Source organism: Eriocheir sinensis, chromosome 69, assembly GCF_024679095.1.
Source record: "Eriocheir sinensis breed Jianghai 21 chromosome 69, ASM2467909v1, whole genome shotgun sequence".
Classification (NCBI taxonomy): Eukaryota; Metazoa; Arthropoda; class Malacostraca; order Decapoda; family Varunidae; genus Eriocheir; species Eriocheir sinensis.
In genome coordinates this window covers 4,167,090-4,239,178 of record NC_066577.1, presented here as the reverse complement: position 1 = coordinate 4,239,178, position 72,089 = coordinate 4,167,090, and the positions used below count along the sequence as shown (strand labels likewise).

Sequence of the window (72,089 nt, the reverse complement as noted above, 5' to 3'; positions counted from 1 at the left end):
TGTGAGGTACAAGAAGCCTGAAATCAACCACTCAGCGAATGACCAGTGTTGTGTAGTTCTCCAGACTGAAATTGAGAGAATTCGTAACGTAACCGATCATGGCTATTAATTAATTAGTGTCTGTACTCAAAGTAAATTGTGTGTGATAAATGTTCAGTGAGTTGGAAATAATCGTTGGATATTTAATTGTGATACTATAACGAAAATATCACACATGAAAAGTGAACCAATAGAAATTTGTGATATTATTCGTGAAAGCAATTAAGACACTCACTCACTCACTACAATGTTTGAGAAAAAGTGCATCAAAGATTATTATTGAGGCTAACGTTGACGGCTCTCGTAGAGCGCTGCACCAGCGGCGGAGCAGGGCCTCAAACCTCATCAACGGTAAACGGTAATAAAGTCTTTCAATTTTCTTTTTCTTAAATGGTGTTGATATATATTTCCTTCTACGAGCTGTTAATTTAATTCTTTAAAGCAGATGATTTTAAAGCACAGGACAGGAAAACGATATATATATATATATATATATATATATATATATATATATATATATATATATATATATATATATATATATATATATATATATATATATATATATATATATATATATATGATATAATGCAATAGCATTATATCACTGGTTACAAGCTATGCGTGCGTGCACCACCACCAGTATTGCGTGCTATAGTTTATCCACCTCGAGTTGAACCCAGAAGCCCCTCCCCACAGGCGATGTAGGAAGGGCATAGCCGCTCTGTTGCTGGTGATTGGTTGATGGTGATGGGCAGCTAAGCCGATTTGGTTTAGGTGAAACCTGTTTGAGAGCGGACACTCAACAGGGCTTCCTTAATTTACTAAAGTTTCTTCATATTCTGTGTAATGCGTGAAATACATCAACAAACGAGAATCGTGAAAACATTTGCTGTCACTTAATATAAAAATGTAATGGGTATCCGTAATCGTGGAGCAGATATTGGGTGAGGGAATGGACATTTCAAAGAGACCTTAGCGTGAGAAGGAGCAGCATAGGTCAGACAGGATCGCCTCCTGTCGCCCACCGTCACCAATGGAACTCTAATCCCCCTCCCCCTCAGTCCCCTCTTGGGTCTAGATACGTGAGTCAGTCTCTCTCTCTCTCTCTCTCTCTCTCTCTCTCTCTCTCGTCAGCGCCCTGCCCTCACTCCGAGAGGTCAAACCGCACGCGCTCCCACTTCCGTGACCTCTCTCGCTTGCGATTCCACCCTCGTGTACTGTACTGCACTGTACTGTAGATCTTGCTGTGCTGTGTGCCGTGTGCTATTTCGCGTCGTGCTGCGTACTGCTTACTGTCAACCGAGTTAGCTGCCTGCAGAGGTGTGCTGTTTGCTGTGCGACCACGTGCTTCGCTGGACAGGATTAAGTGTTGCCCTTATTTTTACTACCTCTCTCTGCCTGTATCTACCCTCTCGCCGTAGCGCCCTGTAAAACATATATACACATATACACAAAACACAGTGTTAAACTCTTTCCGCCACATTCTTTATATATTTCCAGATTCCACTCCGACGCCACTCCCTACGCAGGTGTTCAGACTTACCTGACCTGACTTGACCAGATTATTCCCTAGAGACACAGTAATCCTCTAAATTTTTCATCACCTGCGACTCTCCCTCTCGTCCCTCGCGTTTCGCTCCTCCTCGTCTCTCGCCTCCCCTCTCCATTGCCCCCCCCCCCCCTCTCTCTCTCTCTCTCATTACTACCCCCCACTTGCCCCTCTCTGTCTCTCCTTCCTCACTCCCTATCTCGTTCCCACCCTCTCTCTCTCCCCCCCTTTCCTTCGCCCTCGTCCGCCCTTCATCCCCTATCTCCCTCCTACGCCTTCCCATCTCTCTCACTTATTCTCACTTATTCACGCACGCGTCCCTCTGCCCTACGAAAAAGAAAAAGCAAAGCAAATATATAGATAAACACTACTCACTTGCTCTCTCCTCCTTACCAAGATGGCGCTAAAGAAATGTTCGACTTGCACAGGAAACTTCTCTGGTCATTTCTTCTCAGGACGATCGACCGTCTGCAAGATCTGCCTGTTGACACAGCAGATGGAAACGAGACTCCTTCAACAGGACGAAAGGCTGACGGCTGGCGAGAAGAAGATCACCGAACTAACAAGTACTGTTGATACCTTGCAGGAGTTTATCCAGGCCAACATCGTCGCCCCTCCTGCAAGTGACGCCTCATCACCCTCCTCACCTGCACTCGATGCCCAGCCACCTTCCGAAGAAGGCACGTCACAGGGAACCGGTAGAGCTGACGCTGAATGCTTCACCCCCGTGAGAGGAGGAGCCAGACCCGCCCCTAGAGCCATTTATCCTACTCATTGCTACAACAGATTTGCCATACTGGAGGAGGAGGACGAGGAACAGAGCACCTTCTTGGTCGGTGACTCTATGATTCGCCATCAGGTGGTTGAATTCTGTGGCAGAGTCCCCCGTCGTAGGCGTAACTACTGTTATCCTGGAGCTGGTGTTGACGACATCACAGCTGCACTGGACGAGGTCTCCGCTGTGGCCTCTAATGACTCACTCTTTGTTCTCCACACAGGTACAAACGACGTCACCACGACCCGGTCTGAGGAACTGCTGGACAAGTACCGTAGGCTCATCCAGCAGTATAAGTCTAAATCCCCTAATATTTTGATTTCAGGAATTCTACCACGGACATGGGATGAGGGCGACTTCTACAGTAAAGCCTTCAGCCTCAACAACCGCCTGCAGACTCTCTGCGGAGAGCTTGACGTCGAATTCTTTAACGCCTGGAACGATTTCTACGGCCAGAGTAAACTTTTCCAAAGGGACGGCATACACCTGTTCCCCATCGGGGCAGCCAGATTTGGAAGGCTCCTCAACAACGCCGTACGTAACGCCCGAACAACAAAAAACGACTCTCAGCCACGTCCTTCCATCCCGCCCGTGTAAATAGACACCATACACCGCAACAGACTCGTAACATTGAACCCTCCAGTACCTCTATTACCAAGCTTCAAGATAACCTAAGAGTCCTTAGTTTCAATGCGCGTAGCCTAAGAAACAAATTTGATGAACTGCGATGTCTTGCTCTGACAGAAAACTTTGACGTAATTGCTATAACCGAAACATTTATCGACACCACTAATATTGATTTAAGTTCCGAATACAACATAGATGGCTACAGATTCTTCAACAATGATCGTGTAAACCGTAGAGGGGGTGGTGTCGCCCTTTTTGTCAAAAGCTACTTGCAACCTACTGACAAAGCACCAAGAAACAGTAACGTTGAAAATTTGTGCGTGCGAGTAAACATTGCAAAAGTCAATTTAAATATATCTGTCACTTACAGGCCTCCGGGGCAATCACTTGATGGCGATCTTGAAATGTACAGCGTCTTAAGGCAGTCACTTAATAACAGCGACTCACTGATACTAGGAGACTTTAACCTCCCCCATATCGACTGGGCGACACTGTCGGGTACAGAAGGTGAGTCCCATAGAATGATCGAATTTCTAGAGGAAAATTATCTAAGCCAAATGATTTCTGAACCAACTCGACAAAATAACATACTTGACCTTGTTATAGCGACCCAAGATAACCTAGTCAGTAATGTCACGGTAGGAGAACACCTCGGTTCCTGCGATCATAAACTAGTGCGCGTTGACATTAGAGCTCAAACATCGGTGACTGAAAATAAAGTTAAGGTGCCCAATTTCAAAAGAGCCAACTTCGTAGAAATCCGACGAAAACTAATAGATATGCAACTATCAGATGACGGCAATGCAGAGGACGCCTGGCTAAACTTTAAAATCACTTACTCACTCAGCAGGACACATTTGTCCCTTGTGCGAGAAGCGAATTAACACTAATAAAAGTCCACCTTGGTTTAATAGCGAAATTAAACACTCAGTCAAGGAGATAAAATTGTCTTACAGGTTAAAGAAAGACCAAAGCACGCCCGAAAACATTAGACTTTACAATGATGCAAGGCGACGAGTAAAAGATTAGTGCATCAGGCAAAGCGTAGATATGAAGAAAATATTGCAGCCAACTGTAAAAATAATCCGAAATCCTTCTTCAGTTACATAAACAACAGAAAGGCGATCAGAAGTGGAATTGGACCTTTAACAAACAGCGACGGTGCACTAGTGACTGACAGCCAACACGTTGCAAACCTATTAAATAATTACTTTTCCTCGGTGTTTAATAATAACAGTCCTCCCACCACCACCACCAACACCAGTACTAATGTAAATCCCGAGCATGCATTGTCTAACTTTGAAATAAAACCCGATGAAGTCCTTAAAGCCCTCAAATCACTTAAAACAAATAAAAGTCCTGGACCTGATAAAGTATATCCAACTCTGCTGAAAGAAACAAAGAGCGAAATACTCTCCTCCCTCAAAACCGTATTCAATATGTCCTTGCGACAAGGCATTGTCCCTTCAGATTGGAAAAAGGCTAACGTGACACCGATTTTTAAGAAAGGAGACAAAAAAGTACCAGGTAATTACAGGCCCATTAGTCTAACTTCGGTTGTAGGTAAGCTACTTGAGGGCATAATTAGAGACAAAATTGTGAGTTACCTTGAAAGCCACTCATTAATTGGGGACTCACAACATGACTTCCGAAACAAAAGATCCTGCCTATCAAATCTATTAACCTTTTATAACGACCTCTTCACTGTTTATGACGTAACCAAATCACTGGACGTAGTCTATCTTGATTTCCAGAAAGCGTTTGATAAAGTCCCGCATCATAAATTACTTTACAAATTAAAGCAAATAGGTATTGACGGTCAGGTAAACCAATGGATCGCGAATTGGTTGAGCAACAGACAACAAAGAGTAGTGATTGACGGATTTAACTCAGAGTGGGCGCCGGTCACTAGTGGCGTCCCTCAGGGCTCGGTTCTTGGCCCAGTGCTCTTCATTATTTACATCAACGACGTGGATGTTGGACTCAATAACCGCATTAGTAAATTTGCAGACGACACAAAGATTGGTAACTCGGTTCTCACTGACGAAGACAGGCAAAGCCTCCAAGAGGATTTGCACAAAATTTCAGCTTGGTCGGATAGATGGGAGATGCCCTTTAACGTAGACAAGTGCCAGGTCCTTCAAGTTGGAACGAGGAATAAGAAGTTTGATTACGAAATGCGCGGCGTTAAACTCAAAAGCGTTCAATGCGTCAAGGACTTGGGGGTCAAAATCGCGTCAAACCTCAAATTCTCACAGCAATGCATCGATGCAGCAAATAAAGCGAACAGAATGTTGGGCTTCATTAAAAGAAACTTATTATTTAAGAATAAAGATGTAATACTCCCCCTCTACAACAGTTTAGTCAGACCCCACTTGGAATATGCGGTACAGTTTTGGTCTCCCCACCATGCAAAGGATATTGCTAAATTAGAAGGTGTTCAGCGTCGGGCAACGAAAATTATCCCTTCCTTGCGCAACAAATCCTACGAAGAAAGGCTTTCTACCCTTAACATGTTCTCTCTTGAGAAACGTCGCCTCCGAGGAAAACTGATCGAATGTTTTAAAATACTTAATGGTTTCACGAATGTAGACAGATCAACATTGTTTATGATCGATGAAACTTTGCGCACGAGGAACAATGGCGTAAAACTCAGATGTAGACAAGTAAATTCAGACTGCACCAAATTTTTCTTCACCAACGTTGTAGTGCGAGAATGGAATAAGCTCCCATCATCAGTGGTCCAGTGTAACACGATTGACTCCTTCAAAAATAAGCTCGACCGTCATTTCCTTCAACTTAATATCAACTAGATTAGAAATGCAACGTTTTGGAGTCTTCTGATTAATGTAAAATCACTTAGGTTTAAGGACAGACCACCAAGTCTGGACCATGGGGTCTGTGTGGTCTGATTTTCTATGTAAATCTATGTAAATCTCTCTCGCGTCAAACCTCAAATTCTCACATCAATGCATCGATGCAGCAAATAAAGCGAACAGAATGTTGGGCTTCTAAAAGAAACTTTTTATTCAAGAATAAAGATGTAATACTTCCGCTCTACAATAGTTTAGTCAGACCCCACTTGGAATATGCGGTACAGTTTTGGTCTCCCCACCATGCAAAGGACATTGCTAAACTAGAAGGTGTTCAGCGTCGGGCAACAAAAATGATCCCTTCCTTGCGCAACAAATCCTACGAAGAAAGACTTTCCACCCTTAACATGTTCTCTCTTGAGAAACGTCGCCTTCGAGGAAAACTGATCGAATGTTTTAAAATACTTAATGGTTTCACGAATGTAAACAGAACAAAATTGTTTATGATCGATGACACTTTGCGAACGAGGAACAACGGCATAAAACTCAAATGTAGACAAGTAAATTCAGACTGCACCAAATTTTTCTTCACCAACGTTGTAGTGCGAGAATGGAATAAGCTCCCACCATCAGTGGTCCAGTGTAACACGATTGACTCCTTTAAAAACAAGCTCGACCGTCACTTCCTTCAACTTGATATTAACTAGAGTAGAAAAGCAACGTTTTGGAGCCATCTGATTAATGTAAAATCACTTAGGTTTAAGGACAGACCACCTAGTCTGGACCATGGGGTCTGGGTGGTCTGATTTTCTATGTAAATCTATGTAATTCTCTCTCTCTCTCTCTCTCTCTCTCTCTCTCTCTCTCTCTCTCTCTCTCTCTCTCTCTCTCTCTCTCTCTCTCTCTCTCTCTCTCTCTGTGTGTGTGTGTGTGTGTGTGATGGGTTGGGTCAGGAGAGCAGCACAGATGTCAGCACCCAGCCAAGCCCCGGAGAATGGGACTAGCGAGAGAGGTGAGGGTTGCGGCGGTACAGCCACTCAAAAGTCCTAAAAGAAGGTCGGGTTTTGACAGATAATTAATAATAATATTGATGATAACAACAAAAATAATGATCAAAATAATGATGATTTCATACGGGGAAAGTGAGGAAGGTGTGACAGTAACCGCGCCATTTTGTTCACCCGCTAATCCCGAGGTTCGAGGGAGAACCTGCGGCCTTGACCTCCGTGCTGCTGTATACCTGCCAACCTCACGCTCGTCACCAAACGAACCTTGTCGTAGTGCCCTGCACCTCCCACCTCCCTAGCCAGCCAATCCCACATATTTAGGTGGAGGCAGCAGGAGGATAGCAGGCGGGGCTTCTTGGGTCAACTGGAAGCAAACGGACCTTTATATATATATATATATATATATATATATATATATATATATATATATATATATATATATATATATATATATATATATATATATATAATGTTATTTGAATCATTCAAGTAAGATCTGCATCAACATCATCTGAAAAGAAATAAAATGTAGTTAGCATGATCTACATATAATATTGACCCAATAGGGTGAAATATTTTAGGCTGCATGAAGAAAGTTCATGTTGGTCAGTTTCTATAGCGAATGACAACCGCTAGCCCCATGCAAGACACAAGTCAGGGAGGGGAAAGAAAAAAGGACATAAGAACATAAGAACATAAGAACATAGGGAAACTGCAAGAGGCCGGGTGGCCTACACAGGGCAGCTCCAGAATCCCCCCCACTACTCACGGTGGGTGAGGTGTAGTTACAGGGGTTACAGGTAGAGGCTTGATCCTCGTTATACCGGCGGTACCCAGGCACGCATCCAGTACCCCGTCACCTTACTGCACCCACACCTCACTGCCACCTGTCGTCCTCGTCCATGTAGCTATCCAGTCTACTCTTAAAACAAGCTATCGTCCCTGCACTAACTATGTGATTGCTGAGTCTATTCCATTCCCCCACCACCCTATTACTAAACCAATGCTTGCCCATATCTCTCCTAAATCTATAATTTTCTAATTTAAATCCATTACTGCGAGTTCTATCCTGCTGGCTAATTCTTAGTACTTTACTTATATCGCCTTTGTTGTAACCCTTGACCCATTTAAATACTTCTATCAGATCTCCCCGCACTCTTCGTCTCTCTAGTGAATGTAAGTTTAGATGTTTCAGCCTATTTTGATATGGGAGGTTCCTCAGCCCCTGAATCATCTTGGTCATCCTCCTCTGAACTGATTCTAGCAAGTTGATGTCCATTCTGTAGTGTGGGCACCAAAACTGGACAGCATAATCTAAGTGTGGCCTAACTAACGCTAAATAGAGTCTGAGGATGACCTCTGCACTCCTGTTGGTTACCGTCCTGTTAATAAAGCCTAATACCCTGTTAGCCCTATTCCTCGCACTAATACATTGCTTCTTTAGTTTTAGGTCAGAGTTCACTAACACTCCCAAATCCCTTTCACACTCAGACCTGCCTATCGCTGTGGAGTCTAAACTATACCCGTGTAATGGGTTGCGTGTTCCTACACTAAGTACGCTACACTTGGTGATGTTAAAATTCATCTGCCATTTCTCTGACCAAGCTGACAGTTTGTTGAGATCCTCCTGCAGTGCTCTAGCATCCTCCCCTGTCCTAATAGTGCGTCCTATTTTGGTGTCATCTGCAAATTTACCTATGTCACTAGTAATCCCATTGTCTACGTCATTGATGTAGATAATGAAAAGAAAGAAAAGAAAAGAAAAGGTCCCTGGAAGCAATATTTTCTATGTTAAAAATTGAATTTCCATGCCACATTATTGTACACATGCTTATTTTTACTGTCATTAGCTATACAGAATGCTTTAATTATTCAAATGTAGATCTTCTATGATAAACACTATAATTTTATTAGTTTCGTTTAAATCCAAGATAGCGGATGGTCGCCATCTTGAATGTGTGTGTCATGAACATCTCTGATAATAAAAACCGATGCCACCAATGTAATCAGCACAGTTGAAAACCCTTTGGCCAATTTCCTGCCTGATATATGTGACACAAACAATTTTATGGACACTATTAAAATCAACGCATATTGACAAAAATCATTGTACGTATGCCTGATACAGTACAAAGTAATCACTGTTACATCACTTTAACTGATCTTTTTACTTTGTAGACTTCCTCTACTGCTTAGAAATGCCATAAAAACAGCTTGTTAAGTATTAAGTTGGTTACACAGATGAAAGTTTCAACGGTATGCTAAAAAATTTCATGTTTTATTCATATACAAAGACATATCATTATTCACAGATAAAGGAATATACATTGAAAGTAGTATAAAAGTATAGTGGCTGATGCAGAATTTTATATTCTTTAATTTGATAACAAATTCACGTTTGTAAACCAATTTATAAACAAGATATGAACATATTTGTGACCCCTACCCTCATCGCGCAGGAGTCCAAAATCGAAGTATACTGACCTACTAATGGGGCTGAGAGACCCTTGTAGGGGCATTTTTGAGCTTAACACATTTTTTTCTTGAAGAGAGTGCTTTAAAGCACCTAGAACTGCCTGGAGAAGGTAGGAAGACACCTGCCGAACGGGCGCAAGCCACTCCCGGTGAGGTATATATGGGAAGTGAGGAGGGTGCTGAAGCCCTCCAAAGACCCTTCCCATTACTTCACTAACCGTTTCCCTACTGTCTCATCTACACCAAAGAGTAGTTCAGCATGCTCTCTAAAGACAGATCCTCTCTCTATCCACACCACACTACATTCACTCAACACTCACACCTTTTCCCAAAATTCAAAATTCAAAATGGCGTACCATAACAGAGCCTCGGAGTCCCCGCCTGAGGGGTGGACCACAAATTCCCCCAGCGAGGACTCCCCTTCTGGCTGCCGACCTGAGAGGTGTCTTGATAACTCCTCGAGCCTTTTTCTTCTCAATTTCTGTAACATTCGCGGTCTTCGTTCTAATTTTTATTCTGTAGAACATCATCTCTCCTCCTCTAAACCTCACCTTCTCTTCCTCACCGAAACACAGGTTTCTGAAGCTACTGACAGCAATCTCTACTCTGTTCCCTCCTACTATCTCTATCCTAAATTTCAATCCAAAGCTGGATGCTGCGCCTGCGTGCGCAACGACATCACTTGCTCTCGTGCCCACGACCTTGACTCTTCAGAATTTTCCACCATCTGGCTAAGACTTCATTGTCATTCTACTACTAAATACATATGTGCTGTTTATCTCTCACCTAACTCTACTAACTATGTAAAATTCTCTGACTACTTGAACTCTAAAGTGGAGCACATCTTGACCCACTCTCCCTTCGCTGAAAACTCAATTTTTGGAGATTTTAATGTTCACCACCAGCTTTGGCTTTCATCCTCTTTCACTGACCAGCCTGGTGAACAAGCCTACAGCTTTGCTCTCCTTAATGACCTAGAGCAGTTGGTTCAGCACCCTACGCGTATTCCCGACCGTCTTGGAGACCGGCCCAACATTCTAGATCTCTTCCTTACCTCTAACCCTTCTGCTTAGTCTGTCAAACTGTTCTCTCCGCTGGGCTCCTCCGATCACAACCTTATGTCTGTATCCTGTCCTATCGCTCCTGTACACCCTCTGGACCCACCGAAGAGGCGATGCTTCTGGCATTTTGCTTCAGCTCGGCGGGACGACCTGAGGATGTACTTTTCCGATTTCCTGTGGAATGATTACTGCTTCCAGGATAGAGACCCTTCTGTGTGTGCCCAGCGCATCACTGAGGTGATTGTCTCTGGAATGGAGGCATACATTCCACGTACTTTCTCTACTCCTCATGCTAAAAAACATTGGTTTAATCATGCTTGTTCTCGTGCTATCAAAGATAGAGAGGCAGCTCACAAAAGGTACCAGAGCCTTCGAACTCCCGCTAACCATGACCTTTACATTTCTGCCCGGAATCGTGCCAAATCTATTCTCCGACTTACCAAAAACTCCGTCATTGATAGAAAATGCCAAAACTTTGCTTTTTCTAATTCTTCCCGTGACTTCTGGCATCTAGCCAAACACATCTCCTCCAACTTCACTTCTTCATATTTCCCTCCTCTCTTTAGTCCTGACGGCAACACCGCCGTCTCATCTATCTCTAAGGCTGAAACTCTTCTCTCAAACTTTCTCTAAAAACTCCACTCTGGACGATTCTGGGCATATTCCTCCTACTCATCCCCCCTCTGACTCCTTTATGCCTGTTATTAAGATTCTTAAGAGTGATGTTTTCTATGCCCTCTATGGCCTCAATCCTCAGAAGGCTTATGGACCTGATGGAGTGCCTCTTATTGTCCTTAAAAACTGTGCCTCCGTGCTGACACCCTGCCTGGACAAACTCTTTCGCCTCTGCCTGTCAACATCTACCTTTCCTTCCTGCTGGAAGTATGCCTTCATACAGCCTGTGCCTAAGAAGGGTGACCGTTCCAATCCCTCAAACTACCGTCCTATAGCTTTGCTTTCTTGTCTATCTAAAGCTTTTGAATCTATCCTTAACCGGAAGATTCAAAAGCACCTTTCCACTTCTGACCTTCTATCTGATTGCCAGTATGGGTTCCGCAAAGGGCGTTCTATTGGTGATCTCCTTGCCTTCCGAACTGATTCTTGGTCATCCTCTCTCAGCCGTTTCGGTGAAACCTTTGCTATTGCGCTGGACATATCAAAAGCCTTTGACAGGGTCTGGCACAAATCTTTGCTTTCCAAATTACCCTCTTACGGTTTCTATCCTTCTCTCTGTACCGTTATCTCCAGTTTCCTCTCTGACCGTTCTATTTCTGCTGTAGTAAATGGTCACTGTTCTTCCCCTAAACCTATTAATAGTGGTGTTCCGCAGGGTTCTGTCCTATCTCCCACTCTCTTTCTGTTGTTCATTGATGATCTTCTTTCCAAAACAAACTGTCCTATCCATTCTTACTCCGATGACTCTACTCTGCATTATTCAACTTCTTTTAATGGAAGACCCACCCAACAGGAACTGAATGATTCCAGGCTGGAGGCGACAGAACGCTAAGCCTCAGACCTTACTATTATTTCCAACTGGGGTAATTAAGAAGAACTTGGGGTCCTTCAATGCCTCAAAAACACAGTTTTTCCACTTATCCACTCGACACAATCTTCCAAACAACTACCCCCTATTCTTTGACAACACCCAGCTATCACCTTCTTCAACACGTCCGGCAAATCTTAAGTGGCGGCTCTGACGTAGACAGCCCGTTAGACACTGGTGCTATATCTCCAACTGACCTCTCGTACCGTGCCTCTCACACCCTTATCTCTCTCTCTCTCTCTCTCTCTCTCTCTCTCTCTCTCTCTCTCTCTCTCTCTCTCTCTCTCTCTCTCTCTCTCTCTCTCCGTGTCTCTCTCTTTCTCTCTATCTCTCTTGTATAAAAACAAATATGTTTTTTTATGATTGATTCTCTATCTGTGAGTGAATACAAGGAAATCTGTGCAACACTTGGCAGCGTTGCCACCGCGACGGTGTCAGCCCAAGCCTGAGTCATGGTCCTCTCAACCCAACACACCTCAGTTGCCAGTTGCTCTGCCTGCTTTAATTATCGCATTTCTGCCATTTTTTGGTGTGTGTCTGCCATCTGCCATACAATGTCAGCCATATAGCATAATTATGATAATATATGGAGACTGTACCTATATATGGAATGCCAAGACCGTCAAGCAAATTCTGATGTTAAGTGTGAGTCATGCAGGTGAATGGTGAGGTTCCGCTGGGGTGGCCAGGGAGTGGGGAAGGAGTGGTCGCTAAGAACATTAAATCATTACACTTTGACGTTATTTCCACACCACCCAAGGGGTAAAGAGTCTTGGTGCATTTTCTTTGAAGAGGTTTATTATTATTATGCACTGTCGTGCATCATACTCCCGGAGTGCGAGTACACCCCCACTTTTCTCGCGCGCACACACACACACACACACACACACACACACACACACAGAGAGAGAGAGAGAGAGAGAGAGAGAGAGAGAGAGAGAGAGAGAGAGAGAGAGAGAGAGAGAGAGAGAGAGAGAGGGGGGGGGGGTGAGAGGCACAGTGCGCGAGGTCAGTTGAAGAAGTGGCAACAGGGTCTAGCGGGCTGTCTACGTCAGAGCCGCCACTTAAGATTTGCCGGACTTTTTTTTTATAAACATCCTCGGTCTATCCTTAACTCAAAATCTCAACTAGAAGCTTCATATCTCTTCCCTTACTAAATCAGCTTCCTCGAGGCTGGGCGTTCTGTACCGTCTCCGCCAGTTCTTCTCCCCCGCACAGTTGCTATCCATTTACAGGGGCCTTGTCCGCCCTCGTATGGAGTATGCATCTCATGTGTGGGGGGGCTCCACTCACACAGCTCTCCTTGACAGAGTGGAGTCAAAGGCTCTTCGTCTCATCAGCTCTCCTCCTCATACTGATAGTCTTCTACCTCTCAAATTCCGCCGCCATGTTGCCTCTCTTTCTATCTTCTATCGATATTTTCACGCTGACTGCTCTTCTGAACTTGCTAACTGCATGCCTCCCACCCCGGCCTCGCCACACACGACTTTCTACTCAAGCTCATCCCTTTACTGTCCTAATCCCTTACGCAAGAGTTAACCAGCATCTTCACTCTTTCATCCCTCACGCTGGTAAACTCTGAAACAATCTTCCTTCTTGTATTTCCTCCTGCCTACGACTTGAACTCTTTCAAGAGGAGGGTATCAGGACACCTCTCCTCCCGAAATTGACCTATCTTTCGGCCACTCCTCTAACTCTTTTTAGGAGCAGTGAGTAGCGGGCTTTTTTTTTTAACATTTGTTACCTTTTTATGCCCTTGTACTGACTCCTCTGCTGTAAAAAAAAAAAAAAAAAAAAAAATGCCACCATGGGGGTGCATGGGAACCCCTCGATCCTTCCGATTAGACAACATGTAGTGCTGGAATGTAAGAAGTATGACAGGGAGAGAACGAAGATGATGCAGGTGTTTCTGAGTGAGATGGGACGTGGAGTGAACGGGAAGACGGTAAGGGAGTGGATGGCGCTGCTGCTGGGGCTGAGTGGAGAGACGAGTGGACGAGTGATTGAGGCAGTGAAAGAGTTCCTGGAGGGCATGTGGCGTGCAAGGTGTAGGCAATGACGCCTTGCCCCGAGTAGCTGAACACCGACTTTCTGTATGTTTCTTGTTTCTTTCACAGGAGGTGCCGATACAAAGGCCTGGCCGGGGAGAAATCCCAAGCCACCTGTGACATCAAGATCAAGGCCGCAAACTTGAGGACATGAGTAAGGAACTGGATGAATGGAAGTATGATATAATAGGCTTGACTGAGACACACCTGAGAGGCGACGTGCAGACTGAGGGGAGTGAGTATGTGATGACTGGGAAGGGGCGAAAGAAACAGGAGACTATGGGAGGAGGCGTAGCCTTCCTCCACCGCAAAAAATGAGAATCAGAAGGTGGAAGAGCTAGATGTAGGTAACAGTGCTAGCAGTGAAGATGTATTGGCCGTGAGTGTGGAATGCAAGAATAAAAAGGGCAGACTAGAAAGAGTAGTAATGGTTGTTGTGTATATGACTGTAGAGGGTGAAAGAGCAGCAAGGGAAAACAGGGGAAAGTACAATATCCTTAGAAAAGTTGTGAGAGAGCATGCAGGAGAGAGAGTGATTGTTATGGGTGATATGAATGCACATACAGGTATGTTAGGTGAACGTATAAATCGGAATGGAGAAATGCTAGCTGAGTTTGTAAGTGAAATGAACTTAGAGAACCTGAATGAAACTCTGGCCGAGGGACGTGTGACCTGGGGTGGGTTTCATCAAAGTTCCCAAGTCCTTGGAAGTGTGCTCAAGGAGTCCCAAGCGTGCGAGAAACCTTGGGCATGTTTCACGAAAGCTCCCAAGCCTTGGAACTCTGCCTATCTCGCTCGCCGCCTTGGGAGGCCGTGCGGGGTCTCCCAAGCGCTCCCAAGGAAGGCTCCCTCCACCACCTCACCCTCCCTTTCTCCTTCTTCCTCTTCCTCCTCCTCCTCCCCCTTTCCACCTTCCACCTCTTCCACAATTTCTCCTCGTTCTTCACAGCAGGTCCCTCGCCTCCCTTCCCGCTCTCCCCTCCCCCCTTCACCCACCCCTCCTGGCCCCCCTTCCGACCGTCGGGTTCTTGTTGTTGGTGATAGTCAGGTTCGTTATGTTGACAGGTATTTTTGCTCCAAGGATAAGAACAGGACGAGGGTGTGTTTCCCAGGGGCAGGGGTGGGCCATCTATCAGACAGGATTGAGGCGTGTATGGCAAGCGAGGGATCGAACCCCATTGTCTTTCTCAGCTGTGGCGGAAACGACGTTTCTCGTGTGCCAAGCGAGGACCTTTTCAGGCGTTTTAGAGAATTGTTAGGCAGGATACGTGACGCTGGTGGGTCACCAGTAGTGTGTGGCGTCCTGCCAAGGAGGGGCGTTGGCGATGGATGGCTGTCCAGGGCGATAGCAGTGAACAGCAGACTTGCTGAGCACTGCGAGCACAATGGGTGGCTGTTCGTCGACAATTGGGACCTCTTCTTTGGCAACGACGCCCTCTACGCCCGTGACGGGATACACTTGACGTTCAAGGGTGTTGAGGCTCTCTCAGACTCCTTGAGCGAGCACTTGGTACCCTGAGGGATTTTTAGTATAGGCGAGGGGAGGAGTAATGGGAGCAATGGGAGGAGTAATGGGAGGGACATCTAGCTCATAATATAACCAGGCAGCTTAGAAGTAATTCTAGAGGAGTAACAGAGGACGGGCTAAGAATCTTCTATACTAACAGCAGGAGCCTCAGAAACAAGATAGACTTACTAAGGGGTGAAGCTTGTTCAGAAAATTTTGACATAATAGCGATCACTGAGACATGGATAGACTTTGCTAATAGAAATTTTAGGTCAGAATTTGAAATAACGGGTTATCAGATGTTTCACACAGACCGAAGGGCAGAAAGGGAGGTGGAGTTGCGCTATATGTTAAAGACTCACTTAAATGTTTAGTTAACAACTCAGTCAAAACTAACATGGATTCAGAATCAGTTTGGGTGGACGTTTACAAAGGAAAGAAAACTAACTCTAGGAGTTATATACAGGCCACCCAACCTTAACAGGCAGGACACGAGTATATTACTACAGGAGATTGGCAGGGCGAGTATGAGTAGAAATGTCTGCGTAATGGGGGACTTTAATTATAGGAATATAGACTGGGAAGATCTAGTGGGTGACCTGGAAGCCGAGGACTTTCTTGAAGTTATACAAGATAATTTCCTTAAGCAGGTAGTTACTGAGCCTACCAGAGGAGATAACATATTAGACTTAGTCCTAACCAATAATGGGAACTTGCTACGTGAGTTGGAGGTGGGCGGAGAGTTAGGAAATAGTGATCACAGAACGGTTCGTTTTAGGTTAGACTGGGCGGTAACCCGGGATCCAAACCCAGTGTTAGTGCCAGATTTTAGAAGGGCAAACTACGAGGGGCTTCGAAGACATCTTGAAGGGGTAAACTGGGATAATTTAGGGATTCATGAGGGCCAGAACTGCGGAGTGGAGAGCCAGGAGAACCAGGTAGAAATGTCTTACAATAATTTAGTTAGAGTAATAGTAGAGGGGCAAGAACAGCATATACCACAGCGAACACTTAGAAAAGAAAACAATGATCCTAAGTGGATGACTCGTGGACTAAAACACGAGATTGGGTTAAAGAAGGGAATTTATCAGAAAATAAAGAATGGGGAAACACATCTCAGGGGCCGGTACGTCGAACTATCTAGATTAGTTAATAAAAACACCAGTATAGCAAAATAGAACTATGTGATCTAAGTAGAATATGAGGCGAAAAGTAATCCTAAGGTCTTCTTTCAGATGTATAGAACAAAAAAACGGGAGAAAATTGGACCTATGAAATAAAACACATTGTAGCTATTAGAAAATTACGAAAATATGAGAAAATTGTTTAACGACTACTTCCTTTCAGTATTCACACAGGAGGATCGAACGACTATACCGGAAAGAGTTCAGGTGTACGAGGGCGGGGATGGCGATAAATTGAGGGATATAATCATTACCAGGCAAGTAGTTCAGGATGAGATAGATAAGCTTAAGAAGAACAAGTCGCCAGGTCCTGACGGGATATTTCCGAGGGTATTAAAGGAGCTAGGTGATATAATCAGAGACCCACTAACCGACATCTTTAAGATGTCGGTAAATACTGGCTATGTGCCGAGCCTATGGAAAGTAGCTAATGTGACGCCGATTTTTAAAAAGGGGGACAGGTCAGTTGCTTCAAACTATCGCCCAATTAGCTTAACATCGGTTATAGGGAAGATGCTGGAGTCCATAATAGCCAGGAACATTCGGGAGCATTTAGAGAAACATAGCTTAATTCACGACTCGCAGCATGGGTTCACAAAAGGTAGGTCATGCCTCACCAATCTCTTGTCCTTCTACAATAAAGTATTTGAGGCGGTTGACAGAGATGAAAAATATGATGTAATCTATCTTGATTTTAGTAAAGCGTTTGACAAAGTTCCTCACCAACGACTGTTACTTAAATTACAGGCTCACGGAGTAGAGGGTAAAGTTTTGAACTGGGTCAAGGCGTGGCTTAGCAATAGGAAGCAAAGAGTGCAAATCAATGGTAAAAGATCTGACTGGGGATGTGTTACGAGTGGGGTCCCACAAGGTTCGGTATTAGGTCCACTTTTGTTTATTATTTATATCAATGACTTAGACACAGGAATTAGTAGTGATGTTAGTAAATTTGCAGATGATACCAAGATCGGTAGAGTAATTGAGTCGGATCAGGACGCTAGTATTCTCCAAGGTGAACTCAACAGATTATATGACTGGGCGGATAAATGGCAGATGGAGTTCAATGTAGGGAAGTGCAGTATTCTGAGTGTAGGTAGGAACAACCCCTCACATAACTATTGCTTAAATGACACTCTCATAAGTAGGTCTGGGTGCGAGAGGGATTTAGGGGTCTTAGTGAGCTCTGATCTCCGTCCAAGGGCACAATGCATTCAAGCTAGAAATCGAGCTAATAGGGTACTGGGATTTATTTCAAGAGGCGTAAGCAACAGAAGCCCCGTAGTCTTCCTAAAAATATATTTAGCATTAGTTAGAACTAATCTTGTCTATTCTGTTAAGTTCTGGTCACCCTACTATAGATTGGATATAATCATGTTAGAATCGGTGCAGAGGAGGATGACTAAGATGATTCAGGGGTTGAGAAACTTGCCATACGAGGAAAGACTCAAACAGTTAAACTTGCATTCTCTAGAAAGGCGAAGGGTGCGTGGAGACATGATCGAGGTTTATAAATGGATGAAGGGCTTTAATAAGGGAGACATTCATAAGGTTTTGTTGGTAAGAGAACCGGGTAGGACACGAAGTAACGGGTTTAAACTGGATAAATTCAGATTCAACAGGGACATAGGCAAAAATTGGTTTACTAACAGGGTGGTGGATGAGTGGAATAGGCTTAGCAGTCATGTGGTGAGTGCCAATACAATTGTCACATTCAAAAATAGACTAGATAAATTCATGGACAGCGATATTAGGTGGGGTTAGATACACGGGAGCTTAGGGTCAAAGGAGCTGCCTCGTACAGGCCTACCGGCCTCTTGCAGACTCCTGCGTTCTTATGTTCTTATGTTCTTATGTAAGCGTCAGACTGTAAACATGGCAACCCGTGAACAACCCCGCCAGCACCGACCAAGGAATTTTCGCCCGAGAAGGGACATCTTTAACCCTCTCGCGCACAGTAAGATACTAGAACATGCGCAAATAAAAATAGAGGAAAAATATATATAAACAATAGACACTCGTTTCGAGTCTCCGTATAGAGTATTGTAGACAATAAATCCTAAGTACCAACTCTTCCCCACTTGCTATCTCGAAATTTTGTTGGCCAACTTTTTTAGCCGAATATATGTTTCGAAGCGGAATTTAGTGAGGATTCTTATGGTATCCTCAAAATCTTCGTACGCCTATTAGTTCCTGAGTTACACCAGGAAAACTGTATTTTTTCCTCTCCCGTTAGAGTAGGCTAACAACTAAAAATCGCTCTACGTTCCTCATTTACGTTCCTTAGAAAGGTTGCCATATGTTACCTCTAAGAAACTTATCCCAACAAATGACACTCCAAATTTTACGCACTTTCACCGAAAATTTTATTTTTAATAATTTTTTTTACTTTTATGACTCGTTTCGCGTCATCGTGCGCCAGGACCTTTTACTTTGATGACGCAAAACGCGTCATCGTGCGCGAGAGGGTTAACGAATACAATGACACCGAGTTCAAGAAGAGGTACAGGGTGGATCGTGCTGGCCTGTTGTTCGTCACTGACTTGGTGCGACACGTGATTGGCAACAGGACTGAGAGGAGCCGTGCGGTCACAGCGGAGCTGAAAGTGGCGTTGACTCTGCGATACCCCGCCACCGAGAAAATGCAGCAGTGCAGCGCAGATGACTTTGGAGTTTCCCGGGCCACAGTCAGCAGAATCATCACCCAGACCGTGGATGCTCTCGTGACACAAGAGAATATGAGGCGGTTCATGGGGTTCCTTTTAAACCGGGGGGAGCAGCAGAGAATGAAGGCGGAGTTTGCCGAAATTGCTGGTTTTCCCGGTGTGGTGGGTGCTGTTGATGGCACCCACGTAAGAATAGTGGCCCCACATGAGCACGAAGAAGTGTACGTCAACCGCAAGAACTACCACAGCATCAATGTGCAAGTGTTATTTGATGCACAGTACAAGCTGCGGGCCATGGTGGCGAAGTGGCCAGGGTCTACTCACGACCAAGGAGACTATAGAACAGGAGAGGGGGCCTCTATGGGAGACCGTGGGCGGGTGTTGGTGTATGTCGGTTGCAACAGATGGCGCAGGAGCAGCTTTGTTTACATCCAGGCGCCTCCCCCCCTCAGACCCCCCCAAACCCCCAGAACCCATCAGCAGTGTTGCTACATGGGATCAAGCAGCAAATGTTGCTACTTTTTTTTTCTTCAGTCTGGTTATTTCCCATTTTAAATAAAAAAATAAAGGTAGATAAATATTAAAATGAACAGTAGGAACTATATATACTGTATATATTTACTAGGTAGATATAGCCTGACTGCATGTCATGAGTAATGCTATTATTGTTATATTATTATACCGCAATTATATTACTTTCTCTGCATGTGTGGTTAGATGTGTTTTATGTGTTTAACCTTTCTGTATACATACTGGAATGAACCAAGGAATTGTAACCCTACTGCCGTTCTTTAAAACTATGTGATCATGTTTTTCTTCCAAACTCATTGTTTTAGCACGCACGCTGACTTCCATCAGTAATGATGATATATATTAATTGAGTCATTGGTTTGTAGGGGGAAAGAGTGGGTGAATATAATTATCTTGGTCTAACTTATACTGTTTATTATAACGCTATTCGCAGCAATATCTTTCTCTGCTCCGATTGCAACGCTGCCTCGTTCAAAAATCATAACACCGCCGCGGCCGCCACGTTTACCAGCCGGAGCCTCAAATCATGTCCCTTTGTGGTGATAAAGAGGACACAGCCTGGTGTGAAGCTACATTTATTACGGAAGGATGCCAGCCGGGGTAAGTGATATATATAAATAATGATAATGTGGAAATTCTAATCATTTTCACGCTGACAGCTGTTCTGAACTTGCTAACTGCATGCCTCCCCTCCTCCCAAGGCACGAGGCCGAATGGACTACACACGACAGCTCCAGATTCCTCCCCATTACCACCTGTCAGCCTCGTCCATGTAGCTATCCAGTCTACTCTTAAAACAAGCTATCGTCCCTGCACTCGCTATGTGATTGCTGAATCTATTCCATTCCCCCACCACCCTATTACTAAACCAATGCCTGCCCATTTCCCTCCTAAATCTATACTTTTCTAATTTAAGTCAATTACTGCATGTTCTATCTTGCCAAACATCTTATGCAAAAGTTAAGCAGCATCTCCACTCTTTCATCCCTTACACTGATAAACTCTGGAACAGCCTTCCATTGTCTGCATTTCCTCCTGCCTATAATTTGACCTTCAAGAAGAGTGTATCAAGACTCTACTTTTGTCTGTTTGGGAGTGGTAAGCAGTGGGGCTTTTTTTCTAGTACGCTTTGTTGCCCTTGAGCTGTCTCCTTTGTTTAAAGAAAATAATAATTAAATAAATGGAAGTTGGCCGCCAATGATTCCAACACATTTTGGTGCCATATCTACAAGTGGCTGGTGACTGTAAGTATCTCAGCAACCTGCATGCATCTATGCCATTCCTATCATGGTGCATGGAGCAAGCTTCACATAACACTCAGACAGAGACAGTTTAATTATGGTTACATATCAGACTCAGTTTATTGCTCAGTCTATTAGGTGCAGTGCTGTTAATATTGTTAGTGGTAGTATTAGTACAATTAATGTATTTATTTTCATTAATTTATGAATATTTATTTATTATATTCTTAGTGTTTGAAAATTCCAATACTAGTATTAAGATAAACAAAAATATCAGAAATATATTTATACTCATTAATTATTATTGCTTTTCTTATTATTACTTCCTTCAATGTCCTGGCACTTTGACATCTAGTGCTTTTCCGTCTAGCAGCCAAAATTGTGGTCTTTCTGAATGTGTATGCCTTAAGTCTTCATTGGTGTAACTAGCTCTTTAACATAAAAATCTGCATCTCTCTCCCTTCTCACCCAGTTATCCCTGTACATCCTTTCAGTATCCAAATAATTTTTTATGTATTTTACCGTGTGGACATACTCTTTCCTTTCATGTTCCACTGTCGTATGTTATTCCACATCTAACACAACCACATCCCAACAGATCCGAACACGTCCGATATCATCCAAGAGAATGTGGCAGCTGAATGGGAGAGTCCAAGAAAGAGGTCAAAGGTGAAGACATTTAGCCACCCCCCCTGAAGTACATGGCAGCATTCAACCCTCTTGGTGAGCTGCAGGAATGTGCTTCCCATTGCAGTGCACCAGCTCCATGTACTGATTTTGGTATGAATACTTCATCTAGTGTTTGTTGATTGTTGTGTTATTAATCTAATTATGACTTCACAAAATAGACTGTGCAAGTCACTTAACACATGCCCTGCTCAACATCACTTTTAAGTTGTAGAATTCCTTCATATGGATGCTGCTTTATGTATTCTGAAATGATTGGATATTGATTGTCTTAACATTTTTTTTCGTCCATGATCACTGAACCATGTTACGGTATGTCTTTGGGTGCAGATCCAGGAAATGAGTTTTTGGGAGGACGTCAGACTTTTTGCGGGTGGAAGGAGCATTAGCATTACCGATTAGCCATTCTCGGCAGTCCTGGTCTTGAAAAACTGGTGGAGTGACCTAAATCAATGGGTATAACGGCCTGGACTTTGTGCCAAAGCATTGTTTTAGCCGCAGCGCGCTTTTGAGCTAATTTTCCTGTATCACTCAGGAACATTGGGGGGGCCTGGGCCCCCCTTTGGATCCACCAATGTAGCTATGTCTTATAATATATCTATCCTTTACAGTCTGATGGTGCATCCTTCTAGGTTATCAAGTTTTAGTAGCTACTCATGAGAAGTATTCCTTATAATGATCATTGATTTCCAGATGGTTTGCACTAAAAAATTTTAGTGTCGTGTAACCTGCCGCAAATAATAATCAGCTGTAGTCAACCCTTGCTTTAAAGAACCAATATGGAGGAAGGGGGTGATGTTATATCCAAAAATCTTTTACATCTGAAGTATCCAACCTTTTTGTGTATAATAAACCTTGTTTGTTACATGAACTTAAAAGTTCACAATTTCCATACATGATTCTTTTTTCCTTGTATTTGATGTTTAATCCTGACATGTATTTCCATTATCAGTAGGTAATATATAGTAACAAGACAATAATACACATTATAACAATGTATATATTATAGCCCAATGAGTGCACGAGATCATTTACCTCATCAGTGACGCCAAGTCCGGGAGTCCTTCCCTAAATTCTTTCCCCAAATTTGTGACACCAAGTATAATAACTAGTTTTAGTGACCATTTGCATCCATTTTTCACTTTGATTAAAAAATTGCCTCTCAACAAGGTGTGAACTTGATGGGGTTGGAGGAAACTCGACTCGGCCATCAACCTCACCACAATATAGTAAGGAACCTCTTCTTCTCAGTGATAATTTATCCTCTTTAGTTACTATTCCATGTTGCTTTAATCACAACTAATCTGTTGGAAACATTACAGCTTAATAACATACTTCACATCTCTGCATACAAATTGAGTTCAATATTTAACTGTTACACCAGTAGGCTTCATATCTTAAAAAAAAACGTATGTAAAAAGGATGAAATTTTGAATGATATATTCAAACTCTTTATTATGTTTCAATGGGTGTAGTACCGTTACGATTAGTCGAGTGATCAGCATATGGGTCTTATGTTTTTGATAGCATAGGTTAAAATTTTGCCATTGGCTGGCAATTGATAGTAACAGTAGTGTCCACAGATATCTACCTGTTTCTTGTTTATCCTGTTCCACTTTAAACCATGACTGGCCAATCTTTGAAGAGGTAGCATAACCTTGAAGTGCCACTAACAAACCTTTGTCCATTCTTCTGATGTGATTTTTTTTTTTTTTTCCACCTGCCTATAGCGCCGGTAGGTTTTCTTCAGGCGCCTGGCGGTCGGCCCAGGCCCGTCATGATGCAGGCAATTTTTTTTTATAGTGGTGCCATTTAGTATTGGCTCATGCTGCCGCCCAGAACTCATTCTTGATTCACTTGGATGGTTTAGCAGGGCTTAGGTATGACTAACATTGCAGAAACAGGGAATTTTTATATTTTTAGTGTGGCAACACATTGACAAATGTTTTAGTATGGACTGAACATCAAAGATATATATGGTAAATGGGTGCTTGTAGATCTTGACATTATATCTGTCAAGAGTCTCCAGTTGTATCCTCTCCCCCATCTCCTGAAAATATTACTCTTGTCAGGCAATCTAAGTGAAGCCTTCCATCGAAGCTGGTGTGCAGACATAATGTCAATGCTTAGATTCACTTATAGCACTGACAATAATGCAATTACATACACCTATTTTATTATTTAGAATTGTGATTAATTGTGATTAAATATTTTTTCATGTATTTTCAGACATGAAAAGTGAAAATTGATGCACACAACAGTCTGCCGTCTGCACCGGGAGGCAAGGCAGCTCAAAGCCCAGGTTGTTACAACTCCTGGGCAGTTTTTGCCCAGAGCCAGCAATTTTTTAGATCCAATAGGGATGGATTTTTTCTGAGGTCAGGTTCAACATGCTGCAAGATGCCAAGATCTAAGCCCAGTAGAAGATATGGGTTACAAGAGAGGAGGTTTGCTCTGGCCCTGTACTATCAAAGTCCAAATGCTAATAGATTTCTGAGCACAGTATTTCACTTGCCTTCAGTTTCAACACTTCACTCATGACTCAGGGGTATTTCAGTAAATGTTGGCTGGAGCAAACAGACTCTGACAGCCCTGCAGCAAAGAGCACAGGCTTTGTCAAAAGAAGAGAAACTTCGTGGGATTTGCCATTATTTAGTATTACTCTTGTTACGCCAAGAATTTTTTTCCATATACTTTGCCAAATATTGCAAGTAATGCACCATCGTTGGGCTTGCCTGTTATAAACCAGATCTTGTTCAATTAACAAGCTTTGGGTGTCTGCCACTTTCCAGTTGTAATGCAAGGAATCATTTATCTTCCCTGCTAGATATCACATGTAATGCACCATTGTTGGTTTTGCCTGTTATAAATCAGATCTTGTTCAGTTAACAAGCTTTAGGTGTCTGCCACTTTCCAATTCTAATGCAAGGAATCCCCTGCCAGATATCGCATGTAATGCACCATTGTTGGTCTTGCCTGTTATAAATCAGGTCTTGTTCGGCTCACAAGTTTTGAATATCTGCCATTGTTTATTTCAGGTGTAATGCTTGGAAGCATTTGTTCTCTTCCCTAGCCATCAGTATGCAATGCTTTATTGTGGATTTTGCCTGTTATATTTAATCTTGTTCAGGTAACAAGCTTTTGGTGTCTGCCTTACCTAATATGTGCTGCAGTGACACTTGGCTTGGTTTCATAATGTAAAATACAGCTTGTAATTTCATCACACTAAGTGTCTATCATCACGTGTCTGGCATCATGAATGTGGCTTCCAGGAGTAATCTTGTTTGTATTACAGCATGCAATGTTTTTTCTGCTTTATATGATATACATAATCACATAGGTGTGAATTTTTTTTTTTTTTGGACAAAATGTAATGGCAGTTGATATTCTTGACTAATGCCTCATAAACCTTATGAAAAATAATGCTTTTTTGAAGGGGGGAGGGGGGGGGGCAGAGAGTGGTTTGTTTGGTTGGCCAGTTCAAGGAGTTTCATATCAAATGATTTTATTACATCCAACTTTAATGTGTGCTAAAAACATATATTTTATTACATGTGTGGTTCCTGCAGTAAATGCTACATGTTTACTGATGTAGCCTATGAAATATATATCACTCTCTGCCCTGTAATTTGGTGTGTCACATACTGCAGCATAACTTTCCTGCTATTTTTTTACACTATGAGTTGCCTTATTTTGTCTCATTTGCTTTTATCATATGTGCCTCCGCTGCATAGTTGTGCCTACTGAGCTTAATATCTTCATGACCCTGACACCAAGGTCAGAGCTTGTGAGATCATATCATGTCCTACATCTCATTTTCACCTCCAGGCTCGGCTGTCTCCCAGGACCACCAAGTTATTGCATTCCATTTAAGACAACTCATGTGTTACCTTTTTGATGTCCTCCATCATGTATTTCAGAATGTTTTATGGTGCTTTGCTCTTATATTGATGTGCCTTGCAACATTTTTATACAGTTTTCATTGTATATAACGCACCATTGTTGGTTTTGCCTGTTATAAATCGGGTCATGTTCAGTTAACAAGCTTTGAGTGTCTCCCATTGTTTATTTCAGTTGTAATGATTAGAAGCTTTTGTTCTCTGCCCTGTCAAGCAGTATGCAATGCTTGCCATTATCTGGCACTTGTACAGTTAGTATGATATTTTTGCTCAGCTAAGAGCATGTTGCAAAAGGTAAAGGTACGGTTGGGGGCATACGCTGTAGCACGTGGCCTCAGTGCTCATCTCTGTAACATTGGCCCTTGAGCCTGTGGTGTTAGGGAACCCATTACCCTGGGACACAGGACCAGTGTGACATCCGGGTTACCACAGTTGCAAAGGCATTATAGTAATCTAGCATGCATAGAATGATGTATGCTTTGCTTGTATTTAAAGCACTGGATATGTTTGACACACACACACACATACACACATATATATATATATATATATATATATATATATATATATATATATATATATATATATATATATATATATATATATATATATATATATTATCAAATGCTTTCTACACCATATTTTTCCTAAAATAACAAATTGATATAGTGTAGATAATACCTAATAAAACATAAGAACAAATATATTTTTCTTTACCTCATTAGTAAATCATTTTACAATAATGAAAAAAATAAGTAAAGGCTGGATAGGGTGCTGTGGCAGGTACTTCAAAAATAGTAAAGCCACCCCTGAAAAGTGACGTTTTTGGTGGGCTGCAATAGATGGCGCTACTTCCGCACGCCCGAGGAATTACTACATACCACTATCTCTTCGTATACAGTCTCTTTGCTCACGACTCACTAAATGTTTGTTTACACCGTGGTGCCGTTGAAGATGCAGACGGGAAAAAAATACGTGCACATATTCCTTACAATGAAGATACTATCGCTGTATTTCAACTAAATATCAATTGTTTATATTTATAATTCCATAATTATATATAAGAAGTGTAATTTAGGTTAATTGAAGACATATTAGACGTCAAAGCGACGCGGAAGATTGGCAACGCTGGTTACTCCCAAGACCGCCCCCCAATCCTACTTGGAAGTGCTTGTGGCGCGGTGATGAAACACGCCCAAGAAATTCTCCCAGCTGTGCGTGACGTCACAACGCTTGGGAGAGCACTATGATGAAACCCACCCCTGGAGTGCAAGAAATCAGGAGTCTGCGATTGATTATGTACTGGTAAATGGGAGAATGCGTGAATGTGTGTCTCGCATGTGGATAGATGAAGAGGGAATGATTGATATTGTGTCTGACCATAATATGTTGACCGTGGAGTGCGGGCTGAATGGTAGAAATGAAATAAAAGAAAAGGACAGGAACAAGAAGAAGTGGACACTGAGAGATGTACGGTGGGAAAATTTTCAGGTAGACTTGAGTGAAAGAAATTGGGAGCCGGGTAGTTTGAATGATGTGTATGCTTTGAATGAAAGGCTCGTAGAGAATGTGAGAGGAGCTGCAGTCCAGCATGTAGGGTATGTGAGAACAAATGGCAGAAAGCGTGTAAGGAAACCGTGGTGGAACGATGATATTAGGGCAGCTAGGAAAGAACGAAAGAGACTAAATAGACTGTGTAGACGACTGAGGAGAAGGAGGCAAGAAAGCGAAGAAGCTGAGGGTGAATACCAGAATGCATGGGAAAGCTATGTGAGACACCAACGACTGACAAAGCGGAAGATCATGAGTGCAAAGGTTCAGTGTGAAAGAAGTGTGATTCAGACCCTGAGAGAGAAAGGGCTTGAGGGAGGTCGTGAGTGGTATAGATTCCTGAGAGGTGAGAGGATGAGTGACAGTGAGAATGTGGAAAGTCTGAAGGTGAATGGTGAAAAAATTACAGATAAGGAGAAAATGAGGGAGTCAATTAGGGAGTTTTGGGAAGAAATAGGAGGAGTAGGGGAAGTATTTGGTGTGAGAGAAGGATGTGTGACTATGGAGAGGAAAGATGCAAATGAACTGAATGAAAGGATCAGTAGGAGGAGGTTGAGAGATGTGAAAAGACTGAAGAAGGGTTATGCTGGAGGACCAGCTGAGTTCCAGTATGATTTGTCTAAAAATGGAGGTGAGGCTATGATCAAGAGGATGACTGAGTTATTCAACCAGGTATGGGAAGAAGAGAGAGTGCCAAGTAAATGGAATGAATGTAGAGTGACTCTGATCCACAAGGGCGGGCATAAGAGTAAGCAGGAATTAAAGAACTATAGGCCAATCTCTCTGGTAAACTCAATAGGAAAAATCTTTAGTGCTGTGTTGAATGAAAGGTTGTGTAAATGGATTGAGAATGCCAGGGTGCTGGGTGAGGAGCAGAACGGGTTCCGAGTGGACAGGCGAGCAGAAGATAATATGTTTGTTGTAAATGAGCTGATTGAAAGGAAAAAGAGAGAGGGAGGGAAACTGTACTTAGGCTTCCTAGATATAGAGAAAGCTTATGACAGGGTGAATAGAGATGTGTTATGCAGAGTGCTTGAAAAAGTTGGGCTGAGTGATAAGATTGTTAACATAATTAGAAGTATGTATGTAGGTACAAGAGCAAAGTATCGACGGAAGAATACAAGTATCTAGGGGTGTGGATGGAGGTAAATGGATGCGGCAGGGCCAAGAATGTAAAGATAAGTATGGCAAACCAGTGGGTAGGCCGTTTAGGGAGTGCAGCGAGGATGAGAGCGAGCACGTATGATGTCATCCGTGAGGTTTGGAAGAGTGGCTGTCCCGAGCATTATGTATGGAATGGATGTGATGACATGGAATGACAGTGAGATAGAAAAATTGGAAGTGGGGCGGAATAGGGTAGCAAGAATGGCACTGAATGCACCAAGGTTTGCAGCAGTAGAGGCTCTTAGGGGTGACATGGGATGGAGCACGTTCAGGGAAAAACTAGTAAAGGCAACCTTGAGATATAAAGTGAGACTGGAACAAATGGAGGATGCAAGATTAGCAAGGAAAGTATACTTGTGGAGTATAAGAGGATGGCAAATGGGCGAATAAATGTGGGCGAATGATAGACAGGAATGTTACGCTAAGTAGGTGGGTGTACCGACCCTTTGAAGATAGACAGAATGTGTTTGAATGGAGAATAACAAACAGAAAGTGGAAGAATGTGATAGATATGGCAGTTAAAGATGAGGGATTGAGCAAGTGGAAGAATGAGATGGAAAGAAAGGAAACTCTCGACTGGTACTACAGGGAGAAAGAGGCCCCAAAGTGTGAGGTGTGGTATGAGGGAAGCCTGGAAGGTGATCTTCTTTTCCGTGCTAGAGCGCAGTGTCTGGATGTGAATGCAAGGAACTATAGATGGTCTGAGTCCCGCAGCAAAGTGTGCCAGATGTGTGACAGGGGTGTGGACGAGACTGTGCAGCATGTAGTGCTGGAATGCAAGAAGTATGACAGGGAGAGAACGAAAATGATGCAGGTGTTTCTGAGTGAGATGGGACGTGGAGTAAATGGGAGGACTGGAAGGGAGTGGATGGTGCTGCTGCTGGGGCTCAGTGGAGAGACGAGTGGACGAGTGATTGAGGCAGTGAAAGAGTTCTTGGAAGGCATGTGGCGTGCAAGATGTAGGGAATGATACCTTGCCCCGAGAACATTGACTTCCCGCATGTTTTTTGTTTTTCTTTTCACAGGTTACTCTATCTCTGTATTCATTCCCATCTAGTGCTTGGGCAATGTTCTCCGTCCCCACATTTTATTGTCTTATTGTCCAGGGGGAGGTACCGCCCCCTCCCTTGTTGTGCTTTCCTTCCTACCATTGTATCTTTTTAATTTCCTGGTGCTCCCTTCACATGTATTAATATTTGTATAATCTCACTCTGTCCTGCCTGGGGGTAGGGATGGCATGTTCCTCCCTTCTCCCTTGTTGTTTACCTGCAACAATAAACTATCAATCAATCAATCACAGGAGGTGCCGATACAAAGCCCTGGCCGGGGAGAAATCCCGAGCCACCTGTGACATCAAGATCAAGGCCGCACTGTTCCCGCCGAGTGCTCCAGCTCCTGGCGTGCCGTGAGGTGGGTAGAGGCGGCATGTTGGGGGTATTATTTCAGAATCACACCCAAGCTTACCCATTCCACCTATGACGAGGTTTTTGTGGCTCAGGACGTACTGCGCGGGGCTTGTTGAGGGAAGGGCGGCCTGCTAATTTTGAGACACGGCTTTATTGCTCTATGTGCTTTTTATTACGGAAAAAGAGAGAAGTTTTATTTTCCGGAAACCACATGCCAATAAATGTTAACTAACCTAACTTAGCACATAACCTACAAGCCCCCCCAACCCCCTCCGTGTTTTCACATTGTACATCATTGTATCAAAATTCCTTCTGTTCTCTGGAAGCCATTCGTCCCTGCACTGCATTCAGGGACCAAAACAAGAATCCATATTGTAACTATTAACTGCACTCAACATTACCCCAGATTACCTATAACAAGCTTACCTATTTTAAGCTTACTTATTTCCAGCTTGCCTATAACAAGGTTACCTATTTTAAGCTTACTTATTTCCAGCTTAACTATAACAAGCTTACTTATTTCCAACTTACCAATAACAAGCTTACTTATTTCCAGCTTAACTATAATAAGCTTACTTATTTCCAGCTTACCTATAACAAGCTTACTTATTTCCAGCTTACCAATAACAAGCTTACTTATTTCCAGCTAACCAATAACAAGCTTACTTATTTCCAGCTTACCAATAACAAGCTTACTTATTTCCAGCTTACCAATAACAAGCTTACTTATTTCCAGCTTACCAATAACAAGCTTACTTAATTCCAGCTTACCTATAACAAGCTTACTTATTTCCAGCTTACCAATAACAAGCTTACTTATTTCCAGCTAACCTAGAACAAGCTTACCTATAACAAGCTTACCTATTTTAAGCTTACTTATTTCCAGCTTACCTATAACAAGCTTACTTATTTCCAGTTCACCTATAACAAGCTTACCTATTTTAAGCTTACTTATTTCCAGCTAACCTATAACAAGCTTAACTATAACAAGCTTACATTGTAGTGCCGAATTGCCTGATGGGCGAGCCTCCCATAACCCACTTAGCCAGGGGGGTACCTCTTTGGCCGACTGGTAAAGGAGTGGCTCTCCCGTTACGCTGGTCGCAGGTTTGATCCCCCGGCGCCGGCAAACCTTTCCTTGTCTGGATTAATTTCTTGTGTGTTTCGTTACACGCGGTGGTCGTGTGGGAGTGTTGTAAAGAGAAAAATTCTGGCATTTCAACATTTTAAGCTTACCTATAACAAGCTTACCTATTTTAAGCTTACTTATTTCCAGCTTACCCATTGCAGTTGCATGCTGTGCTGTTACTGCCAGTGACATCAATGGCTCAGTGTGAAGCCTATCACACGTATTTATCCTAAAAAAATTAAGCCCGACAAAAGTAACCAGAATCTAACCTAACCTGGCCTGACCTAACTATATGTGGTAAATTCCAGAAATACACCCGTCTCCATGCTCCACCTATGTCATTGCGAAGGACACCTTTGTGCTGTGTTTATTCCCTTATTGCCATTGCCTGTTTTGGGTGTTTTTTCTTCCATTTGATATTTTTTTCATCCCTTTGAGTGCTTTGAGGCATCATTTGAGTACTGCTCCAGAAGTACACCCAAGCTTCCCTACTTCACTTCCATGGGAGTTAACCCGTTAAGCACGGCTCTGTCGGAGAAGGGCGGGGTGCGGGAACTCCCCTCATCCGCTGTCCCGCCAAGATTTGTTCTTCCCAACATCACATCTCCGCCATGCTGCAGCCGAGGGACTTGTAGTTTATTTCATCGTGTAGGTGAAAGATTGACGGTGTTAAGGCACCATGAACTACTATGTTCTTGTCTGCAATTGCCACACAGGGCTTTGCTGAAGAACACCTATTTCGCCAAAGTTTAGCAACACGGCACACGCTCTGCCAGCAGAAAATCTCCCTCTAGCCCATCCATTAGGGGCTGAGACTCCATCAGCAGTCACTTCCAGTTATTAGGGGCACACTATTACCAGTTGTTCTCTCCTCCCTAGCAGTAGCCTGTCCTTTAGGGGTCAAGACTCACATCAGCAGTCACTTCCAGTTACTAGGGACACACCATTACCAGCTGTTCCCTCCCTAGCAGTAGATTGTTGGCAGAATATTGTAAATATTCAAACATAACAAAACTAACCCAAACTAATCAGTAAAATTCCAGAATAACACCCGGCCCGTCCCATGTTACGGTATTTGTCCTTTATTGCCGCTTGCCATTTTTGGTGTTTTTTCTTTGGTTTTATTGTTTTTTGGTTTGTTTGAGCGTTTTGATCCATCGTTTGTTGTGTAGATGAATAATTGTAATAGCCATAGTAAGACTACGTTGATCTCGACCCTCGACTCTATGGCCACCGTGTCGTGGGCAGGCTGCTCTGGCCTGAATGTAGTCAGGTTATGCTGGATTTCATTTGGTTAGGTCAGAGTAGGCTAGATTTAGATTAGTTAGATAAGATATCGTCAGGCTAGGTTAGATTTAGTTTATTTAATTCAGGTTACACTAGATTTAGTTTGGTTAGGCATGTCACTCCATCATCACCAGCCTCTTCCTCTATTCTCCCCCCTCCTCCTCCTCCTCCTCTCCTGTCAACAACCAGAGCCACCAGTGAAGGGCAGCGAGGGCAGGCCGCCTCGCTGCCTCCCTGGGGACCAACAGCAGGAAATGTCAAAACTCTTCTGTCATTAACTACTGGAGTACCCGATGGCACTTAGACAGAAGAGGGCGTGGCATTAACACCCCATCTCTTGCAGCCCAGGATGTGGTGTTGGCCATACTGGGAGGAGCACAGCGCCAGGAGACAGCTGCTCAAGTGAGGGTCTGAGGCGGACGCTGTAATCAGCACTCGCTGTGTCCACGCTGCCGCTGACCTCAGGACTCCTTGGTGCATCCCTCGCCTCGCCTGCTGCTTGGTCCCTGAGTGTGGCGTCGGGGGAACCTTGCCGCCCGCTGCAGCTTCCCTGAGGTTCCTGCAAGACCCCCACCCCAGGAGTGGTGGGCAGGGGAGGCTGCAAGGCCGGGCAGCAGCCTGAGTGGCGGGACCAGCAGGAACACTGCCACTGCTGTGAGGATCAGAAGAACACAACCACCACTGAGAACAACAACAACAACAACAATACCACCACCACCTTACTGCTGGCACCTTCAGCCACAAAGGAAAGGGAAAGTTTGAGTGTGACAAGATTTGAGACTGGGAGCAAGTTCAGCAGACACAGCCTTGCACACACTGGTGAGGGAAACCATGAGTGGCCAGCGTGTGCGGAAAGACTCCCTGGGAAGGATGACCTCAGCAAATACACCCACACACTGCTGAAGGAGTCCTTGAATGCCAAGACTGGCAAAAGGTTCAGTTGCAAAAGTAAACTCAACAGACACACCCTTACATACACTGGTGAAGGACCTCATGAATGCCAAGAGTGTGGCAAAAGGTTCAGTTACAAGAATAAACTCAACACACACACCCTTACACACACTGGTGAAGGACCTCATGAATGCCAAGAGTGTGACCAAAGGTTTATTTCAAAGAATCACCTCAACACACACACCCTTACACACACTGGTGAAAGACCTCATGACTGCCAAGAGTGTGGCCAAAGGTTCATTACAAAGAATCACCTCAACACACACACCCTTACACACACTGGTGACATCGTGATGTGGAACAAAGAAGAAAAAACAGCAAAGATTATAGATGTAACAGTGCCCAATGACTTTGGCCTCAATAGAGCTGAGAGGCACAAAATAACTAAATACCAAGACCTAAAGAATGACCTGAAGAGTACGTGGGCACTGAAGGAAATAGAAATAATACCTGTGGTGGTGGGGGCAACAGGGTTCATCAAGAAAAACCTGAAACGGTACCTCCAGGCAATACCAAGCTGCCCCAGTATGCACCAGGTACAGATTGCTGCCATCAAGGGAACAGTGAGCATACTAAAAAGAGCCCTCGGATACAAGGCCAATGAAGTATATTAAGGGAGCAACTATAGACCCCAGGCTGGGGCCCATTGCACCCCCGATACAAAGTTAATAATATATTAAACCAAAGTGAAGTGAAAGACCTCATGAATGCCAAGAGTGTGGCCAAAGGTTCATTACAAAGAATCACCTCAACACACACACCCTTACACACACTGGTGAAAGACTGTATATGCCAAGAAGAGAGGAAGGCCTAGGACTGTCTGAAGTTAACTACCAACACAGAGCCATTATGGTGAGCATCGGCCAATACCTCAGAAGCTCCCTAAGTCCAAACATTGCCAGGGTCCAGGAACACCACACCAACAAAGCCAGCAAAAACACCTCAATTACTAAGCTGACCCAGCATTTTGGACAGGATTGTATAGTAGATGAGCAGGAAACAGAAAACACACCAGCCACCAAAATGGCCAGAAAGAGCTGTTCAAAATTCACCAGGAAGTTCCAGAACACCAACTTAACTGAGTGGGCAGAACACCAACGTGCCAAGTTTTTCCTGCAAGAGCTCTCCAAAGACTACATTGACAAGGAGAGCTCTCTGAACTGGCTCATCAAAGGAACCCTCCACTACGATCAGGAGAGGCTGATAATGGCAGCACAAGACCAGGCCATAATGACCAACGCTTTAAAAAAAATGGCTGGTCTCAGTAACAACAACAAACGCAGGTTCTGCCACACTGAAATTGAAAGTGTGAGCCACCTGATCTGCAGCTGCCAGACTCTGCTAGCCGATGGCTACTACACAGTCAGGCACGATGAAGTGTGCAAATACCTACACTGGACCATCTGCAGCAGCCTGAACATCAAGTGCTCTAGCAAAGTGTGGGAACATCAGCCAGAGAAAATCACCGGAAATGAGACGCACACCATCTGCTATGACCAGGTAATTCCAACAGCTACCTATCTAGATAATGCTGCAGTGAAACCAGACCTGGTTGTGTGGAACAGGAAAGAAAAAGTGGCTATGATAGTTGAGGTCAGTATCCCACATGACAGCGGGCTAAACAGAGCTGAAAGGGAAAAGGTCACCAAATATCAAGGCCTGATGCATGATATGAAAAGAAACTGGAAATTGAAGAACATCTCGATTGTGCCAGTCATTGCCGGAGCAACAGGCCTACTGAAAAAGAACTTCAAGGACCATCTAGCTAAAATCCCAGGAAACCCGAGGGCAACAGAAATCCAAACAATTGCCCTTAAGGGAACCACTACCATCCTAAAAAGAACCCTCGGTTGCAGCCTCTAAAAAGTGGGTGATTGTTAGGCACTTGGCAGAGTGCCCCATCACCCATAATCAAGACTGAAAAAGTAAACTAAAACAGAAAAAGTGAAAGACCTCATGAATGCCAAGAGTGTGGCAAAAGGTTCAGTTACAAGAATAACCTCAACACACACACCCTTACACACACACTGGTGAAAGACCTCATGAATGCCAAGAGTGTGACCAAAGTTTCAATACAAAGAGTTCCCTCAAGAGACACACCCTTACACACACACTGGTGAAAGACTTCATGAATGCCAAGAGTGTGGCTAAAGGTTTATTACAAAGGATAACCTCAACACACACACCCTTACACACACTGGTGAAAGACCTCATGAATGCCAAGAGTGTGACCAAAGTTTCAATACAAAGAGTTCCCTCAAGAGACACACCCTTACACACACTGGTGAAAGACCTCATGAATGTCAAGAGTGTGGCCAAAGGTTCATTACAAAGGACAACCTCAAGAAACACACCCTTACACACACTGGTGAAAGGCCTCATGAGTGTCTGGAATGTGGACAAAGGTTCAGAGAGAAGTTTGCATTGGAGTGTCACATCTTCAGACACTCTGGCCTGAGAGAGTTCAAGTGTGATGTGTGTGGGAAGCACTTCAAAACAAAGTCAGACATTGCCCGGCACATGAAGACCCACTTCTGAGGTGCTGTGTTGTGCTGCTGTGTGGGACTTCAGTGACGGGGAACCAGTCATCAGCACCACCTGGAGAGGACTGGCACCATGTTGTGGCTGACTGCTGAGAGATGCACCAACAAGCAGCACCACAGTGAACAGTGCCGTCTGCCCCGAGCCAGAGTGGTGACAACTGTCACCTTGCCCCGGCACAGTGCAGCAGCCAACAAGTAATGGAAACTAAACTAAATGAGGTCATTCAAAGGTAGCAGGTCGAAGTGCCCCAAGTCAATGCGCCCCAACTTTTGGGGCGCACTGACTCGTGACTGAGTCGGGGCGCCCCGGGGTGAACCGTGGCGCCCCAACTATATAAATATTTAGGTAATTATTGAGAATCACTACGCGCCTCCAAAATACGATATCACGCCTCCATATTGTACTTAAGGGACGAAATACATGTCCCTTAACCATAATATGAAGGCGTAAAAACTTAAAGAAAAGTGGTAAAGGTTCAGTATAACTCCAGCGCCGTAATTTTGGTCTATTTTCATCCAAACCTTCACAAAACCCTTTGCATACATGTAATACATTAGTAAAAGTGCCGGACAAATACTGCCACCTGTTTTAGGGTGGTTAGCGATGGTGGTAGGTCGTGAAAAGGCATATGCATACATTTGTTTTGGTGGCGGCGGCGGACACTGGGAGTTGAGCAGTGTTGCCAACGATCCGATTAGCGATGGTGCGCTAAGTTAGCGATGGTATGCATGTGAGACCTGGTCCACCATGCATGGTTATTTTTTTTAGAACACGCACCTTTACCTAATACTATACCCGGCCCAAACCTTCACAAAACCCTTTGGGTAAAGGTGCGTGTTCTAAAAAAAATATAAAAAAATAACCACGCGCTGGTCTCACATGCGTGGGCTCATCGCTAACCAAGCGTTGGATCGTTGGCAACACTGCTCGCCTCCCAATGGCTGCCGCCACCGCCGCCAAAACTGTTGCTTCCTATCATCACTTGTAGACGCAGCACATGTTTGATCCGCCGGTAAAACTAGACTAACACAACAGCGTGCGATGGCTTGGAAAGGCTAGTAATGCCGTGAGAGCAACTTTGTGTAGTGATTCTCAATAATTACCAAATTTATATGTCAATTGTTTTTTATTGTTTCATCAAACTTTAAAAATATATTTTTACTATTGTAGAAAACTTACCGATGGCAAACGTTAATATTCCGTCCTTCCTGATTATGATGCTTTTTAAGTGAAAGAAATCGACCCGTAAGTAAGGGAGGAGATATACTTATAACATAGGTAATTTAACATGGGATTTGAGAGTTTACAACCCACCCGTAAAATGAATATTTATATAGTTGGGGCGCCATGGTTCACCCCGGGGCGCCTGGACTCAGTCACGAGTCGATGTGCCCCGAAAGTTGGGGCGCATCGGCAGTGGGGCACTTCGACTGTAAACCCATCCAAATAGTGTTTGATAATAAGTACAATGTATGGAGGAAGGACAGAAAGAGTAAAGGTGGTGGAGGAGTGATGATAATGACGAGGAAGGAGGTATTAGTGAAAACAGTCGTACATGGAGAAGGAAAGGCAGAAATAGTGAGTGTTAATCTGGAGAACAAAAACAGAGAAATGATGACGATAATAGCAACCTGTGTACCACCAAGAACAAACTCATGGAGTAAAGAAGAATATGAGATCATGATTGATGATACCATTCAGAATTTGAGTAGTTAACCAGCATCTTCATTCCTTCATCCCTGTGCTGTCCAAATCCCTTATGCAAGAGTTAAGCATCTTCATTCCTTCATCCCTGTGCTGTCCAAATCCCTTATGCAAGAGTTAACCAGCATCTTCATTCCTTCATCCCTGTGCTGTCCAAATCCCTTATGCAAGAGTTAACCAGCATCTTCATTCCTTCATCCCTGTGCTGTCCAAATCCCTTATGCAAGAGTTAACCAGCATCTTCATTCCTTCATCCCTGTGCTGTCCAAATCCCTTATGCAAGAGTTAACCAGCATCTTCATTCCTTCATCCTTACACTGTCCAAATCCCTTATGCAAGAGTTAAGCAGCATCTTCATTCCTTCATCCCTGTGCTGTCCAAATCCCTTATGCAAGAGTTAACCAGCATCTTCATTCCTTCATCCCTACACTGTCCAAATCCCTTATGCAAGAGTTAACCAGCATCTTCATTCCTTCATCCCTGTGCTGCCCAAATCCCTTATGCAAGAGTTAACCAGCATCTTCATTCCTTCATCCCTGTGCTGTCCAAATCCCTTATGCAAGAGTTAACCAGCATCTTCATTCCTTCATCACTGTGCTGTCCAAATCCCTTATGCAAGAGTTAACCAGCATCTTCATTCCTTCATCCCTGTGCTGTCCAAATCCCTTATACAAGAGTTAACCAGCATCTTCATTCCTTCATCCCTGTGCTGTCCAAATCCCTTATGCAAGAGTTAACCAGCATCTTCATTCCTTCATCCCTGTGCTGTCCAAATCCCTTATGCAAGAGTTAAGCAGCATCTTCATTCCTTCATCCCTGTGCTGTCCAAATCCCTTATACAAGAGTTAAGCAGCATCTTCATTCCTTCATCCCTGTGCTGTCCAAATCCCTTATGCAAGAGTTGAAAATTATAATATTTTATTTTGGTGGGGGCACGTGACCGGGTGCCACCCCCCCCTCCCCCGGATCCGCCACTGACTCTCCTTCCCTCCCTCCCTCCCTCCCTCCCAGCCTTCCTGCCCCAAAGATGCTGAGAACTGTCAACCTGTCTTGTGAGGGGCAACACTCCCTCCCTCCCTCCCTCCCTGCCCCAAAGGTGCTGACAACTGTCAGCCTGTCTTGTGGAGGGCAACACTCCCTCCCTCCCTCCCTCCCTGCCCCAAAGGTGCATACAACTGTCAGCCTGTCTTGTGGGGGGCAACACTCCCTCCCTCCCTCCCTGCCTGCCCCAAAGGTGCATACAACTGTCAGCCTGTCTTGTGGGGGGCAACACTCCCTGCCTGCCCCAAAGGTGCATACAACAGTCAGCCTGTCTTGTGGAGGGCAACACTCCCCTCCCTCCCTCCCTGCCGGCCCCAAAGATGCATACAACTGTCAGCCTGTCTTGTGGGGGGCAACACTCCCTCCCTCCCTCCCTGCCCCAAAGGTGCATACAACTGTCAGCCTGTCTTGTGGGGGGCAACACTCCCTCCCTCCTTCCCTGCCTGCCCCAAAGGTGCATACAACTGTCAGCCTGTCTTGTGAGGGGCAACACTCCCTGCCTGCCCCAAAGGTGCATACAACTGTCAGCCTGTCTTGTGGAGGGCAACACCTCCCTCCCTCCCTGCCCCAAAGGTGCTGACAACTGTCTGCCTTTCTTGTGGGTGGCAACACTCCCTCCCTCCCTCCCTGCCTGCCCCAAAGGTGCATACAACTGTCAGCCTGTCTTGTGGAGGGCAACACTCCCTCCCTCCCTCCCTGCCCCAAAGGTGCTGACAACTGTCAGCCTGTCTTGTGGGGGGCAACACTCCCTCCCTCCTCCCTGCTGCCCCAAAGGTGCTGACAACTGTCAGCCTGTCTTGTGGGGGCAACACTCCCTCCCTCCCTGCCTGCCCCAAAGGTGCATACAACTGTCAGCCTGTCTTGTGAGGGGCAACACTCCCACCCTCCCGCCCTGCCTGCCCCAAAGGTGCATACAACTGTCAGCCTGTCTTGTGAGGGGCAACACTCCCTGCCTGCCCCAAAGGTGCATACAACTGTCAGCCTGTCTTGTGAGGGGCAACACTCCCTGCCTGCCCCAAAGGTGCATACAACTGTCAGCTGTCTTGTGGGGGCCAGCAGCCAGCAGTGCCGAGCAAGGAGTACAAGTCAAGTAAGAGGAGAAAATGTTTGTGCATCATTTTACTCAACCCTCGTTTTTGAATATATTTTCTCACCTTACAGTCACAAATTTATTCCAGTGCAATGCACAGTTTCCTGAGGCAGGCAATGGTGCCTCAGATTTTGTTCCTGGCAAACAGTAGTGTGAGAAAGTCTGGCAGGAGTGAAGTGTTCCTGGGGCAGGCAATGGTGCCTCAGATTTTGTTCCTGCCAAATAGTAGTGTGGGAAAGTCTGGCAGGAGTGAAGTGTGTTCCTGAGGCTGATGATAGTGGCCTCAGATTTTGTTCCTGCCAAATATTAGTGTGGGGAAGTCTGGCAGGAGTGAAGTGTGTGTGGCCAGCCTCAGACACGCTCTGTAACCTGACCTCTGTGCCTTGAGGGTTCACCAAGCGCTGCCTGTGTGGCCAACACGGCCCATTGGTGGCCTTGACAGGCACCAGAGATGCAACAAGTGCAGCAGAGGTTTGCAGTGTGGTGTTCAGGGTTGGTCTGTGGTGCAGTGGTCAGTGTGCCTAGCTGGGAATCTGCAAGCCCAGGTTTGGACACTGAGGCCAGGCACTGAGGGCGCAGCTCACCAGGGGCTGGCCGATGGGCGGTGCCTGAGGAGTGCTGAGTCGTGTGTTGGTCCTCTGGCACCAGAAACAGGAACAGTTTGGACACCTGCCCGGGCACTGAGGACGCAGCTCACCCAGCTGTTGGTGCTCTCTTTGGGGCTGGCTGATGGACGGTGCCTGAGGAGGGCTGTGAGTCGTGTGTTGGTCCTCTGGCACCAGAAACAGGAACAGTTCTCTCCTCAACTTTGCAAAGTCCAGGAGGCTGAGGGTTCTGGTTCCTGGTTCTAGAGGCGCGAGCCTTGGCGCTGGACTTGACACAGCAGTGCTGGCGGTGTGGCAAAGGAGACCAGCCACATCCTTGTCAGTGCTCGCTGGAGGATCCCTCAGAACTGTAGGCTTTTCCGGAGTGCTGAGCTCCTTGACCCGTGCAGTGTTTCCTACGCACAAGTGCGCACCTCTTGAGGAAGTGTTCAGTGCGTACTTATGCCTTTGCCCTTTTGAACAGTCAGGCTGCTGTCACTTGTGTTTTTGTCTTTAATTCCTTACTCCAGGAGTGTTAAGGGAGCGTCGCCTGCCTTACTCCTGTGGGAGAACATCAAAATTCAGTCCATGCTTTGGTTCATTTATGCAACAATCCTTTTGTAATGAAGCATCCTTCCTGCGCTGCCTGAGTAAAACACGTAAATCCCTTTAATAGTAATGCAAAAGTACGCAAAAATTGAAGCATCGCTTTACTTGAGGATGCCACTGAGCCGTCCTTTGAGAAGGGTTTACTCGCTGTCTCTTTTGAAGGAGTAACTATTGTAGAACATTTGTTGTGGATTCCTTTTTCACTTGCCAGTCTGCATCTCTCCGTATAATGTTTTACTTGCAAGTACTCTAGAAAACTGTGAGTTTGAGGGGAAAGGAATGGTGAAAAATGTGTGAGACTAAATATATTTATTTCACTCCACATGAGAAATAGAGAAAGGTTTCCTCTTTGTGACAAAAAAGATCCCTCAGATTGGTTGAGTCACACCAGAGCTATGTCCTTCTGATTGGCAAAACAACAGTGTTGAGATATAGGGCATTTAAAGTTTGAGGCGTAGCTGACCACGCCATTTAAAGTCCTGTATTGGGGTTGCCTATGGTCACCATTTTTTTCTTTTTTGCTAATAAAAGCCACTTTAGAAGCCAGGTTTTACCACAAAACTTTGAGAGACTGTTGCCATCATCACAGAAACACATAACTAGTTTTCTTCAAATCTCTGAAATTATCGAACATATCAGTGCGACGCTCCCTTGACTCAGTTACCCTTTCTGTTAAATGCCTCCCAGGAATCCCTGGATGTTGGAAATGATACTAACACCCATGCTAGCATTGTAGTATTGTTTTGGTCATTTTCTTTTTTTTCCAATCATTCTTTCATCTTTGACGCCTGCTCCGAGGAGCTTGACATACTCCTGCACCCTGTCCCTCCACTTCACTGGAGGTCGTCCTCTAACATTCCCACACTTGGAATAAACTAGTTCACAGTATATTATGGCTTTTGTTATTTGCAGCTTCCTTTCTCATGAAGATCTAACAGTGAATTTCATGATCATACTTAGTCTTGCTCCCAAACAGCCGTAAAGTCAACCATCAATGCTGAAATGTTTTTGAACAAAAAATTGTTCCACGAGTGAAGAGTTTTGCCTTTTGGACAAGTGTGGATATGGATGCAGGGCAGGTATCTAAGCATTTCTAATTGTAGTGTGTCTATTGCAGTGATGGTGATGACACTGACAACAAGGCGCATGTCCTCCTAGAGTGACCTCAATCTGGTACTGGCCACAGAGATCACTTTGTCGCACTCCACTTTGGGTAAGCACGTTTAAAATTGCCCTTTATTTATGAGCAAGTTTTCCTTCAGGGCTCGTTTATAACATTTGTACTTTGACAATTATATCTTGATGCTTATGAGGGCATAACAATGGTGGGTCTTGCCAGGAAGGCACTCCAGGGACTGGCCTGGCCCATGGTGTTGTGGACTCGCTCAGTACAGGTATATGGCGTTGTCGATATCTACACAGGCCGGAGGGGCTTAGAATGGAAAGGGGAGATGTGTGGAGGCCTGCTCGGGGGTCCATTGGGGTGGAGGCAGCAAGCGAGTGAAGCAACGCACCCCCTAGTTAGTTAAACTGTGGCAGCCCTTATGTCCCAGTGGCCATATGTCCCAGGGTGACGGGTTCTTCCCGCCACAGGCTCAGGGACCATTGTGGCAGAGATGAGCACTGGGGCCATGCACAGCCACAGCCTGTGCCCCAAACTTTACCGTCCATTCAGGGTCCAGGGCAGCCGTGGTGATGGCTCAGGCATTAAGTTTCTTCCACTTCAACAGTAGATCATGTTTGTAAAAGTAATATCTACTGTAAAACTTTCTTAAAACAGGACAGATATTTCTTTATTGGCAGCTGTCAGCAGGCTACAGAATGCAACATGCTGTGAATATCTTGATAAGTGCAGGTTACAGGTCAACTCACTCCCCTGGTCAACTAACCAGGTTAACTCATTCCCCTGGTTAACTAACCATGTTAACTTATTCCCCCGGTCAACTCATTCCCCTGGTCAACTAACCGGCTCAGTCACTTAAGGAACACAGCGGGAGCTTTGATAGATGTGGCTCCTGCACATTTCTGGTTCATGAATAAGTGAAAACCAACTTGTGATAGATATTCAAGCTAATTTCTCAATAATATATTTGAGTGTTTATGCATACACAAAAACCCTCACTCCTTATAAATCCCAAAGATGCCTTTGGATTGCTAATACAGCACAGCAGCACACGAAAGACAGGCTTGTGTCACGCTGCACAGTGAGGCCATACCCCAACCCTCCAGGGCCCTTCAGAGGCCTGGAAGGAAGCTCATTTCAGGTGCACTAAAAGACATCTGGCTCTGCAAGTGCAAATAATATGTATTTCAATAATTTATTGACTGTAAATCACGGTTAATCTTTGAAATGACGTGAAATATTGCTGAATGTGAGGCCGGGCTATTTTGAATATTACCCAGTGTGTTATTTACATGCAGTAAATTACTAAAATTCCTTATGTGCAGGCACCTGCAGAGCCAGACGTCTTGTTTAAGTGCTTCCAATGAGATGAATTATAGGTGTTTGAAAGGCCATGAATCCTTGGAGTGTGATCTGACTAAACTGTTTGACACAAGCTTGTCTTTCGTGTGCTTGTTTGGTGTGTTGTCCATGCAAATCGGCACGTTTTTGTTTTACATAAGATGGCTCGAGGGTTCCTGAGTGCAGAAACACTGAAATATATGCCAGAACACCAGCTTGGGTGAGGCACTGAGTGGAGGCGTCCGTGCTCCAGGGTGGCCGCTGTGACCTGAGAGTGGAAGGCAAATCCCACAGTGCATTACCAATGCAAGGGTTCCCAGTTGACCCGGGGTGAGAGTTGACTTGGTTACCAGTTGACCCGGGGTGTGGGTTGACTTGGTTACCAGTTGACCTGGGGTGTGGGTTGACTTGGATACCAGTTGACCTGACACCCAAGGTGCCTCTGGAGGAACACCGGAAACGTCTTAAAAGGTCTTCAGAGAAACAAATTTGAGCTTCCCTTCAGTGTATTTTATTAAGTCTTGCAGACAGATGGTGAGCAGAGTTCACTGCTCACTGAATACAGTGTACACTTCTTGCAGTGTTGATGTGTGAGGCAACAAAGCCACTGTAGGTTTCAGAGAGAGAGAGAGACTGTAAGGGTTGCAGGGCTGTGTTATATCTTTCTTGGGAATAACTTTAACAAAGCGTCGCACAGGGATGATACTTTGGCAGAGTGTTTCAGACCTTGCCGTAATTTCACCACTATGGTTCACTAACAGTGTGGATGACGAGAGCACTCACAAGAGACACGGAATGCAACAATCCGGCACAGGTGGTTTGCAGTGTGTGGCGGTGCGCTGCCCACATCACGGCACCGCCACGCCGGCCCTGTGTCGGGAACCACTCCACCTGCCAGACTCTGTCATTGCACGTCCCTCACGAGTACTTTGGTCGTCCACATTTTGTCGGTGAACCACGCGGATGAAAACAGGGCCAGGTCTGAAACATGCTCTGCCAAATTATCTTCCTTGTCCAACGCTCTGTTGAAATGTTGCTCACGAGAAACTGCACAACACAGCCCTGAAACCCATGTGGTGTGTGTGTGTGTGTGTGTGTGTGTCTCTCTCTCTCTCTCTCTCTCTCTCTCTCTCTCTCTCTCCTCACCACAGCACACAGGACCCACAGAATGTCTCCCCACAGTATGTTTATAAACCCCACAGACACATGCCCCCTCGACACATAAAGGACCCCCCCCCCCCTCTCATCTTTTTCCATTAAAAACTCTATTGTTTTGGATAATAATCTACACCACCCATGGGCCATGAGGTGAAAGTCTGAAGTGATCTGGCTATGGCCTGGGTGACTGGAGCAGTGAAATGTCCCTAGAAAACCAATCTTAGGTAGAGCTATTTGGTCTGATCATAATTAAATGTACACAATGTTTGAGTTCAGTTATTACCATGAGAGAGAGAGAGAGTGGCAGCGATGACGTGGCCTCTCCGTTAATCCTGCCAGTCTTGAGAAACTGAAATTTCCTTTTCTGTGTTGAGGAACATCCTCTGTTCTCCCCAACAGACCGCTGCTGAAGGCTGGCTGACAGCTGGACTGTCCCGCCACTGTGTGCAGGCCAGTGGGACAGGTGGCCTGCCGGGGAGCACATGTGTCCCCTCCTGCCCTGCAGACACAGACACAGCTGCTGGACCTCAGCACCCAGGAGGACACAGCCGCTGTCTCCCTCGCCAAGCGCCGCACGGCCACACTCACCGCGCCACGCCTGGAAGAAGCAACAGTGACGCCAAGATGAAGGCCGTTCCCACTCCCTCGGCAAGCCTGAGTGTGTCTAAGCAGAGGAACTAAAAACGTCTTGATAATTCTCTGGAACACGTTATTTCTGTAGAGCATTCTGTCCCTTGAGTGTACGCTGGACTCCAATAAACATCCTGTTGGGGAAACATTCCTTTTATTTGACAGAAAATGCTTCCAGCTTTGCTCCAGAACCTGTCTTGGGGCGTCTGACCTCTCCGCCGCCAACACACTCACCCAGGCTCAGAAAAGATTCACATTTCTTTACCCGGCTCATCTGTTACACAAGATGGACAAATGTTGTTGAGCAGTAACTGTACAGCTGTGACACCACTGCCAAAACTCAATGGGGTGAAAAAATAGAGTAATTATGGTGAGCTGAAGTCAGAAAACATCTAGTGTTTACACCACTCTGTACAAACTGTACAAGACTCAAGGGTGTGAGAAAACAGTGGCTACAGTGAGCACAAGTCAGAAACATTTACACCACTCCTTACAAAGCATTTCTTGGCCCCTCTCATATCACACCATCTAAAATATGAAAGCATTCAAGAGGAGAACAAAATAATGTTTTATTCTAAAATGGATTCATAATGGCTGCAAACACTGATAACAGATAAAAAGTGGTATAAACATTACATATTATTTTTTGACTTCCACTCACTGCCAATGGTGCTACAGTTGTACACTCACTGCTCAGGCCGGTGAGGTCAACAAAGGTCACCTTCTTGTGTAGCAGACCTTCTCTAAGCTTTCTTCTCTACCCTCACCTTCTATTTCTCCGCCTCTTTCCTCCTCTTTATTCAAGCCTCTCTTCTCTCTTACAGCCTCGCCTTCTTCCATTTCTCAGCCTATCTTCTTTCTCCTTATTCAAGCCTCTCTTCTTTCTTCCCTCCTGCTCTTTCCTCTCATACCCTCATCACCTTCTGTTTCCCGGCCCATCTTCTTCCCTTTCCTCTCCTGAACAGACAATCAGTAAAAAGCCTCTACTATAACATCTGCTGCCATCCACTTACAGCACAGCAGGAGAGCCTTGAAGCGCTGCATGGACGGGCACAGGGCTGGGCAGACAGTGTGTGTGTGTGTGTGTGCCGGCCCAGGAGAGGAGTGCCAGGCCTCTGTCTTGAAGGGAGTGCCGGACAGACAGACTGGCAGCCACACTGTAAAAAAGATGCCATGAGACACTAGCACAAAGTTTATGCCACACACACACACACACACACACACACACACACACACACACCAGTTTGTAAGATGAGTGGGAGGGAGGATGATTTGGAGTGGACAACACCAAGAAGAAAAGGAAGTGGAACACGAAGAAAGGAGTGAAGGACAGATATAGGAAGCAGTGAAGACGAAGGTGAAGATGAAAGGTATGAGCATAGTTCTTCTGGATTTCCGAGCAAAGAATCGGCTATATACAAAAGAGTTCTGCTTATGGAAAGGAAACTAGACAAATGTATTGGAGTAGTTAAGAGCAGAGATGAAGAAGAATTACGTAACAGAGAACTTCAAAGGGATCTCCAATCACGAGTACGTAATGTAGAAGGGAAAAAAATTGATTCTAGAAAAAGAAGAGCTGAAAGAAGTTGGCAAAATATGAAAAAATGATGGGAGTGGTAGGAAAGGAAAATGAAAATCTGAAGGAGATGGTGAGCAAAGAGGAACAGAGTCAGAGGAAGTGTTGGGTGAAATGAACACCTGGAAAGTAGAGCAAGAAAAGGCTAACGTAGACTGCCAGGAAGTAATTGAATAGCAACTGAAAGAGGAGAAGGAAAATGTAGAAAAAGAGATGGTGGAGGTCATAGAAAAGAATGAAGATTCAGTGAGAGATGCAGCAGACGAGGAAAAGTGTTACTAGTATTTGGAATGAAAGAGAAAAACATAACATATAAACCAAGAAAGGATAAGGAAGAACTTAGTCAGTGAAGGACTTACTGAAGAACTTAAATGACAAAGAAATACAAAACCTTGAGGAGGAGGTGGAAGAGATTGTTAGGATGGGCCCTTACATAGAAGGTAAAACAAGGCCAGTTAAGATTAAAATCACAGAAGGTAACCGAGGAAATATTGTACAGAACAACTAAACTAAGGGAAATAGACGAATGTAAGGAAATACATATAAAGAAAAATAGAAATAAAGAAGAGAGGAAGAGGCAAAAGAGAGAAATAATGTAAGTTGGAGTTCTGGGAGACCGACTAAAGAAACGGAATTTAAGGGAAAAGACAAAAGAGAACAGAAGCTAGACAAGACTGAAACAAATAAGTGACAAGTGTGATGTATACAAATGTAGGCGGGATAATATCTAGAAAAACAGAACTACAAGACTACTTAAAGGAAAAAAGAGCCCAAGATTGTATGTTTAACGGAAACAAAGCTGAATGAGGTCATCCAAATAGTGTTTGATAATAAGTACAATGTATGGAGGAAGGACAGAAAGAGTAAAGGTGGTGGAGGAGTGATGATAATGACGAGGAAGGAGGTATTAGTGAAAACAGTCGTACATGGAGAAGGAAAGGCGGAAATAGTGAGTGTTAATCCGGAGAACAAAAACAGAGAAATGATGACGATAATAGCAACCTGTGTACCACCAAGAACAAACTCACTGAACAAAGAAGAACCATGACTGAAGATACCATTCAGAGTTTGAGTAGGTTACCCAAAGCAAGCAAAAAAGTCTTGTTAGTTGGAGACTTCAACTGTGAGGAGGTAAATTGGGAAATATTTGAAAGTGGAGGTAGTGAAACGGCATGGGGGAAAGATTTTTAAGATTGACTTTGGAAAACTTGATGATGCAGTGGGTGACGGAGAACACAAGATACAGGAGTGACGATGAACCGGCGAGACTGGACCTGGTGCTGACCAAGAGAATACACTTGTTAAGTGAATTAAGATGTGGGCACTCCTGGGAAAGAGTGATTACGAGATAACAGAGATGGAAACAGAGGAGGAAGGCACTGAAGGGGACGAATCACATAAAAGAAACAGGAGAAACTATGGGCAGGCAGACACAAAATCTTAAGAAGTAGAAGAGAGCCAGACTGGGGAAAGTTGAGGAGAAAAAGTGAGGTGCAGGAAACGTATGATATTTTTATGGAGGCGTATGAAGCAGGAGTTATGAAATATCTACCATTATATAAACCCAAAGGAAAAGGAAAAAGGATTGGTTTAATGCAAGATGTGCAGATGCAAAGAAAAAAAAGAGACAAAGCGTGATGAAGATTGAAAAGAAATAAGAATCAGAGGAATAAAGAGAAAGGATGTGAAAAGGATATTGTCGAAAAGTGCAAGGAACCACCTGAACTGTTTTATAGATTCATAAAGGGAAAAGTCAAACCAAGGGAAACAATAGAAAAACTGAAAGATGGAAATAAGATAATTGAAGATCCTAAAGACATGACTGAGCTGCTAAACAAGAGGTTCCAGCAAGTTTTCACGAAAGAGTCACAATTCAATGAACCACAAGATGACAAGATAAATGTTCATATGGAAGAAGTCACAGTAACTAAAGGAGATATATAAAATGATGGAGGAGCTGGAAGAGAGGAAAGCAGTAGGACCGGATGGGGTCTCAGGTTTTATTTTGAAAGACTGTAGAAATCAGCTGGCTGGACCGGTATATAATATCATAAAATGCTCAATATCAAATTAGCAAAGGAATGGCAGAGGGCTGAGGTGGTCCCTATATATAAAAGTGGGAATAAGGAAGAGCCCCTGAACTACAGACCAGTATCACTGACCAGTGTGGTTTGTAAAATATGCGAGAAAGTGATAAAGAAACAATGGACAGAATTTCTAGAACACAATATAATTACAGAAAAACAGTATGGCTTTAGACAAGGGCGCTCATGTGTAACAAACTTATTAAGCTTTTACTCGAGAGTGACGGACATGACACTGGAGAGGGATGGACGGGTAGACTGCGTGTATTTGGACTTGAAGAAGGCTTTCGACAAAGTTCCACACACAAAACTACTATGGAAACTGGAAAATAGAGAAGGATTGAAAGGGAAAATGAACACTGGATGGAAAGTTACATAAAGGGAAGAGAAATGAGAACAGTGGTAAAGGACATGAAATCGGAATGGATAAATGTAGATAGTGTAGTGCCTCAAGGATTGGTATTGGCACCAATACTTTTCCTAGTATATGAAATGATATGCCGGAGAAAGTAAATAGTTACATGAGCTTGTTTGCAGACGGTGCAAAACTGCTGAGACACATAAGAAACAGTAAAGACTGAAATTCTGCAAGAGGACCTAAATAAGGTTTGGGACTGGAGTAAGAAATGGGAGATGGAGTTTAATGTGATTAAATGTCATGTAATGGAAATGGGAAAGAGTGAAGGGAGACCAAAATGGACATATAGAATGGGAGATGGAGACATATTAAAAGTTCAAGAAGAGAGATCTGGGAGTGACAATACAAGATAATCAGCAGTCAGTCATGTAAATAGGATATTCGGAGATACGTATAGAATGGTAAGAAATATAGGCATAGCATTCCACTACATGGATAAAGATATGACGAAAAAGATGATTACCACTATGATTAGACCAAAGTTGGAATGTGCGGAAATTGTGTGGTCTCCCCATAAGAAGAAACACGTGAAAAAATAGAAAGAATACTGAGGATGGCAACGAAGATGGTTCCAGAACTGGAGGGAGTGTCATATGAAGAAAGGTTAAAGGAAATGGACCTGCCAACACTGGAACAAAGAAGAGAAAGGGGAGACCTAATACAAAGTTCCAAATTGTGGAATAAAATGGAAGTAGTAGATAGACAGGAGGTTTTTTTTATAACAAAGGACAGAGCTCAAGGGCACAAAAAAAAGGAAACAATAATAAAAAAAAAGCCCGCAACTCGCTGCTCCTAAACAGGATCAAAAGAGGTGGCGGAAAGAGAGGTCAATTTTGGGAGGAGAGGTGTCCTGATACCCTCCTCTTGAAAGGGTTCAAGTCATAGGCAGGAGGAAGTACAGATGAAGGAAGATTGTTCCAGAGTGTACTAGCGTGAGGGATGAAAAAGTGAAGATACTGGTTAACTCTTGCGTATGGGATTTGGACAGTATAGGGAGGCATGCAGTTAGCAAGTTCAGAAGAGCAGTCAGCGTGGAAATATCGACAGGAATTAAGAGGTAGAAGACTATCAGTAAGAGGAGGAGAGCTGATGAGATGAAGAGCCTTAGACTCCACTCTGTCCAAGAGAGCTGTGTGAGTGGAGCCCCCCACACGTGAGATGCATACTCCATACGAGGGCGGACAAGGCACCTGTACGTATTTGGAAAGCAACTGTGCGGGGGAGAACTTGTGGAGACGGTACAGGATGCCCAACCTTGAGGAAGTTGATTTAGCGAGAGAAGTGAAGTTTCCAGTTAAGATTTTGAGTTAAGGATAGACCGAGGATGTTTAGTGTTGAAGAAGGTGACAGCTGAGTGTTGTCAAAGAATAGGGGATAGGTGTTTGGAAGATTGTGTCGAGTTAATAGGTGGAGAAATTGGGTTTTTGAGGCATTGAAGGACACAAGGTTCCCTCTACCACAATTGGAAATAATAGCAAGGTCTGAGGTTAAGCGTTCTGCAGCCTCCAGCCTGGAGTCATGTAATTCCCGTTGAGAGGGTCTTCTGTTGAAAGAAGTTGAATAATGCAGAGTGGAGTCATCAGCATATGAGTGGACAGGACAGTTTGTTATGGAAAGACCATTGATGAATAACAGGAAGAGAGTGGGTGATAGGACAGAGCCCTGTGGAATGCCTCTGTTGATAGGTTTAGGGGAAGAGCAGTGACCGTCTACCACAGCAGAGAAAGAACGGCTGGAAAGGAAACTGGAGATAAAGGAACAGAGAGAGGGATAGAATCCGAAAGAGGGCAGTTAGAAAGCAAAGACTTGTGCCAGACTCTATCAAAGGCTTTCGACATGTCTAGCGCAACAGAGAAAGTTTCACCGAAACGGCTAAGAGAGGATGACCAAGAGTCAGTTAAGAGAGCAAGAAGATTGCCAGTAGAACGCCCCTTCCGGAACCCATACTGGCAATCAGATAGAAGGTTAGAAGTGGAAAGGTGCTTTTGAATCTTCCGGTTAAGGATTGATCCAAAAGCTTTAGATAGACAGGAAAGTAAAGCTATAGGACGGTAGTATGAGGGATTGGAAAGGTCACCCTTCTTAGGCACAGGCTGTATGAAGGCATACTTCCAGCAGGAAGGAAAGGTAGATGTTGACAGGCAGAGACGAAAGAGTTTGACCAGGCAGGGTGTCAGCACGGAAGCACAGTTTTTAAGGACAATAGGAGGCACTCCATCAGGTCCATAAGCCTTCTGAGAGTTGAGGCCAGAGAGGGCATAGAAAACATCATTAGGAAGAATCTTAACAGGCATAAAGGAGTCAGAGGGGGGGATGAGTAGGAGGAATATGCCCAGAATCGTCCAGAGTGGAGTTGTTACAGAAAGTCTGAGTGAAGAGTTCAGCCTTAGAGATAGATGAGACGGCAGTGCTGCCGTCAGGGTTAAGAAGAGGCGGGAAAGAGGAAGAAGTGAAATTGGAGGAGATATCTTTGGCTAAGTGCCAGAAGTCTCTGGAAGAATTAGAGAAAGCAAGGTGTTGACATTTGCTATGGATAAAGGAGTTTTTGGTAAGTCAAAGAATAGATTTGGCACGATTCTGGGCAGAAATGTAAAGATCATGGTTAGCAGGAGTTCGAAGGCTCTGGTACCTTTAGTGAGCTGCCTCTCTATCTTTAATAGCACGAGAACAAGCATGATTAAACCAAGGCTTTTTAGCATGAGGAGTAGAGAAAGTACGTGGAATGTATGCCTCCATTCCAGAGACAATCACCTCTGTGATGCGCTGAGCACATGCAGAGGGGTCTCTACCCTGGAAGCAGTAATCATTCCACGGGAAATCGGAAAAGTACATCCTCAGGTCGTCCCACCGAGCTGAAGCAAAATGCCAGAAGCATCGCCTCTTCGGTGGGTCCAGAGGATGTACAGGAGCGATAGGACAGAATACAGAAATAAGGTTGTGATCGGAGGAGCCCAACGGAGAGAACAGTTTGACAGAGTAAGCAGAAGGGTTAGAGGTAAGGAAGAGGTCTAGAATGTTGGGCCTGTCTCCAAGATGGTCGGGAATAAGTGTAGGGTGCTGAACCAACTGCTCTAGGTCGATGAGGAGAGCAAAGTTGTAGGCTTGTTCACCAGGATGGTCAGTGAAAGAGGATGAAAGCCAAAGCTGGTGGTGAACATTGAAATCTCCCAAGATGGAGATTTCAGAGAAGGGAGAGTGAGTCAAGATGTGCTCCACTTTAGAGTTCAAATAGTCAAAGAATTTTACATAGTTAGTAGAGTTAGGTGAGAGATAAAGAGCACAGATGTATTTAGTAATAGAACGACAATGAAGTCTTAGCCAGATGGTGGAAAATTCTGAGGAGTCAAGGTCATGGGCATGAGAGCAAGTGATGACATTGAGGATGTAGATGCAACATCCAGCTTTGGATTGAAATTTAGGATAGAGATACTAGGAGAAGGAAGAAACACCAGCAACACATGAGAACACAGTAAAAAATTGAGAAAAGGAAGATGCTTGAGACATAAAGAAATATAGCTTCCCGCAAAGAAACATAGAAGTTTGGAACAGACTAAGTGAGGATGTAGTATCAGCAAAGAGTGTGCACAACTTTAAGGAAAAACTGGACAAGTACAGATATGGAGACAAGACCACACGAGCATTAAGCCCAGGCCCTGTAAAACTACAACTAGGGACATACACTACCATTTTTATTATCATTGCAATTTGGAAACCAGGTCGTAAATATTTATTAAACCTCTTCTGAAACAACTGATGGAAAGAGTTCAGTATAAGGAGGAGGAGGAGGAAAAGAGAGGAAGGGAAAGGAGAGGAGAGAATGAAGAAACGACTAATTTACGAGACTCACATGTGCCTCTGCTTTTTCTTCTTCTTTTCCTCCCTGGTGTTCCTCCTCCCCATGTCTTCCTCCACGCAGCACAGCACCTCAGAAGTGGGTCTTCATGTGTTTGGCAATGTCTTCCTTCATCTTGAAGTGCTTCCCACACACATCACACTTGAACTCTCTCAGGCCAGAGTGTCTGAAGATGTGACGCTCCAATGAAAACTTATCAGTGAACTTTTTGCCACACTCATGGCATTCATTAGGTCTCTCACCAGTGTGTGCCTGGGTGTGCCTGCTGAGCTCACTCTGGTAAACAAACCTTTGGCCACACTCTTGGCATTTATGAGGTCTTTCACCAGTGTGTGTAAAGGTGTGTCTGTTCAGGTTACGCTTCCTAATGAATCTTTTGCCACAGTCATGACATTCATGAGGTCTTTCACCAGTGTGTGTAAGGCTGTGTTTTTTAAGGTCACCCTTTGTACTGAACCATTTGCCACAGCCATGACATTTATGAGGTCTTTCACCAGTGTGTGTAAGAGTGTGTCTCTTGAGGGAACCCTTTGTACTGAAACTTTGGCCACACTCTTAGCATTCATGAGACCTTTCACCAGTGTGTGTAAGGGTGTGTGTGTTGAGGATACTCTTCTGACTGAACACTTTGCCACACTCTTGGCATTCATGAGGTTTTTCACCAGTGTGTTTAAGGGTGTGTCTCTTGAGGGAACTCTTTGTACTGAAACTTTGGTCACACTCTTGGCATTCATGAGGTCTTTCACCAGTGTGTGTAAGGGTGTGTCTGTTGAGTTTACTCTTGCAACTGAACCTTTTGCCACAGTCTTGGCATTCAAGGGGTCCTTCAGCAGAGTGTGTGGGTGTATTTGCTGAGGTCATCCTTCCCAGGGAGTCTTTCCCCACACGCTGGCCACTCATGGTTTCCCTCACCAGTGTGTGCAAGGCTGTGTCTGCTGAACTTGCTCCCAGTCTCAAATCTTGTCACACTCAAACTTTCCCTTTCCTTTGTGGCTGAAGGTGCCAGTAGTAAGGTGGTGGTGGTATTGTTGTTGTCAGTGGTGGTTGTGTTCTTCTGGTCCTCACAGCAGTGGCAGTGTTCCTGCTGGTCCTGCCACTCAGGCTGCTGCCCGGCCTTGCAGCCTCCCCTGCCCACCACTCCTGGGGTGGGGGTCTTGCAGGAACCTCAGGGAAGCTGCAGCGGGCGACAAGGTTCCCCCGATGCCACACTCAGGGACCAAGCGGCAGGCGAGGCGAGGGATGCACCAAGGAGTCCTGAGGTCAGCGGCAGCGTGGACGCAGCGAGCGCTGAGCACAGCGTCCGCCTCAGACCCTCACTTGAGCAGCTGTCTCCTGGCGCTGTGCTCCTCCCAGCATGGCCAACACCACATCCTGGGCTGCAAGAGATGGGCTGTTAAGGAGGATATTTAATCACTATCACTGTAATGGATTTTCATGTCTGCTGCCTTCAATCATTCATCAAACACAATGATTTTTTTTGCACCCAACGGGTGACTATGTGGTGCTGTTGTCCACCCTGCTTCATCAGAACTGGTGCAGCGTTTGAATTGCTATAACAAAAATCAAAGGCTTTTAGCGCCTTGCAAGGAAATGCCACTACTTTTTATCCACTGAGAGAATAACATTTTTCTTTGCAGCAGAGAAGGAAGACATCCCAGTAAACAATTTGACGCCACAGTCTTCATAATAGAGAATATAATGACCCTCAGGATGTTTTAATCAGCCATCCAGGAGGAAATGAAAGCAGCAAGAAATTGTGTCCAAACAAAACAGGGAACGAAGGGCAGATGACTGGTTCCTTTTGTTGCCCGCCTTCCCTCCTTACAAGAGCTGGTTGTGTCCGCAAAACAAACGCCACAAACCACCAGCTCCTCACAACACAGGAATGAGGCACAATAAACACTCCAGACTGACAAGACAAAAAGGAGGGCGGACTGTGCTGCCGGCAACGACACAACGGTGCACCGCCAAGTCTGCCACACTTATTCATCGAAAACAATTACACTTATCTAATCCACCCTGACCTGACCTGACCTCACTGCATTAACCCCCATGGCGTCGGAACATTTCCCACCCGTGACCCCCCCCAGCGTCGGCACTTTTCAAAAAATTTTTTTCGCCCATTATGTAAGAAATGCTGAAAAAACATATGTTTAAGTCATGAAAAGTGTCAAAAATGACATCTGAGTCACGGTGTGTGTCGTAAATTGTCGCGTCATATGTGTACGACGCCGACGCTGGGAAGGTGACTCAGCCTGTGTCGTACATGTACGACGCCGACGCTGTGAGGGTTAAACGGCATCATTCCATAAGGTGACCCGTCCCACAGCGCAGGACACCCTGGTGCTGCAGGAAGTGCCGTGAGCACACACAGCACACTGCCGTGTTGCTCTGCCGTCGCAAACCACTCGTTCCTCAGACATTGTTCTAAGATATCCAAACAAGTGCAGTGACTGTCACCTCGGGTGCATGAGTCTTTGCAAAGGGTCGTGGAAGCAATGGGACGCATGGAGGGGTGCATGGCATGACCAGTGTGTAGAAGAGTGCACAGTGACTGTCAGTCCAGGGTGCATGGGTCTGTACCAAGGGTCATGGAAGTATTGGTGCATGGGTCTGTACCAAGGGTCATGTAAGTATTGGTGCATGGGTCTGTACCAAGGGTCATGTAAGTATTGGTGCATGGGTCTGTACCAAGGGTCATGTAAGTAATGGTGCATGGGTCTGTACCAAGGGTCATGTAAGTATTGGTGCATGGGTCTGTACCAAGGGTCATGTAAGTATTGGTGCATGGGTCTGTACCAAGGGTCATGTAAGTATTGGTGCATGGGTCTGTACCAAGGGTCATGTAAGTATTGGTGCATGGGTCTGTACCAAGGGTCATGTAAGTATTGGTGCATGGGTCTGTACCAAGGGTCATGTATTGGTGCATGGGTCTGTACATAGGTTCATGTAAGTATTGGTGCATGGGTCTGTACCAAGGGTCATGTAAGTATTGGTGCATGGGTCTGTACCAAGGGTCATGTAAGTATTGGTGCATGGGTCTGTACCAAGGGTCATGTAAGTATTGGTGCATGGGTCTGTACCAAGGGTCATGTAAGTATTGGTGCATGGGTCTGTACCAAGGGTCATGTAATTGGTGCATGGGTCTGTACCAAGGTCATAAGTATTGGTGCATGGGTCTGTACCAAGGGTCATGTAAGTAATGGTGCATGGGTCTGTACCAAGGGTCATGTAAGTATTGGTGCATGGGTCTGTACCAAGGGTCATGGAAGTATTGGTGCATGGGTCTGTACCAAGGGTCATGTAAGTATTGGTGCATGGGTCTGTACCAAAGGTCATGGAAGTATTGGTGCATGGGTCTGTACCAAGGGTCATGTAAGTATTGGTGCATGGGTCTGTACCAAGGGTCATGGAAGTATTGGTGCATGGGTCTGTACCAAGGGTCATGGAAGTATTGGTGCATGGGTCTGTACCAAGGGTCATGGAAGTATTGGTGCATGGGTCTGTACCAAGGGTCATGTAAGTATTGGTGCATGGGTCTGTACCAAGGGTCATGTAAGTAATGGTGCATGGGTCTGTACCAAGGGTCATGTAAGTATTGGTGCATGGGTCTGTACCAAGGGTCATGTAAGTATTGGTGCATGGGTCTGTACCAAGGGTCATGTAAGTATTGGTGCATGGGTCTGTACCAAGGGTCATGTAAGTATTGGTGCATGGGTCTGTACCAAGGGTCATGTAAGTATTGGTGCATGGGTCTGTACCAAGGGTCATGGAAGTATTGGTGCATGGGTCTGTACCAAGGGTCATGGAAGTATTGGTGCATGGGTCTGTACCAAGGGTCATGTAAGTATTGGTGCATGGGTCTGTACCAAGGGTCATGTAAGTATTGGTGCATGGGTCTGTACCAAGGGTCATGTAAGTAATGGTGCATGGGTCTGTACCAAGGGTCATGTAAGTATTGGTGCATGGGTCTGTACCAAGGGTCATGGAAGTATTGGTGCATGGGTCTGTACCAAGGGTCATGGAAGTATTGGTGCATGGGTCTGTACCAAGGGTCATGGAAGTATTGGTGCATGGGTCGGACAAGGTGATCGAGACCATCGTTAAACAGGAGGGCAGAGGGATTCTTTTTGTTTGCTTGTCATGCAGGATCAACCACCCTACTGATAAGAGTTCCAGGCGTGCCTCTGGCGCTGGATCTGACCTTACAGAGACAATCGAACAACTACATGAAATGGTGATGTTACTGTACAGCAGTTAGGACCTTGATGACGTCAAGTACTAATTTGCCTAATGCTCAGTCCCTGCCTCACCCAGTCTGCTCAGCTGCAAGCAAGGATGACCTTGACTTGAGGATTCGCAAACAAATTCGTGAGGTAAGGAACGTGACATCAGACGGGACTCTGTTGTTGTTCGGGGACTTCCAAACTCTGATGTGTCTTCTGCTTGTAATGTGTTTAAGGAAGCTTCCCTCTTCCTGATCAACAAAGAGATAAGTTTGCAGGACCCAGTCTGCATTAGTAGGGAGAAAGGCAGTTTTAGGGGGAAAGTACCTAATATGGATGACAAAAAATCCCTACTGGCAGCATCCCCCAGGCTGAAGCAGTCTGATCGGTTCACTTCACTTTATATTCATAGAGATCTTACTTACAGACAGCGTCAGGAGTTGCGAGCGAGGCGTGAGGCTGCCAATGGAGAGCGAGCACCTGCTGATGAGTCTCGGAGCTCTCAGACCCCACAGTCACGGACCCTGGCTAGTTTTTTGCTTCGTTAGATGGGTCTCCAGGTGATGGTCCCTGTGATGGTGTTACTAAATTGTATATTGCACATGCTAATGTTAATTCAATTATAAATAAAACTAATTATTTGAATTCTTTTTTGCAGGATCATGATGTTTCTGTTTTGGGTATTAGTGAATCGTGGGTGCTTTCTTCTACCCCTGGTTCATTTGTTGATATTCCTAATTATGTGTTGTTAAGGAAGGATGTTTTAGGTAATGTACACAAGCACGGGTCTGTATGTATTTGAGGTCGTATCTCAGCTTCACGGAGGTAATTATTCAAGGACCTAATGTGGTAGTGGCCTACTTTTCAGATTATGATTTGTATATTGTTACCTTTTATCGTCCACCTTCTAACACTTTTGGGGATGATGAACAACTTCTTAACTTTCTTTGTGACTTTTGCTTGGGTAAGGATGTAGTGTTGTTGGGTGATTTCAACTTGCCTTCAGTTCATTGGGAAAGGGATTTGGTTTCATTTGGGTTATCATTCAGGGATCGCCAATTCTATGATTGTTTTAATATTCTTGGGCTTACTCAGTGGGTTACTGAGCCGACATTTCTCCCTTCTGGCAACACACTAGACCTTATTCTAACTAGTGAGAGCGACAGAGTTGGTGAGATACGGGTGCTTCCTCCCTTCCCTAATTGTAGTCACAGCCCAACACTTTGCAGTTACATTTTTCAGGATATTTCGGGATCCCAAATGTCATGCAGTCATAGACTCTGGCATAAGGGTAAATACCAACAGATAAGTAGCCACTTGTCTGTTGTTGATTGGGACTTGGAATTTCTACACCTTAATGTCGAACAGATGTTTTACATTTCCTTAATATTTTGATGCCTTTAACTGATAGATACATTCCCTCCTCTGCCATCAAGGCAGGTGCTCATTCCCCTAAATGGCAGGTTCGCCCGCCTCAAGCTTTGAAGAGGAGACGCCATATGCTGTGGATACAATACAAGACAATACGTTCTCGTTTAGGAAGGAATTCTAGTGAGGCCACTGATGCATTAAGTCTTTTTCAGGCGGCTAACCTCCAGTATCGGAATTTTGCCTTAGCAAAGCAGGCGGAGTATGGAGCATCAATTGTAGACAAATCTTTACACAACTCAAAGGTTTTTCATTCATATATACGCCAGAAGAAGGTGGGCAAACCTCGAGTTGGTCCACTAATGTCAGACAATGGTAATGTCATCAACCAGGCAGAGGGCATGGCTAACATTTTCGCTGCGGCATTTTCCTCAGTTTATGTGCAGGAAATTCCTGATCATCCTGAGCCTCACCAGGTCTTTGATGGGAGCATTGGACACATTGATATCTCATTGGATTCTGTCATTGCTGTACTTTCAGATCTCGATGTGTCGTCGTCAATGGGAGCAGACGAGCTCCATCCTTGTTTGCTTAAATCTTGTAAAGATGAACTTTCTTACCCTTTATGGCTCATTTTCAGATCTTCTCTGGACACATGCACTCTACCATCCATATGGAAGAGGTCCTTGATTGTGCCAATCTTTAAGAAGGGGATTTGACATGATCCTTTAAATTATAGACCAGTATCGCCAGTCTGTCTGAAATCTCTTGAGCGTATATTATGTAAATTTATTTTTGATTATGCCACAAGTCATAACGTTTTGTGTAATGAGCAGTTTGGTTTTCGTCCAGGCAGATCCACAGAGGACCAGCTGCTGCGGACATACAATGATGTTACTTGTGCCATGGACCAGGGTAAAAATGTTGATCTCATTCTTTTTGACTTTTCTAAGGCCTTCGACACTGTATGTCATGACATTTTGTTAGATAAGCTTAGGAAATTGGGTATTACAGGCAAGCTTTTGGGCTGGATAAGGGAGTTTTTAAAATCTCGGGTTATGAATGTTGTAGTCGATCGTCAGTTGAGTCGTCCTTGCGGTGTGGTCAGTGGAGTGCCCCAGGGTTCAGTTCTTGGTCCACTTCTATTTCTTCTATATATTAACCTTCTTACTCATGACATTAGTTTCCATACAAAAATTTTTGCTGATGACCTTAAATTGTATATTTCAATTGAGACTAACTGTGTGCATACTGCTCACAAAACATGGCTTCTTGTCAAAGAGATATTGATAATCTTTACAAAGTTGCATTGTCTTGGGGTCTATCCATGAACATTAATAAATGTGTAGTTGTCAAATTCCAAAGGCGGACCGTGAACTTGTCGGGTTTACCGGCCTCTGGTATGTATTATCTAAATGGCATTCCTATTCCAGTTAAAGATTCTGCAATGGACCTTGGGGTTAATGTCAATTCTTCCTTGAAATTTCACCAGCACATACAGAACGTCGTCCAGAAAGCAGGTGGCATGGCTCAAAATCTACTTAAATCTACAGTTAACCGCGATGCTTCCTTTCTTGTTCCTATGTATGTGACGCACATTCAGCCTTTACTTGAATATTGTTCAGATGTGTGGAATCTGGGATATATTACTGATCTCAACTCACTTGAGTCAGTGCAGAGACATTGGACCAGGACCATTAGAGGTATGGAGCATCTAAGTTATTCCCAGAGACTGAAGGCTTTGGACTTGTACTCTGTCCATGGTCGGCTGCTACGACATGACGTGGTAAAGTATTGGCAAATATTTCACGGTTTCTGTGCTATTGCCCCCGAGGATATGTTTGTCAGTCCACCTCTGGGCACCACAAGAGGCCGTCAGTATAAGGTTGCACACATAAGAACTGAATTAGAGATCCGCAAGAGGTTCTTCAACGTCGGAGGTATTACGCTGTGGAACTCTCTTCCCCAGCATGTTGTTTCAGCTAATTCACTCTCAGCATTCAAAGCATCCCTTGCTGCTCATCTCGGTGACAGACTTCTTACATTCTAGTTTGTTCATTTACATATTATTAATTGATTATTTACTTTGCTGCACATGATGCACAATTCCAGCTCTGTCTATAGCACATGTATTTGTATGTATGGAGGTTACTGAACTAGTCGGGCTGGCGCATCAGCAGAGTGCGGCTTCCTTTTGGGCCCTGTGTCTACCGGGTTCTGGGAAGCCCACCAGGTGAGAGAACCCCCACCAACACCCTCTCCACACACACACCCACACCCACACCCACACACACCAACACACACCCACACACACCAACACACACACACACACACACCTACACCCACACCAACACACACACACCCACCCACACACACCCACACCAACACACACACACACACACCTACACCCACACCAACACCCACCCACCCACCCACACACACACACACACACACACACACCTACACCCACACACACACACACACACACACACACCCAGGCACACACACACACACACACACACACAGGCAGGCAGGGAGCTAAACAAGCCACATGAACTCTCCCCCTTTAAACACCCCCGCTCACGCCACATAAGGGACCCGACATGCCACCCTCATAACGCAGCGACATGGCCCCCACCACGGCTCGCCCCTGCCACCCCTACCAAAGGCCTCCCCACGGGGTTCACGAGGGAGGTGGCGGAGCTCAACTACACATTTACCGCAAAAAACAGTCCACGGAAACCCGGCAACTTCCCCGAGAGGCTTTGCAAGCAGCTTACCCGGCAGCAGCAGGGAGCGGCGGGGCCTCGGCGCCTTCTGCTGGCGAGGTGCTCCTGCTGGAAGGTCTGCTCCGCCCGCCACAGCTGATCTTGCTCTTGATCTTGATGTCACAGGCGGTGCGTAGAGTCCCTTGATAGAGTCCCGACCATGGAGGTATTATGGGAGGAGCCGCCATGACGTCACGAACGCGAAGCCAACGCGCTATTGGTCCGCTGTCTCCCCACCCCCCTTAGACTCAAAACATATATCAGCTGATCCAGTGGACGCATTGAAAGTGCATACAATCCCTGCCTTTTCTGAGTGTAGGTAGGAACAACCCCTCACATAACTATTGCTTAATGACACTTTCATAAGCAGGTCTGGGTGCGAGAGGGATTTAGGGGTCTGAGTGAGCTCCTGATCTCCGTCCAAGGGCACAATGCATTCATGCTAGAAATCGAGCAAATAGGGTACTGGGATTTATTTGAAGGAGCCAATAGAAGGAGCAATAGAAGCGCCGAAGTCTTCCTCAAACTATATTTAGTATTAGTTAGACCTCATCTTGACTATGTGGTTCAGTTCTGGTCACCTGGATATCAAAATGTTAGAATCGGTGCAGAGGAGGATGACGAAGATGATTCAGGGGTTGAGAAACTTGCCATACGAGGAAAGACTCAAACAGTTAAACTTGCATTCTCTAGAAAGGCGAAGAGTGCGTGGAGACATGATCGAGGTTTATAAATGGATGAAGGGCTTTAATAAGGGGGATAATTATAAGGTTTTGTTGGTAAGAGAACCGGGTAGGACACGAAGTAATGGGTTTAAACTGGATAAATTCAGATTCAACAGGGACATAGGCAAAATTGGTTTACTAACAGAGTGGTTGGTGGATGAGTGGAACAGGTTTGCAGTCACGTGCTGATTGCCAATACAATTGTCACATTAATAAATAGATTAGATAAATTCATGGACAGCGATATTAGGTGGGGTTAGATACACGGGAGCTTAGATTCAAAGGAGCTGCCTTGTACAGGCCTACCGACCTCTTGCAGACTCCTACGTTCTTATGTTCATATGTTCATATGGCTGCACGAAAAGGGAACGTAGTGGTTCTACATCATTTCACAGGTGAGTTGAGAACTGTATAATCAGATAGGGCTACATATGATAGAAATCTGCAGTTCTGTTGTACACTGACATTGAGATTACCAGGTGGCTGCCAGGGTACCTGTCCTCGACCCGGGCTGAGCTGTATGCCATACTTGAGGCTCGCCACACTGTAGCAGCTTTCCGCAAAGATGTATACTTGTTTGTTGATAGCCAGGCTGCATTACATGAACCTGTGTCCTCCTCCCCTACAGACTGTGATCTTGTGACTAAGTGCCTGACTGCCCTCCGTGCCCTTGAGGCCGCAGGTGCCAAGGTCCACTTCACCTGGGTGCCCTTCCATCCAGCACAATGAAAAGGCAGACTGCCTTGCTCGACGTGCCCTTCAGGATGACACAGTGGACCCTGACACTGACTATACGCTTAGCTATGTTAAGAATATAATTAGGGATTATTTCCATAATAACATTGCTACCCAACTCAGACACTGCTGTGACAATGGTAGCACCAGCAGCCTCCATTATGCAAGTGTCTCCCACCACTGTTTACCCCTATGGGCGACACAGTGCACCTCAGGATGTGGTAGCAATGCGTCTTAGGCTAGGCTATAGGTACTACTGGGAGGTTATTAACTCCCCTGTGTCTGCTGCACGCTGTGTGCCAGGCCGAGGGACACACACTGCAACACTGTCATGGAATGCCGGGGCCCTTTCATTGTTTTTTTTTAAGCCACGGGACTGCCTTGACCTTAAATATCGTTGATAATAGATCTACATTAAATATATAGGAAAATTTTATGTACTTTTCATAACTCAAGCCATCAATTCTTTTTTTAATTTTTCGTCTAGATGCAAAAACAAGTGGTAAATTCCCTTAGTTCCGCCCAGGAGATCGCAATGTTTTGGGTCTATCTGCCGATTGTAAGCTCCGCCCACAGACTCTGTAAGCTCCGCCCACTGGCTTCACTCGCCTGTGTGGGGACGGCGCGGGAGGGCGCCTCCTGTTATAATACCTCCATGGTCCCGACAACCTAACATTTGGACGCCATTATTGGCCCTGTTTTCGCCGCGCTTTTCAAACGCTAGCACACGCTCTCTCTTGTATTCCTGTTTCACAGCCATACGGGTCGTCCACTGAAACTGAGCACACTTGTGTCAGACCTGCACACCTTCCCCTAACAGCCAGCAGGGAGCCAGCAGCCAGCGAGCTCTGGGAAAGTAAATAAGAGACAGTTTGTGTCTACATCAACAGGTATCGCCAACCCACCATTACGCCCTTATACTTTACCATAATTTGGTCACCAGCCGTTGTAATGTGCCGTAAGAAGGTGACAGGAGACTATTATTAGCCTTACGATCAGCCACTGTCTCAGTATAGGCACTCAGTAACCCACGCAGCCTGTGATATATGCATGTCATGGCGGGCTGCTGACGACCTTGAGAGGCGGCCGCGCTCAGAGGGTACCGAGAGACTTCACACAAGTCTGGTGCTTCTCTTTGAGTGTTGCTGCTGTGGTGGATGGATTTAACAATACTTATCGCTGTGAAACATTATCGCCAGCAGTTTGGGAAGTCTTTCTATTACCTACATATCCCTTCATCGCCTGACCCTTGCCTGCAGGGAGGGACGCTGCCTCCTGAACGTCATGAGCCTTGATATACTTGTCATGGGCCACGTGGCTGACACACTGCCCAAGCTCCATCACTGCAAAGGCACTTTACTTCCTTTCCATTACCTGCTTGCAGAAAACTTTAGCATATGGAGAGAAAATTAGTGTAAACTAATTATCTGGGGGTGGAGGGGCCCTGATTCCATTACACACACACACACACACACACACACACACACACACACACACACACACACACACACACACACACACACACACACTATTGCTGCAATAAATAATGTTCTGCGCGATTCCAAGGTATTGTGAAGATAAGTCATCAATGATTATAATTCAATAACATTTGATTTAATTTAAATACTTTTTGTTGATTAAAACAAATAATACAGCAAAATACTAAGGCCATGTAAACGTGTTTCATTTTGCTTGAGGGTCAAAATAGCTTGGTTAAGAGAATACTGTAGGAAAATGTCTTCAACATATTATAATGACATTGGTACCCATGAAAATGAAGACTGTGTAACGTTATACATTAGGCTGTTAAATAAAGATGCACTTCTAACCCAGCCTAGAGGAGTTTCTAGCTGAAGACCCTTCACATGATTAAATAGTAGCCTAACCTATCACCGCTGAAATAGTAATATTTCCCCGCATTTTAAAATCTCACAAACGAGTAATAATATTGGAAACGGTTACCAGAGTGATGATTAGCAAATACATTCTAAACAAATAACGTGTTAACTTTTAGAGTGAGTTGGGTGTGATTCTAGAGTTTTACCAAGACAGGTATGGCTCGCCAAAAGCTAGCTTCTGTTCATTAAACTCTTGTAACACGTCCAGTCTATTAGACTGTGGCCTTGATGAGTGTGAATAATCCATTGTGAGTCTGTAACAACAGCTAGAGCCCTGTGGGAGAGATCACAGCCAGTAATTTTGGCCATAAGGGCCACAGCTTCCCCCATCAGCTTCGATGTCTGGACCTGAGGTGAACGATTGTTTCAGTCCTTGTAGCTGTGCCTCTCTCACAATGAGTTCCATACACAGTACAAAGGAAGGGCGGTTATGACAGCAAGACACACACAATGGCAGTGTGTGTGTCTTGCTGTCATAACCGATGGTTTCCTCCCAAGACGGCTGACTGTTAGCACGCCTAGCGCTGTCTTCTCAGCGGCCTTGCAGTTAAATAATACACTTTGTATCCCCTCTGTGGCATGTTGCTACAGTCGAAGGCTAGGCAGCAAGGCATTGTTACATTAAAAAGCAGCCGAATCCGCTTCCAAAATAGGTAAAATTATGTTTTTATTACCTCAGTTCAAAGTCGGCGCGGTGCTCGAAGGGCCAAGAATGGCGCCCGGCAGCCTGTCGGGACTCTCGATCAAGGGACTCCAGCGGTGCGGAGACGGTGTCAAGGCTTCCTCTTCCTCTTCCAAGAGCATGGGACACAAAAATGTTGAAACAAGAGATGATTGATTGATTGATTGATAGTTTATTGTTGCAAGTAAACAACAAAGGAGAAGGGAGGAGCGTGCCATCCCCGGACAGTGGCGGGCAGGAAACTTTCACTGGGGGGGCTGGGGTAAAATGTGGAGGGGCTTCACAAAACGTCATCAAAGTGAAGAAATACGATATAGAGACATGTGTAAGTACGTAGTTAACATGGCAGAAAAGAATGATTCTATATGAAGTTAATTAACACACTCTGAGGAAGAATAGTAGAAGTTGAGCATGGCAAACAGCCAAGAACTTTAAATCAAGATGTTACTTTAAAACTATGCGCCTGTTCTGGTGACTGGCAGCAAACGTGTCTACAACAGCATCAATGTTCAGCTGTTTGGCCCTCCTAGAATTAAATGATGTTACAGCACGGTTGCTGGTGCGGTTGTTGCCACTGCTGTCCCTCAAGTATGTTTTGAGGAGCTTCAGACATGAGAAGCTCCTCTCACAGGCGGCTGAGGTGACAGGGAGGGTCACTGCAATGCAGACAAGTTTATGCAGATCCATGATCCATGATCCTTGTATGGCTCCAGCACGGCTGCGAGCTCCAGCGGTGTGGACACTTCCTGGCCCTTGTCTCTCTTCCTAGCTATGAGTCTTTTCAATTGGTGGACCTCCACTGCAAGATCATCCTCTGCCACTCCATAATTGGCTGCCATTCCTGGCAGCGCTTCTTCGTCCAGAAATGAAGTATGTTCCGGGCTGAAGGCGGAAGTAGCACCCATCAGAACATTGCAGGCATTAGATGAGAATCGCCTGGTCAGCTCATTGAGCATTCTGTCTATGATGGCATAGAAGGTCTTTCTCCCGGCATCTGGTGGTGCAGCTCCATCTCTCTGACCTGTACTAGATGTTATGATGAACTCATCCAGGCGTCTGGGAGCAGATCGTTGTCTACTGGACGCTGAGTCTCAGTGCGTATCACACCTGCCTTGCACAAATCCTCAGCAGCCTCCTCTAACTCCTTCCAGGCAGCTTCAGTCCTCGTTAGGCATCCTCATCATCCTCATCAGGCAGCAATATTGGGGGCTGAGGGGGCTTGGCTCATTATTGGGGGGCTCCAGCCACAGAGTTATATACATAGAGGGTTCCCAGAGCCTGGATTTTGAAGCAACTGGCGGCCATCTTGGGTGACGGATGGCGAGACAGAGAAATTTAACCTCACATAGTTATGTCTGCTACTGCTATTACCAAGTTAGCAGCGCCTCGGCGATCCTCTGTCAGATAGACTTGTTATTTTCGTGTCCATTTTTTACCCCTGACTGTTGTTACATTGGCACGTCATAAACCATCTGAATCGGAAAATTGTGCTCAATTTTAAACTGTAAACGAAAATCTAATGCAATAAAAATTACATGAATGACAAGGAGTTGAAGCAAAACAGGTGAACAAAAATGTTTATACACTACCATATATTTTTCTCATTATTTTATTGTAGGTTTACCTAAGTGCAATACATTTGTGATCACGATATGCAGCAATGTCTCATCAACACGATGATCGGCTCAGTTTTCCAAAATATCATAATGTTGGCTGGCTAATAGTGGTTAAGTGTAAACATGTGGTCATGGAAAGGTCGCCAATCCGTCACCCTATGGCGGCCGACCACAGAGTTACAGGCAGGAGCAGTGGCCTCACCTCTCACCGTGGCGAAAGATTGGAGTTGAGCCCTCTAGTATATAACTCTGTGGGCTCCAGCCCCCCCACGCCCCCCCTTGGCGCCGCCACTGCCATCCCAACCCCCAGGCAGTACAGTGTGATTATACAACAAGGATACATGTGGAAGCAGCACCAGGAAACTAAAAAGATACAATGGTAGGGGACAAGTGCTAAAAAAATAAAGGCCTGCAAGAAAAGCAACCCTGAAAATATATAGAACCTGGAGAGAAGAGATGGGAGGACAGATGGCATGTTCCTCCCTTCTCCCTTGTTGTTTACCTGCAACAATAAACTATCAATCAATCAGGAGGAAGTGTACGACAACAGTGAAGCATCAGCCATCCTCTTCAACTGCAGAACGATAACATGAGACTGAGAGACAACGCTGCCAGATTGTCGTACTCAGCCTCCGATGTTTGCCGATATCTGACCCCAAAACTGCCTCCTCGACCCCGATAACTCCCTTCATATACAGTTCTCGTTAAAATGGTTAATTATTGGCTTAGAAACCGGTACATACGAGGCTCTGAATACAATAATCTGGCAACGGTGCTGAGAGATATGAAAAGATTTAACAACGAGAGTACGGCGTGCATCATGTGTGGAGACGAGCCGGAGGACCTGAGGCACTTCATCCTGCACTGCCCGGCCCACGACGAGGAGAGCTAAGTCTATATATACCAAGTCAAGTCACTCTGCTTCAAAACTGCGACCGGTACGCGCAGGAGGCGGTTTTGGGGCAGAGCAGCGGGATGACGTCACTTGGAGCCAAAAAAAAAAATACCCGCCAGTTCAGGGGTGACTAAAGTTGGGGCCGTATGTGCACTCTGGATGTGCATTCTCGCCTTCTTTCACAGCGCGTTCAGGCAAGCCAGTGACGAAAAAATATGTCTTTTTATTGTGCTATTGCGTGACTGTAATTTCAATGACTACAAACGGCGGTGTGGGGTGTGAGGGAGGGCATGATGAAGTGATTGATTTAAATTAGTCCGCCTTTCCTCGTTTTCTCTAAATCCCTGTTTCTACATTCTCTAGTTTGGCTCCAAGCAGTGTCACGCATAAACCACGCCTCGGCCGTGTCTCCTCCCACAAACCTGCGTATGACTTGACTTGGTGTATATAGACTTAGGAGGAGAGGAGCAGCATCCCTGCACTGCTGCGTCCATACCACCAGGACGAAGAGAACACCATTTGGAAGAGCTCTTTTTGAGAACACAGGAATGGAGACAATAAAGACAGTACTATATAAATTTTGGCAAAAGAGAGAAAAGAAAAGAAAGGAACAGGAGACGTAAAGAAGTTTAGAAACTCAAAAACCGTACATGTATCCTTAGTTGTATAATCCCACTCTGTACTGCCTGGGAGTTGGGATGGCATGCTCCTCCTTTCTCGATCCTTTGTTGTTTACTTGCAACAATAAACTATCAGTCAATCAAAAGACCCAGACCGAGAAAGACCACAGACCCAGAAAAAGCTACCTTACTCTCATCCCTCTCAGCCATCCTTGGAACTATTACACAGACATCAGGGAGTGCCGTTACAAAGGCAAGACTCTCGAGTCCCGAGAACTCAACTCAACTCCTCTTCTTCCCGCTTCTCAGGACTTCTTTGGTTCTTCTTCACACTCCCGTAGTTAACTTAATTACTTCACTGTGCACACTTATGTACACTTTACCCCGCCATTTTTTTTTACAGAAAAGGAGACAGTTCAAGGGCGTGAAAAAAAATAATGAAAAAAAAGCCCTCTACTTAAGGGTCTTGCACACCCTTGGCCTCCATAATGGCCCAGGTCTATCTAAGCACTAATGTTTCTTTACCATCGTTTTACCCGTGACATTTTACATAGTTTGACCAAGTTTCAAGTTCATTGGACAATAAATAGTATTTTTCACGAATTTTTTTCCCGACTTTCTTCCCCGAGTCAAACAAAATCATCAGAAATTATGATAACGCAAAATGCTTCCGTATGTGCCTTCCTACATTATTTTTCAATAAGAAGAAATAATATAATCCCCTTATGAATGCTAGAAAGGTGAGAAATGCAAGCTTGAAATAAATCTCCATCAAGCCACCATGAAAAAAGTGTTTCACAAGCGACAGATACCATCGTATCTCTTTTTCCTTCTGTATAAAGATGCCTATGTAATCGATCTGCAAGTGTGGCAAGTTTGAAAGGAATCATGCAGAAACTGTATGTGTAGTTTGCCAAGACAGAAGAAAAAGCATGTTTTCAGATATTAGATATCAAAAGTTACAACATCAAAAATCATAAGATACTCTCTTTATTTTCGTCCCCCCTTAAGTTTGGACGTTCATAAGAAGAGATGGGAAACAAATAAACATCAGATAAACGTTCAGTAGGAGTAGAAAGACACTTGACACCTCTATTTTTGTACCAAGCTCCACGCTACGTGTTTCCCAGTGGATGAATACAATATATATTTGGGATGTATTGCAGTATTAGTATATTACAATAAAGCAAATATGCAAAATTTTGATATGGGGGGGGGGGGGGTGGAGGGGCGGGGAATGGGTACGGGCCCGATGAATTGGGTAATGGGGTTGATATGTGGTTTTGGTGATTTCTGCATGATTCTGGAGCATGATTCTGGATGGAGTTTACTACAATTATCATAAAAATTAAACAAATATGCTGAATTTTGAAACATTTGGGGTATCGGGGGGGGGGGGGGGCGTGGAATGGGTATGGGGGCCAATAAATGGGTTTTCCTGTAACTACATAACTCTCCTACCCTAAGGGAACACATAAAGCATAAAAATGAAAATGGTCAAAATTGAGTGAAATTCGGTCTCTAGAGGTGTGCAAGATCCTAAAGTCGTAGGCAGGAGGAAATACAGATGAAGGAAGATTGTTCCAGAGTTTACCAGCGTGAGGGATGAAAAGTGAAGATACTGGTTAACTCTTGCATAAGGGGTCTGGACAGTATTGAAATGAGCTTGATTAGAAAGTCGTGTGCGGCGAGGCCGCGGGAGGGGGGGAGGAGCAAGTTCAGAAGAGCAGTCAGCATGAAAATATCGATAGAAGATAGAAAGAGAAGCAACATCGCGACGGAATTTAAGAGGTATAGACTATCAGTAAGAGGAGGAGAATTATACACAACATTTAGGTAAATGTATTGCCCGTAAAGGAATCTTTTAAAATTGTTTATAAAACTTGTATAGCTTGATGTCTTCAGTGTGGAATGAAAGCACCAAAATGGAAGAACAGGACCAGGGTTGTAAATAAAACATTCAGGAAGAAGAACTGCAAGGGATTCTAGACCATCCGAGGAATGAAAAACAGGGAGGAGTGGAGGGGGGGGTGTCAGGATGCTGAGAACAAGGGAGACACTGGTGAGGGGTCCAGCAGACAAAGGCCTTGGGAAAATAAAGAGCTAGTTGAAAACTGAACGCTGATAAGGACAGAGAACAACGAGAAAAACTACTGTAACTGGCAGAAGATAAAAGTATAATATCCAGAGTCTTGAAAGGGAAGCAAGAAGTTCAAGAGCAGACTGATATATTAAGGTTGGAAACGTGTGTGGAGATACATTTCAAAGATACATTACAAAGATACATTTCATAAACAGACCAAGGTAAATGATAATACTACGTGGGAAAAGGCAACGGTGAGCCTGTTCTCTCATTAAAGGTTACCCGATCTAGTGATCTACTAATAGTCTAACTGACAGTCACCTCGGTGCCTGCCTTCTGCTGAAACATCAACAGAACCTGCTAACCAAGGCGAAGGCCTCAGGAATGTGTGGTAAGGTGAAACAAATGGGGAAGAAAGAGCAGAAGTAACGGAGTCGGTACAAAGCCAGGGGAAAATGATCAGAGAATGGAGAAAAGAAAAGGCCCTGCAGGAAAGTGCTGAATCAAAGGCTGAGGAAGTGGAATCTGCAGAGAGAGGAAGTGAGAAGGGCGAAGTAGTCAGCAGTATGAACGGTATGAAAGGGGTATTTGCTGACACAGATGGTCTAGGCGCGAATACACTGGAACTAAACTTTTTTTTGGGAAAAAGAGCTTGAAATCATGTTCCACGTGGAGATCAAACTTAAGTATGTCACTATCCTAGAGGGTTATGGCACATACAGACTCTGGAGAGGAGACAAAGTAATAACAGGGAAGGGTGATGGTGGCAGTGTAGAAACAGTATTACTTTACAACAGTTGTTCACCGGCCTTGCCAATCCTCAATAACAGCTCCGACTGTTCACAGCTAACTTCTTTGCGAGGTATATTGCTTTTTCACGTCATTCACTTGCTCCGATTGCTGTAAACCCTTAACAATACTACTTTTACTACAATGCTGCTTACTTATGCTACAGTGACGACAATGACGCCAACAATGACATGTGGACTGTGAACCAAAGCTCAGCACAGAGAAAGTCACTACAACTTATTCTGGTAGGAATTTCAGACACACACACACACACACACACACACACACACACACACACACACAAAACTACAAATATGATTATGCAACACATTACTCGTTGGTATTAGTGGTGTGAAAAGTATGTAAGGTATCTGTAAATCTTATAAAAACTGCAAACATTTTTCCGAAACTAGAAATATTTGAGAAACTTCAACGTGTCGGTGAATAATTCAAAAGTCAGGAAGGACAGGCTATTAAGTATTTCAAAGTGCCGCCTACATTTCATGTAAATATCACCTCAGAAATAAGCTGTGTACAGGCAAGCCTCAGACACATCCACCCACTCCCTCGTGCTCGTGAGCAGACTGTATGTAACGGAGGAGCGAGACCAGGCGTGGTCTTGCTGGGCACAGGTCGCCGCTCCATGGAGCTAACATACATTTGGAAAGACTGCTCGATAATAAACAATATAATCACTAGACTGCTACTAGTCTAACTAGTTTTAGCAAATGTGCCGCTTAGTACGGGATATACGTGCCATGTCACCCCTGATCATTCATCATGCGGACC

At 44.7% G+C, this 72,089-nt stretch overlaps 2 protein-coding genes and 1 long non-coding RNA gene across 8 annotated transcripts in view; 1 reads left to right on the top strand and 2 right to left on the bottom strand.

Annotated features, from left to right (window-relative positions):
- The first annotated feature begins 29,740 nt into the window (after nt 1–29,740).
- Nucleotides 29,741–45,110, top strand: LOC126988413 (uncharacterized). 4 transcript variants are annotated; one of them, XM_050846473.1, is made up of 7 exons: nt 29,743–29,777; nt 32,533–33,291; nt 33,869–35,878; nt 38,400–38,622; nt 39,394–39,519; nt 41,830–41,925; nt 44,734–45,110. In XM_050846473.1, exon 3 carries the CDS (start codon nt 33,930–33,932, stop codon nt 35,001–35,003), a length of 1,074 nt encoding a protein of 357 aa, XP_050702430.1. In that variant the 5' UTR covers nt 29,743–29,777; nt 32,533–33,291; nt 33,869–33,929; the 3' UTR covers nt 35,004–35,878; nt 38,400–38,622; nt 39,394–39,519; nt 41,830–41,925; nt 44,734–45,110. The 4 variants fall into 4 exon arrangements, 3 of the variants coding, with proteins under 3 accessions (XP_050702430.1, XP_050702429.1, XP_050702428.1); XM_050846472.1 differs by lacking the exons at nt 29,743–29,777; nt 32,533–33,291 and having other exon boundaries at nt 33,930–35,878; nt 38,400–38,484; nt 38,554–38,622; XR_007741918.1 differs by lacking the exons at nt 32,533–33,291; nt 33,869–35,878; nt 38,400–38,622; nt 39,394–39,519 and having other exon boundaries at nt 29,741–29,777.
- On the bottom strand, nt 43,665–61,953 carry LOC126988414 (uncharacterized). Of its 3 annotated transcripts, none has more exons than XR_007741919.1 (5): nt 61,270–61,953; nt 57,547–57,691; nt 52,890–54,271; nt 45,978–46,121; nt 43,665–44,932 (listed from the first exon to the last, which is right to left on the bottom strand). It is a non-coding gene; the product is annotated as an uncharacterized LOC126988414 (long non-coding RNA). The 3 variants fall into 3 exon arrangements; XR_007741921.1 differs by having other exon boundaries at nt 57,547–57,649; XR_007741920.1 differs by lacking the exon at nt 57,547–57,691 and having other exon boundaries at nt 61,270–61,947.
- Nucleotides 61,954–66,890: 4,937 nt separating this feature from the next.
- The window catches only part of LOC126988411 (integrin alpha-PS3-like), a 58,187-nt gene continuing 52,988 nt past the window's right edge, over nt 66,891–72,089 (bottom strand). The window contains exon 23 of the mRNA XM_050846469.1: nt 66,891–72,089. This exon is cut by the window's right edge and continues 489 nt beyond it. The gene's annotated coding sequence lies outside the window, so the exon portion shown is untranslated.

Excerpts from the sequence above, each read along its gene's own strand:
- LOC126988413 (XM_050846473.1), top strand. The coding sequence starts at position 33,930 with ATGCCAAGAAGAGAGGAAGGCCTAGGACTGTCTGAAGTTAACTACCAA.